The sequence below is a fragment of the Gorilla gorilla genome, chromosome 9 (assembly GCF_029281585.2).
Source record: "Gorilla gorilla gorilla isolate KB3781 chromosome 9, NHGRI_mGorGor1-v2.1_pri, whole genome shotgun sequence".
NCBI classification, from domain to species: Eukaryota; Metazoa; Chordata; class Mammalia; order Primates; family Hominidae; genus Gorilla; species Gorilla gorilla.
Window position 1 is genome coordinate 129,279,005 of NC_073233.2, and position 72,089 is coordinate 129,351,093.

Genomic DNA, 72,089 nt, shown 5'->3' on the forward strand with positions numbered 1-72,089 from the left:
ATCCATCCCCCCACGCCTCTTCTCATACAGAATTCTGATTGCTCTTCCTTTTGAGGGACCACCTTTACCATTCACAGGCCATGTGGCTTGAGTGGTGAATGTGATCACCACTGGCCAATGAGATCACCATATCCCCATGAGGACAGCTTTGGGGTAGGCATATAACCTAAGCCCGGGCAAATAAAAGTTTTATCTGGGACTTTTTTTGTTTTTGTTTTTTGTTTTTTCCTTTTTAGGCTAGTGTAGCCAAGCTAGAGAACCTTTAAAGAATGAAAAAAAAAAAAAAAAAAAAGACAAAGACAGCCTTTCCAATCATGTGAGCCAGCCTATTTTCTTTTGGCTCAAATCAGTTGGACTGGATTTCTGTAACACGCAATTGAGAGTCATGGCTAACCTAAGAACTGCCAGATTTTGGACATATGGGAACTGAAGAGTCAAAAATGCCCTGATATTGGGGGATCTGGGAGGAAGGTGATTACCACCATCAATTGTCCAAAGTACAAAAGACAAAGGGATAGTATAAATACCAATATTTAGAAAGCAATATACTACATGAGCTGAAACTCATATAAAAATTTCAGCCAAGATTGGTATGTTCAGAGCAAAAAAGAGAAGGGAGGGAAAATGATATATTTTTAACAACCAGTGGAAAGTGAAATTAATTCAGATGCTATTGTACTTCTGCTTTCTTTAGGAAGTGATATCTTCAAACTGAAAAGAATAGTACAAATGCCAATAAAAGAGAAATGAAGGTGAAGATATGTGACAATCTAGTAAAAGAGAATTTACTCACTGAAAATGTGTTCACGTTCCCAGGCCCATTTGGACAACATCCTTGAGCACTGGAGGAACTTGAAGGTGTGAACTCAGCATCACTCCAGTTTTCTGTCACTGAAAATGATAGAAAAGAGGAGAGAGAGAGAGAGATGCCAAAAGACAATGCCCCAACTTTGAACAAGGGAAAGGGAGGTAGCTTCTGAAAACCTCACACTGAAAATCTAGACATCAATCTGCAGCAAAATTCCAGAGTTGATTATTAAACAAGCAGATGTGAATACTTTAAAAATGAATGCAGTGGTCACCAGAAACTAGTGTGATTATATGTGTAAACCAACATCATTGCCCTAGTCTTTTTTTTTTTTTTTTTTTGAGACGGAACCTCACACTCTCACCCAGGCTGGAGTGCAATGGCGTGATCTTGGTTCACTGCAACCTCCGCTTCCCACGTTCAAGCAGTTCTCCCTCAGCCACCCAAGTAGCTGGGATTACAGGTGCCTGCCACCACGCCCGGCTAATTTTTTTCTGGATTTTTAGTAGAGACAAGGTTTCACTATATTGGCCAGGCTGGTCTCCAACTCCTGACCTCGAGATCCATCCGCCTCGGCCTTCCAAAGTGCTGGGATTACAGGCGTGAGCCACGGGGCCCAGCCGACCCTAGTCTTTACAATGCCCGAAAAACCCTTCATAATTTGGTGCCTGTTTACTTCTCCTTCTTGGTCCCCTATCACTCTACCCACCTAGTCCACCCCTCACCCCTATCCCCACCCACTGCACACACATACAAGCTCTCCCTCTGCTAAAGCCACCTTCATTCCATTTCTATAATGCACCAAATTCATTCCTTCCAAGGGACTTTGCTATGATGATTCCCGAGGCCTGGAGCCCTCATTACATCCCATTTCAGCATAGCAAGCTACTTCTCACCTATTAGATCATCTCAATACTACCTTCTCAAAAAAAGACCATTACTATTCAGCCGTTAAAAAGAAGGAAATTTAGGCCACTGAGGTGGCCCACGCCTGCAATCCCAGCACTTTGGGAGGCTGAGGTGGGCAGATCACTTGAGGTCAGGAGTTCAAGACCAGCCTGGCCAACATGGTGAAACCTGGCCTGGTCTCTACTGAAAATACAAAAATAAGCCAGGCATGTGACACGTGCCTGTAATCCCATCTACTCAGGAGGCCGAGGCAGGAGAATCACTTGAGCCTGGGAGGTGGAGGTTGCAGTGAGCTGAGACCACGCCACTGCACTCCAGCCTGGGTGACAGAGCAAGACTCTGTCTCAAAAAAAAAAAAAAAAGAAGAAGGAAATTCTGCAATATGTGACAATATGGATGAACTTTGAGGACATTATGCTAAGTGAAATAAGCCAACCACAAAAGGACAAATACTGCATAATTCCACTTATACAAGGTATCTGAAATAGTCAAATTCTCTAGAATCAAAGAATGGAACAGTGGTTGCCAGGGGCTGGGAGGAGGAGGAAATGAAGAGTTACTCATCGACAGGTGCAAAGTTTCAATTATGTAAGATGAATAAGTTCCAGGAACCTGCAGCAGAACATTGTACCTGTGATCAACAAAAATGTATTATATGCTTAAAAATTTGTTGAGGGTAAATCTTGTGTTACAATAAAATAAAAGGCTTTATTAAAATAACTCCCATTCACTCTTGATTCCACAATATTATTTTATTTTCTTCATAGATCATATTCCTATACAAAATAATCTTATTTGCTTGTTTACCACTTCCTAGAACTGTCCTGTCCAATTTGGCAGCCACTAGCTACATGTGGCTATTGAACACTTAAACTGTGGCTAGTCCTAATTGAGATGTGCTGCAGATGAAATACGCACTGGTTTTTGAATAACAGGTTAAATGCAAAATGCTTCATTAATAAATATTTTGCATATATTCAGTTAAATGTAATCTATTATTAAAATTAATTTTATTTGTTTCCTCACTTTTTGTAATGTGACCATTCAAAAAATAAAATTACGTGTGGCTTCCAGTATATTTCTTTGTTCTTTTTCTTTTTTCTTTTTTTTTTTTTGTGAGACGGAGTCTTGCTCTGTCACCAGGCTGGAGTGCAGTGGCGTGATCTTGGCTCACTGCAAGCTCCGCCTCCTGGGTTCAAGCGATTCCCCTGCCTCAGGCTCCCTGGTAGCTGGGACTACAGGCGTGCGCCTCCACAGCTGGCTAATTTTTTGTATTTTTGGTAGAGGCGGGGTTTCACCATGTTGGCCAGGATGGTCTCCATCTCCTGACCTCATGATCCGCCCACCTCGGCCTCCCAAAGTGCTGGGATTACAGGCATGAGCCACTGTGCCCGGCTGGCTTCCAGTATATTTCTATTGGACAGCAATGTCCTAGAAAACAAAAGACTTTTTCTTCTTCTTCTTCTTTTTTTTTTTTGAGACACGGTCTTGCTCTGTCACCCAAGTGGGAGTGCAGTGGCATGATCTGATCTCAGTTATCTGCAACCTCTGTCTCCCAGGCTCAAGTGATCCTCCCGCCTCAGCCTCCCAAGTAGCTGGGACCGCAGGGCATGCCACCACACCCAGCTAATTTTTATATTTTAGTAGAGCCAGGGTTTTGCCATTTGCTCAGGCTGGTCTTGAACTCCTAGGTTGAAGCAATCCACCTGCTTTGGCCTCCCAAAGTGCTGGGAGTATAGGCATGAGCCACTGCGCCTGGCAAAAAGCTTCTTAAGAACAATGACGTTACCTGTGTTGTTCAACACAGATATAGATATAGATATACATTCACATTTAGCACTATAGTTGGCACATAGCAGGTATTCAATAAAAAATTTGCTGATTGAGTTAATCAATCCTTTTGTTTTGTTTTGTTCTGAGACAGAGTCTCGCTTTGTCACCCAGGCTAGAGTGCAGTGGCATGATGTCTGCTCGCTGCAAGCTCCGCCTCCCGGGTTCATGCCATTCTCCTGCCTCAGCCTCAGCTGGGACTGCAGTCACCCGCCATCACACCCGGCTAATTTTTTTTTTTAATTGTATTTTTAGTAGAGAAGGGGTTTCACTGTGTTAGCCAGCATGGTCTCGATCTCCTGATCTCATGATCCACCCACCTCAGCCTCCCAAAGTGCTGGGATACCGACGTGAGTCATCACACCCAGCCAACTGCCTTTTTTTTTTTTAAAGAAAAAAAAAGAGTCACTAGATTGGTAAATCTTAGAAATGCTCTATCTTTTATTCATCAAGGCACTTGACAAAAGCTGTCATTTGTTCATAGCAAATCCAAAGTCATCAGAAGTGTTATTCCCCAAGAATGTTGACTCCAGGTCACTGGGATAAGCTACTTTCAGAAAGAGGAAAAGCAAGTTCAAATTATTGACTTTCATTGAATCTAAGTCACCATCCACTGTAAATGCACTACTATTTTATCTACAACTGAGAAACAAAAACTGCCAAATAAACTAAGATGCACTATTGATTGTAAGCTGTCACCCAATTTCAGAGATGCTAAAATGTGAGGAAAAATGTGTGTCTTAGAATGTATTCATCCCTTCTGATTGTTCACCCAGACCCTATCTGGACCATCTATGTGGAGGCTGAGATTTCTGTTTCTCTCATCCTCTTCATTCCTTCCTTCACTTCACCCTGGTGCGAAGAGTATATTTTGTAAGACATAGTAAAAAAGCCAATATTTTTACCGTAGCAACTCTTCAACAATATGCTATGGGAGACGGTGCAAAGGTAGATTTGGGACTGTACCATCCTAATGAATGTGGAACATTTAAACATACTCCTATGACAGAAAGTAAGGAATTTCATCTGTCCTTTCAGGGAGGATCCAGGAAATTTTGGGCACAGAGTAAAGAGGTCAGGACACCAAAGGGAGAAGTGGCTCCATGAGGTCTTCAGGGAATGAAGCAAATGAAAACATCTTCAGAAGAAAGCTATGCTTTGGGACATCTTTTGGTCTGTGTGGTTGTGGTGAAACGATAGTGCATTGGTTTCCTTCTTATAATAAATTATGCCTGGACCTTTCCATAGACTGCTGAGCATATGAACCATTTTGACTGCTACAGATTAAGGGAGATGTTGACAAAAGGAAAATATCTAGACGAATACTTCTCAAGCAATGGTTTGCAAATCATGAACACCAGGGAGTTCTTTGCCTCTGTGGGCACATTGTGGGGTGAGGGGCAGGCAGAAGAGACCTGAGCAGGAAGGCCTTAGAAATCCATTCCAGCTCCTCTTTTACGGGTTTTGTCTGTTTGCCTACTACACGGGTGTTCTGAGAGCAAAGTGGTGCCTGGACCATTTTTAGATTTGTCGATGCCCTACTCATAGGTCTATTTTCCCATCTTCAGAGTTAGCTATTACAAGCTGACAGGCTATGGTTAGGACAAACATTTATAATCAGACCTTACCGTCATCACCAGACGCTCACCTATATTTGAAAATTCCTTGAATTCAGAGCTCCAGCCTAATGGCCCCCCTACTCTCTGCCCTTCCTTGAAGGTCCTGCTTCTGGGTAAGATATGATTTTCTATCTAAATAGGCTACTTTGCTAAAATAATTTTGAAAATTGCTAATTTAAAACAGTGGTTCTAAAACACAGTCAAACATTGTTATAAATTGATAACACAATATCATTGATATTACAATACAGATTATTGGGTCCCATCCCAGACCTACTGAGTCAGATTCTCTGGCTGCTGTCCAAGAATAAAGCTGATTGCCTGGAAAACAGATGAGCTGTCTATAACTGGAAGTGTTCTCATTATGGTAGATGATCAGGTTTCAGCCAAGTTCATGGAAGTTCCTTTACTGGGAATTCCTTTAAATTAGAAAAGCTCTCTAATATGACCTCCAATGCTATGAGTCTTTGATTTTATCACTAGAATGGAAACCAGGATTTCTCCCCTAAATTCTCTGCATTTAGCACTAGTGAACTGTAACAACAGGGGTATGCAACGGAGTGTTAAGTATCCCAGGAATATTTCTAGTACTTTAACAGGAATAAGACTTCATGATAATTATGCTTTGGTTCTGATATATTTCCCAGACAGAAGAAATCAATATAACTAATTAAAGAATGGAGAGAAACAATGCAAGAATAATTTGAATTCATCTTTTGGTTGCAGAGATAATAAATTCTTACATGTTAATATGGAGTAGCTATTGATATATTACAAAACTAATAATAAAACTTCAACTCAGCAGGCGTTACAATGCTTCCCAGCATCCTCTCTGTTCTCTGCCTCATGTTTTTGTCCTCTTCACTCTATGCCAGGGATAGGTAGCATAAGCTCTGTTTCTCTCAACTATGGGATCTAATTTCATGGGTTCATCCTGCCCTATGTGTGAGCCATTCCTGACCAAGTTGTGTGTGCATGTGTTGCTTCATCCAACAAATATCCATTGAGCCCTTGATTTGAAAAATGCCTTAAGTTTTGTGATGGGACTAGAAATGTGAAGGACAGAATCCTATTCCTTCAGGTGGAGAGGCAAATAAGGGATTCCAGCAATCAAGCTTCCATAAACCCAGAATCGAATTATGAGTCCTCCTTTCCTTAATCCCAGCCACACATGCCCAACCCATTCCCTGGGACTTCTGCCTGCATTTCTCAATCATACTCCAATTTCTATGCTGGGATAGCAGCCCTGCCGTGAGACCCATCTCCCTTGGTTGAAACTCTACTAAGAGATCCCACTTCATTCTCCTGGGTCAAACCTTAAACCAGGATCAAACTGAGATGCCTCTTGCAATCTCCTCCTCCCTAGCCCCATGCTGCTACCTGTCTGATTTTGATGTAAGTAGAGTATAAAACTGCCTTTGTAAAATTATAACTGAGGAAACCCTGACAGTGAAAAATATCAGATCTAACCGACTCCATCTTGCTTCTAACCTTTAAGCTGTCCTTGTTCATTCCTGGGAATAGGCCAAACTAACTTTGAGAAGGAATTCAGTTTATGGTTTGACTCTGAAACAAAATTGCCAATAGCCCTTTCCCAAAAAGACCCCCTTCTTGCCTGGGGACCAGTCTGCCTTTGCAGGACTAACAAATTAGCTGCAAGATTAGAAATTATAGATTAGGGGTCATGCAGCCTCTGGCTCCAAGAGACTGAACCTCCCCAAATTGCTCCTGGGGATAACGTCACTATTGTAAAACCGAAGATCAGTGCTTGAGATATTTTGCAGACCCTGTACTCCATGGATCAGCTGACACCACCCAGACCAGTAATCTGGCTCAAGCGGTTCTGCTATGCCACCCAGGAACAGAAAACAGCAAGAAAACCTCATTTCAACCCCCTATGACTCCATCTCCAACCTGATCAATCAGCACTCCCCACTTGTCAAGCCCCTACCTGCCAAATTATCTTTAAAAACTCTGATCCCCTAATGTTCAGGGAGACTGATTTGAATAATAACAAAACTCTGGTCTCTTGTTTCTGCGTGACTTACTCTTTCTCTGTTGCAATTCCCTTGTCTTGATAAATTGGCTCTGTCTATGCAGCAGGCAAGGTGAATCCACTGGGCAGCTACAAGTAGATCTCACCATTCTGAGGGTGTAGATAGAATCATGGTAACCATAGTAACTCATTTTGGGTATCATATCAATCCATAGGTATGGATTCCAATCTATGTTATGGAATTTTCCACGTTTTCCATTTTGGACGCTTGTATTCCTATATGCTAATAATTTCCAGACCTGAAGGCAATCTAAGAAACTGACCAGACACTGTCCTCAAAATTGCCCTTCATTTTGAGCAAGATTTTTTCCCAGGGTCACATGCCTGGTCATTTCCTCCTTTAGGATAAATTCGCAATCTTGTCTCTTGATGAAAATTGTCTTCTGACTAGTGGTCACTTTTCTTAAGCCAGCTTGAGATAGTTTCTAAACTTGCAACAGAGAATGCTAGCTTTTCTCAGCTGTGTGAGTTAGCACCTGATATAATCTGTTCATTGGAACCAGGTGTTAGGTTCATTTGAGTTACTATGGTTACTGTGGTCAATTGACCGACCACTAGCCTCATCAGCTCCCTGAATATACCCACTGCATCAGGCTCCTTGGGATATTTACATTGCTTCAAGTCAAGCTCAAATTTGCCAGACTCCTGTGGAGGCTGTTATGGTTTGAATGATGCCCCCTACCTCAGGAAGATATGTTCAAGTCCTAACTCTCAGAATCTCAGGAATGTGACCTTATTTGAAAATAGGGTCATTACAGATTCTAATTAGTTAAGATGAAGTCATATTGTAGTAGGGTGGGCCCCTAATCCAATAAAAGTGGTGTTCTTATAAGAGGAGGGAAATCTAGACACAAACTTGTACAGATGGAAGACCACGTGAAGACACGGAGAATGTTACCTGATGACACAGCAGAGATTGGTGTTACGCAGCTGCAGGCTATGGAGGCTACTAAAGGCTGGAAGAGACAAGGAAGGATCCTCCCACAGTTTTCAGAGGGAGCACGGTTCTGCCAAACCCTTGACTTTGAACTTCCCGCTTCCAGAAAGGTACGACAATACATTTCTGCTGTTTTAAGCCACTCAGTTTGTGGTCCTTCAGTTACAGCGGCCCTAGGGAATGAATACAGGCACCTTATCCCTGCCCGGCTATCCCTCCAGGGGATGTGAAGGAAGGAGGGTGGAGACTGCAGCCCTGCTCTGTCATGAAACTTTGCAGTTTACTTTAGTCCTTTTGACCCTGCAGCTGGCTTATTTATCCCCAGAGCTGCCTGGCTCTCACTTCTGCTCATCCCCTTTCCCAAGGCCAGCTGCTAAGATCCTTGCAGGCTTCCCAGTTTAACTATTTGATTTGTGACAACAGCAAAGACTTCCAGTCTTGCCGGCTTACATCTTCCTAGGGATGTAAAGAAAAGTAACTGCTTTTGTCTACAAGATTTGTTCACCTAGCATCCTCAGGGTGGTAGGCTGCACTAAGAGGAGGAAAAAAACGGTTAGATAATGTGCCGTCAATCATATTCCAAGATAATAGATGCTCACTATCGAAACTACATTTGCTTTTTGGCTGTTTATCTACCAGTGGTGCTGATCCATACCCTCTTCCCCACCTTGTGAAAACAGATAAGAAGATAAACTGTTGCTTCAGGACTGAGCAAAATTAATTTATCTACAGGGGAAATGAACCTAACACCTGGTTCCAATGAGCAGATTATATCGGGTACTAACTCATACAACTGAGAAAGGTTAGCATTCTCTGTTGCAAGTTTAGAAACTATCTCAAGCTGGCTTAAGAAAAAAAGGAATTTATTATTAAAAAAAAATGGATTGTGTCCACAGCCAAAGGCCAGAAGAAGGGGACTGGAAACAGAAGCTAGAAAGCCAGTGTGTTTGCTCTTCACCTCCGGCTCTGCTCCTCTCTCTGTAAATGATTTATTTTTTTCTATCTGAAGACCAGCTTTCTTGGTGCATCAATTACTTGGTGGAAATGGTTTCCATGTTAACATGTTAAGGTCCAGCCATTAACCTTGTCTCAGTGCCAATTCCTAATTCCTAGGAAGGGACTCTGGTCCAGCTTCAGCCAAGAGCTCAGCTCTGCACCAGTAGGTGTAGTGAGGTGGGGTGAGGAAGGAGTGGGCACAGCACAAGGCTGGCACATAGCTGCCAAGAGTCGCCTCCATAATTGTAAATGGCAGTGTCAAGGAAAATGGGCTAGCTAGACAAATAAACCTAAAGGTATCTTCAACCATGATGCTCTAATAAGTTTCTCTAATGAGCCACGCACGTGCAATAGTAATGTCAAGAGAAGAATGAAAATAGACCTATTAAATAATTGATCTTTCCTGGTTCTCTATAGGATTCATAGATGGACTTAGGGACAAATCCTAATGACTGGCCCCACCCTGTACTTGGGATTGCTCCTCTCCCGCTGCTCTCTCCCTCAGGATAAGTTCTCCGGCAGGACACCCCTCAGTCCTTTAAGCAAATAGGCTGCTATTAACACCAATAAGCCATAGTGCAAAGGGAGTGAAGATCGTGTAGACCAGGGGTCCCAACCCCCAGGCCATAGACAAATACGCATCTGTGGCCTGTTAGGAACTGGGCTGCACAGCAGGAGGTGAGCGGTGCATGAACGAGCATTTCCACCTGAGCCCCGCCTCTTGTCAGATCAGCAGCAGCATTAGATTCTTATAGGAGCGTGAACCCTATGGTGAACTGCACATGCGAGGAATCTAGGTTGCACGCTCCTTTTGAGAATCTAACTATTGCCTGATGATCTGAGGTGGAGCAGTTTCATCCTGAAACCATCCCCCGTCGCATCTGTGGAAAAACTGTCTTCCATGAAACTGGCCTCTAGTGCTAAAAAGGTTGGGGACTACTGATGTAGACCAGTGAGTGGGGCCCTATAATTGGAGTTGAAGAAGGAGGAGTTGGGTTAAAGGTAGGAAATGGATCTTGGAACTCAGAGGATAATTTCTAAAGAGGATGGGTTGATTGCCAGATGCATCCTCCCTACTTCATTCTAGAGAATACAGTGTTGGGTGTAAGAAACACAAGTTATTGTATAGAATGATGTGGGGTCAAATCCTGACCCCACATTAACATTAAGGCTTGGGCAAGTTACTTAACCTTTCTAAAGCACAGTTTACCCATCTGAGATGTGGTCATACTAGTACCTTCCTCATGGAGCTGTCAAGAATTAAATGAGATCATCCATGACAAGTGCCCAGCACAGCGTCTGGCTCAATATTCATCGGCAGCTGTGAGCGTTACAGCCAGGTTTGACATATCACCTCTTATTGGCTTCTCTGGAGCCTTACCACTATTTTTTTCTATGACTTTATTTTCTGTAGCACAGAAGATATTATTCCATAAAAGAAATCCTCAAATCTCAGGTACAGTTCTGTTTTAATAGAAGGTGCTCCCCCTTTGCCCCTAACATTAGGGTTAGGAGGAAAACCACCAGCCCATAAGTTAGCTTTCCCATAAAGCTGTAAATACCATGGAATCTTACAGTCTGTGACTTTGGCTTCTCTACAGCTGAGCCGGGTATACAGGATTAGGGAAGAAGTTTAGGATGCTTTGGAGAGAAAACAGAGGAAAGCAAAATATTATTAGCACTCTAGTAAATCAATCACAGATGGCCTTCAGAAATTAACCCAAAAGCAGAATGCTCATTTTCAGAGAGTGCCTGCCTTCTTGAAATAATCTGGAAAAGTCCCAAGAACATCTCTCATGTAAAAGTGATTCAATATTCACTGCTTCAGCTGGAAATGTACAAAACAAAAACAAAAAAAGTCTTTGTTCTTTCCGTCTTTGCTGCTCCCATTTTCTCTGACAATTGTAGATAGGGAAATAGCACATAATGAGTCCATTGGATGTGGACGAGGGGATCAATTTCCCATCCTGGGAAAGGGGCTGGTCCCCTAGGAGCTGAGCTTCTGTGCAGGAAGCGGCAGCAGGTAGGATTTGTCTCCCTGGGTCCAGGATGTGACTGTCACCCAGAGGGCACCTGAACTGCCCCAACTCTGCTTCCTCCTGTAGCCAGTGGTCTTTTTCCACTGAAAAGTTGTTTATTGCGTAATTAATGAAAGGTAATGGCCCTTGCAGATACTTTACCAGGGAGTTCAAAATTTAAACTCATGCTGCTGATTAAGATGGACTCTCCTCCTCCACTCTTAATTACCCAGCTCTGTAAAACACTTTTAACACTCACGGGGCCTCCAAGAGTATCCTGGGTTGTTAATCTTGGCATCAGCAGACTCTACTCTCAACCAACATCCCTACAAAAATACCACAAAAGGGCCTACCCAGGGGGAAGGGAAGCAGGCATTAATTTTTCCCTTTCTCCCTGTTACCTACTTTCTCCTAGGAGGAGAAGCTCAGGCAACAATTCCTGGTTGGCTGGCCGGAGCCCCAAGCTTTGCTCCTGCTCTGAACTTCCAGCACATGGTTAAAAATCATAGCTAATGCTTCATGGAAATAAATATTTCAAAACCACGTGCTTTCTGGCCTGCCAGATGGCTGCATTTCACACTTCCAACTGTGTCAGACTCCAAGAAACTCAGTGACTCAAATTTTGTGGTGGGTTTTATGATCCTAGAATAGGGGTTGGCGTGGTGGATAGGTAATAGAAGGAGGGTTTTTCTAAATTAAAAGAAAAATCAATGGAGTGAGTCCTACCTGCTTTGCTCGAGCAGCATAGCCTAGTCATATGAATACTGTTCACAGGTAATTTGGCAGCAAAAATCCCAGTTAGTCAACATAGTCAGCAAAGTTCTGCTCATCTTTTATTTACCTCACCCCCACTGCCTCCGCCCGCACCTCCAAGCCAGCTTAGTCACCCCGTCTTCTCTTGCTCCCTGCATGGACAGACTCGGACAACACATCCTCTGGATGGGTCAACACACTTAGAAGTGCGTGCATGTTAGATACAGACGCACAAAAACCCCAAGTAGGACTGAGAGGCAGAGTCCTCTGAATCCTTTTACATTTTCTGTCTTGATTTCCCACAGGTCCATCCCGACTGTTTTTCAGGTGTTGCAGACGCATCAGGATAGTAGGTCACTTAAGTCTCTTGTTGCCTGATGTGTATTATTATTATCATTAGTAGTAGTATTCTTATTATATAAGTTCTTTCTCTATATATATACTCATTAAAGAAAAATTAGAAGGTAAGAATAAAGAAGCCAAAATTCAAAACATACATATTCACACAAACCACCCTGAATCATATAGAACAGAGAAAACCACGACTAACATTTTAGCATCATTCTCCCATGCTTTCTTTGTATATAACTACATAGACACTTATATGTATTCATAATATATTTCATGACACCAGGTTCATGCTCCATGTACTATTTTCAAACTTGCTTTTTTCATTAAACAATGTATTGTGGGCCTCTTTCCAAGAATGTACAAGCCCTTCTGCACTCGTGTGTGTGCACACACACAGCATCAGGATCACTTGCAAACAGAAGGAGTTTCTTCCCCCAAAGATGTCCACATATGTCAAAAAGCTTGGTGTCATGGGCGAGCATAACTAACGAATAAGAGCACAAGGATGTCAGTGTGCCCTGATGCTGGCAGATGCTCCCGGTCTCAGCTCTGATCTGCTCTGGTTATAAGGGTGGGTTAGGAGGGGGAGGCTGGTGACCCCAGTACAGGCGGCATGAAAAGAGGCTGAGCTCAGGCACTCTGTGTGTGTATGAGGACAGGGGAGATTGACACAAAAGCTCTGGGAGTGATTCCAAAGCAGAGGTCCTCATTCTCACCTATACTTAGACAAGGCCTAATGTCTAACATCAAAACATAAATCAACACAGCTGTGAATGCTGCCTCCCTTCCTAATTAGCATGAGAAATGTCATGTCCTTGGCAGCTCCCACTGCCTCTCTCTCAGTCCATAAAGCCAGTTGAGAGAGTTTTAGCAGCTGGGAGCCTCTTGTAGCCCTGCCAACCAGCCTTTCCCCAAACCCGAGGGAGCTGCCACCATCACTGCATTCTCTGCCAATAAGCCTGGCAAGAAAGCTGCTCTTCAGAAATTACTGCTTCTTAACAACCTTCTCCAGGACAACTCCTCACCTGACAGGCAACCCGAACCACAGAGGCCCTCTTGGTCTTCAGTACACCAAGTCCTCTAAAGCTCTAGCAACCAGCAGTAGCCTTTGCACAGATACTGTAACATAAATGAGCTACACAAGTATCCTACACACAGAATATGAATTGCTCCACACAGAACATATGATACAAACATGAAGAAAGCGAATATCCTTCAATCTTGCATGTACTCATCAAGCATATTTATCAGTACCCTGGCACTGACAGCGAATGGGGCTCATTGCAATTAACTTGACCCTGGACTGGTGATTGAGACAGCTGTCAGTCCTGAGGAAGGGGCTCCTAGTTTCCCTCCACGTCTCATTCTCATTTAACCACCACCTCCCTCCTTCCATTCCTTTCACCCAACCCGTGACCAATCTCAGTGCAAATTATGCACCCTTACCGAACACTCCATTGCAGCCCATTCGAGCACTCACAGCTGGACTCACCATCTGCATCTACCCACTCCAGTGGCTCAAACCTACTTACCTTCTAGGCTTTTTTTTTTTTTTAGACAGTGTCTCACTCTATCACCCAGGCTGGAGGGCACTGGTACAATCTTGGATTACTGTAACCTCTGCCTCCTGGGTTCAAGCAGTTCTCCTGCCTCAGCCTCCAGGGTAGCTGGAATTACAGGCGCATGCCACCATGCCAGGCTAATTTTTGTATTTTTAGTAGAGGCTGGGTTTTGCCATGTTGGCCAGGCTGGTCTCGAACTCCTGACCTCAGGTGATCCACCCACCTCAGCCTCCCAAAGTGCTGGGAGTACAGGCATGAGCCACGGTGCTGGGCCAGTTTTTTAAATTTCAATTAAATACACTGCCCCAAACGTATTCATCCAAGTAAGAGCCCTAAGATTTTGCAAAAGGCCCTCTGCTCCTATCTTTCCTATTTTGATTCTATTGCAAACTCTGGTTCATTCTAACTCTTTAAAATTTGTTTTCAAAAAAGTCATTGGATCTATGTTGTCCTTCTCAAGCCCAATTCTTCATTAGTTTCTACCCAAGTGAAGTTAACTGTGGCAGATCTAGTTGTATCTGTCCTACACACTTGCTATTCCTTCTTTTGGTAACTGCACCAGTTTATCTTTTAGGGAAGTGCCCTTCCTCCATTTCCTGAGGAAACTGATGGTCAAGATACACCTGCTGCCCCAGTCCACAGGAGTGGCCACATAACCATGGCCTGGACAATCATAGTGCCCAAAACTCTTGTCCATTGGGAGACATGTTCTACAGAGAGCCCATCAGAGTGCTCCCATGAAATTTGATATAAGGATTCTGGGAAAAAGAGGGTCTCTTTTACTTCCGAACCAAAAGTTATAATCATATACCTCTTGCTATTAAAAATATAGACTTGAGGTTTCCAGCAACCATCCTTCCTGCCATTGGACATAATCTGTCTGTGGTATTAGAGAACATAACACATAAAGAAAAGAGAAAACTAGCAGAGTCAAGAAATGGAGAGACACTTGATGTCCTTGTTTGAGCTCCTGGATCCAGCTGTGCCTGAAGCCTTTGCACTCTATTATGTGACTATGTCTCTCTCTCCAGAAATTTAGCTTAGCTAGTTTAAGTTGGTTTTTGTGTGTGTGTGAATTGTACCTGGAATATTGACAAATACCCCTCTAGATGGTTTTCTTGCTTCTAGTCTCACCCTACTTTCTTCAGTCTGTCTCCCTGACAGAGTAAACTTCATAAAATACATCATGATTTATAAAATATATATATATAACATGCAAACAAGAGTGTTATTTCCTTGTTTAAGAAGCATCAGTGACTCCACATGACCTACAGGATTAAGTCCAAACTCCTTATCATGACATGTTAGGCTCCTGTGCTCTAGTGGCTATTTCTCCATTCTCACTTTTAATCATTACCTGTCTTGTCCTCTTCATGCTCCTAAACACTGTCACCATCTCATCCTCTAGCTTCGCAAACATTCTTGTCATTTCTTTAGCTTGCCTTGCTGTTTCCATATTGTTTTTCCCTCATCATTGTTTTTTGTCTGCCAGGTGAACTCATAACCATCCTTTGGACCCCAGCTCAAGAGATGCTGACTTCTTCAGGTAGAGTTGGTGAATCTCTCCTTTGTGCCCCACTATATCCTATACAGACCTTTATTGTAGTATATGTGATGGCTTATTTACATGACAATCTCAACCACTGGACAAAAGCTTATTTGGGGTCAAAGCTCACATCTTGACTTTGAGCTCCCAGCACTTAGCACAGTGCCTAATATAGTAGGCACACAGTAAATATTTGATAAATGAGTGATTGAGCAAATGAGTTAATAAGAGCCCTAAAGAGTATACCCTGAGGATAGCATGGCTCAGAGAGGTTATGCCAACAATCACATTTAAACACATCTAGGACAAGCAGGCTTGACTAGTTACCTGTTTATCTCTCTCCTTCCTCATTTCTATCTCCATCTTATCACTGTGCTGTTCCAAACTGGAAGACATGGATAACTGATGAAGTAAAATTCAAGTTTTTCTCCCTGTGATATTGTGAAATATATATTTGGTCTTCATCCCCATTTCCTGGCATACAACTCCTAAATCCTCCTAATCTCTAAGGTGATTTTTTTGTATGCTAATAAGTTGACTGACGGCTGTCAGCCGCTATGTGTCTTCAGGATGGGATTGGTCACAGGAAACACCAAGACATGATTAGAGGGTTGGGACTTCGAGCTCCATCCCCGAACCTCGGGGGAGGGGAGAGGGGCTGAAAGTTAAGTTGATAACCAATGGCCAATGATTTACTCAATCATAATGATGTCTCCATAAAAACACAAAGAATGGGGTTCAGAGGGCTTCCAGATCGCTAAACACTTGGAGGTTCCTGAAGGGTTGCGCCCCCAGGGAGGGCATGGAAGCTCCAGGCCCCTTCCCACATGCCTTCTCCTATGCTTTTCTTCCATCTCTTCATCTGTTTCCTTTGTAATATCCTTTATAATAAGCCAATTTATTATAAGTATAAGTAAAGTGTTTCCCTGAGTTCTGTGAGCTGCTCTAGCAAATTAGTCAAACCTGAGAAGGGGATAGTAGAAACCCCAACTTATAGCCTGTGAGGTTGGAAATATAGGTGGCAATCTATTACTTGTAATTATAAGTGGAGACAGGCTTGTGGGACTGAGCCCTCAGACTGTGGGACCTGATGCTATCTCCAGCTAGGTAGTGTAAGAGTTTAATTGAATTAGAGGATACCCAGCTGGCATTGGTTGCAGAATCGATTGCTTGCTTGGTGTGTGGAGAAAACCCCCACACATTTGGTGTCAGAAGTGTGTTGTGAGAGTGTAGTGGAAGAAACTGAGTTTGCTTTTGCTGTATCCTCAGACTCCCAGATACTCCAAACGTTTTAGAAAAAGTTACTTATTTGGCCTTTCCTCATTCAACATCATTCTCAGTAGGGAAGAATGGCACAGACACTTTCGGGGTTCACTAACTCTTGGCTCCATGAAGACCAAGACCCTGCATGTCTTCTTCATGATGATGTTCCCAGGTACTTAGAGGACATCTACTAAATATTTACTACATGACTGACTGGTCACATGTCCAAGTCAGAGCAGCAACAAAGGACGTCAGCTCTTTGGCTGTTTCAATGTGTCATCTTCCCCTGCCCAGACACATTATTCTATTTTTTGAAACCTGTTGACATCTATCGACTCCTCTTGGCATAAGACTTCCAGTTCTCAAGCACAGTTAGAAATGTGAGGCTGAGTTCTCAGCCTCTGACTTCAGCCTGCCTTATCAGCCCTAACAGAATCTTGTGGGTCAGGCTACACGCCATGCGTGAGATCTGACATTCTTTACCCTCCTCAACCCTTCAACCCCCACTCTTTTTTTTTTTTTTTTTTTAAGAAAAGATCTTGCTCTGTCACCCAGGCTGGAGTGCAGTGGCTGTGATCTCGGCTCACTGCAGCCTTGACCTCCCAGGCTCAAGTGAGCCTCCACCTCAGCCTCCCAAGTAGCTGAGACCACAGGGGCACAACATCATGCCTGGCCAATATTTCTATTTTTTGTAGAGATGGGGTCTCACTACGTCTCCCAGGCTGGTCCCAGACTCCTGGGCTCAAGCGATCCTCTTGCCATGGCCTCCCAGTGTTGGAATTACAGGTATGAGCCACTGCACCCGGCCCTCTTTACCTTTCTGGGTGACAACAGCTAAAGATGGATCTAACAAAGAGGCAGCTGGCATTCTGGTCAGTCTGACACTCTCTCAAAGAAGGTAAATGGGACAGTCTGTGCTCAAGGAAACCAAAAGAGATTCACCTTGCTGTGTGAGCATCAGCATGCACCAGCTCAGTCAGAAGCTCTAACCGGGTGCCGTGGAGAGGATCAATTTTGAGATGAACAATATATTTATATTATCCACTGGCCCTGAAGATCCTGAAGGAACTTGTGTCAAGTTGGGGGAGGCAGGGAAGGAAAAAGAATGTTTTCTATTATAGTAAATGCAAGTAAATGAAATAGTTGGGACAGGAAGGCATTAACCAGAATCTAACTTCACAAGGTCACTAAATTGAGGACTATTTAAAAAGTTAAATTGAATGAGAAGATGGGCCTTTTCTTTTCCCTGTCACTCACTGGTGGTGCCTGTGGCATAGGAGAAAACCAAAGCCTGCAGGGGTGTGGGAGAAGAATGAAGCAGTGAGGCGGATCACCACCAAGCTCACTCAGCCAACACCTCCTCAAGACCACCAGGCAGGGAGAAGGCAGGGGCACCAGGGAACCTGAGAAGGAAGGAGATGAACCAGGTGGTCGGGAGGGCAGGTGGATGAGGGTGCAGGGCTGAGAGTCTGGTGGCATTATGCTGGGGAGGACACCAAGCCAGACCTACAACGACTGTGAAAGGGCCTGGGAAAGGAGGGCTCCCAATAGGCAGGCCTGGAGAAATCCACAGTGAGTGAGGTTATCCAGATTACAGCAGCCTCCTACAAGGAGAGAAGCTTTTCCTTTGCAACTTGCTGATCTGGATGACTGAGTATGGGCTCCTCCACTTTGTAGCTTTCATGCTGAGTAAACCACCACCACTCTAAACTTGGGCTTCCCCAACCATAAAATGACAGTAATAGTCCCTTCCTCACAGAGTCATTGGGAGGATTAAGTGAGATGAGATGATTCATGAAAAGCACTGAGCTGTGTGCCTGGCAAATAGGACATTTTTAGTAATACTAATTTCTTTATTTGCAATACCAGGTTGGTATTGTCATGAAGCAGCCTCAATACATCATCAGAGACCATAGCCCAAAACAAAGAACAACTATTATTTGTTCAATTATCCTTTTTGAGCACTTTCCAAGAACTGTTGCCAGGAACTTGGACAAACAGGGTTGCAAAACAGTCAGTCATAGCCGTGTGCGGTGGCTCACACCTGTAATCCCAACACTTTGGCAGGCCGAGGCAGGTGGATCACAAGGTCAGGAGATCGAGGCCATGGTGAAACCCCATCTCTACTAAAAATACAAAAAAACTAGCTGGGCGTGGTGGCAGGCGACTGTAGTCCCAGCTACTCGGGAGGCTGAGGCAGGAGAATGGCGTGAACCTGGGAGGCAGAGCTTGCAGTGAGCCGAGATTGCGCCACTGCACTCCAGCCTGGGTGACAGAGTGAGACTCCATCTCAAAACAAAACGAAACAAAAACAGTTAGTCATAAACTCCATCACACCTTCCCATGGAAATCACCTTCAGGGGTCACGGTTAGGCATCAGATCCCAAGAACAGCTCTGCAGAACTAGCAGGGACCCATTAGCTCTCAGGGAGCTGAGCTCAGTTTTGCCATGCACATATCACACAGAGGTATACCATGGGAGGGCATGTTGGAGGGAGAGCTGATTGTGCATGTTAAATAGGCATTTTTTGTGTCAGATTCTACTGAGTATTAATATCTATTTTGGTTTTACACTCTACTAGCCTAATGGCCAAGATGGAGCTCATCTACTAAGGGAAGCCAATAAGCTTTCAGAACACCCAGGTTTTTAGTAAAATTCCTCTGACAACGTGCAAGAAACACATCTAGACTACTTCCCTTTGAGGATGCCAAGTTCTGTACAAAGAGAACCATTCAACTCTGTAACCATGTGTTGGGCAATACTGCATAAAAACACATCTGAATTGGGAAAGGTGTACAGCTGGAGGTAGGGTAGGTGGCTGCTGAGACGTAGGGCAGTTCCCAGGTAGGGAACAAAACATGGTTGGGGATCCATATGCCACTGGTAAATCCCTCTTATCTGCACAGTCTTCCTTTACAGAAGTTTCTGTGAACCTCATCATGGTTTCCACACCCGACTGACCATAAGAATCATCTATGAGCTTGTTGGAGATGCGGATTTCTGCGTCCCATCCCTGGAGATCCAATTAAATAGACCTGTAGATGTGTATTATTAAAAAGCTCCTTGGATAATTCTGTTGCACAGCTCAGTTGGGTAACACTGGTGGACAATGATGCAGAAAGTATGTCATCAGGCAACTGCCGACCCCTCAGAAGAGGAAGAAAACAGCAGCCTGCAGTCAAGATTGGAACGAAGGCCACTTGTCCAGGACACTGATAACCCCATCTCTTCATCCCCAGCCAGAGTGAAACTAACTGACTCTTGGTCTGCCATGGACTCCCCTTCACGGAGGTATTGCAGAGGAAATTCAAATTATAACAATTATAACTCTTGAGATCCTAGAATTCTGAGATATGAATACGGAGTGTTATAATGTGAAAGATGGAATTGCTCAAAGATAAAGCCAAATCATCCACAATGTTTTGCTTTAAAGAAGCTTCCTAGCTGGAAGAAAAGTACTGGAATAAGGAGATAAATCTTTTCTCTGTCACCTCTCACTTAGATATAGGAGGGACACTGAGCATAACTGACCAGAGCCCCAGCTGCTGCGTTCTGAAATCTGGCAATGCAAAGAGGACATGCCTCCCACGAGCTGCTCCCAGCTGATGACTGAGGGGTGGGGCTAGTAAGACAGATTCTGAAAGGCACAATAGTCCTCTAGAAATGTTGGCTCAAGGGACCCCCTGACAGTCTTTCCAAATCTTCCTTTGACTGCATGGATATCTAGGGTGCCTCTCTCAACCTTCCAATTTCTGGTCAGACTCACACTGGGATCTGCCAGCTCCAAAGCTAGTGCTTCCTAGCTTTCTCTCCATTTTCTCCCCTACAGGCACTTGTCCCCTCCCCATTTTTTTTAGACAGAACCTCCGCCATCACCCAGACTGCAGTGCAGTAGTGTGGTCATGGCTCACTGTAGCTGGGGCCTCTCAGGTTCAAGCAATCCTCTCACTTCAGCCTCCCAAATAGCTGGGACCACAGGCATGCACCACCATGTTCGCCTAATTTTTGTATTTTTTGTAGAGGCAGGGTTTCACTATGTTGCCTAGGCTGGTCTCAAAATCCTGGGCTCAAGCAATCTGCCCGCCTCGGCCTCTGCTTGGCCATCTTGGCCTCTGCTTCTTGGAGGACTCAGAAGAGTGCACAAGCTTTGGAATGGCATCGGTTCCGAGACCTCACTGGTCCTCCAGAAACTTTCAAGAGCTTTCAGACCTGTGGCCTTTGAGGGTCCTGGCCTAGGTTTCCAGGGGCCTTCAGGCTGATAGAGCCTGGGTAAGGCCAGAAGAAATAAGCAGAAACACATATTTAGGGACAAATTTTCATGGTCTATGAAAAAGTCAGAGGTATGAAAGCATCTGCTTTTCCTTATTTACTCATTACAGTGTGTTAGGAATTATACCTCTTTTACAGGTAAGGAAACCAAGGCTCAGAGAAGTTGAGTAACCTGCTCAAGACCACTCAATTAATAAGTGTCAAGGCCAGGATATTTCCGTTTCAAGACTACTTTCTTTCCATTCTGCTACAATAATCCTAGTTCACTAGGAAGGCAGCATAACATGGTGGGTAAGAGCGTGAAGTTTGGAACCTGACTGCCTGAGCCTTGTCATCTTTAAAGTAAGAATAATGGACAAGGCACCAGACAAGGCCAAGGTGGGGGCTACTGGTTCCACGTAGTTCAGTGCAGCAAGCATTTATTGAACATTTGCTGTGTGTCTGCTCCTGGGCTGGCCTCTGAGAATATAAAGATAAAAAGACAGACGTAGCCTTTACAGGGCTCATAGGCTAGTGGGGAAAGAGAGACAGCTAGATATACCAACATGATGCAAGCATCAAGAAAAGTAACATACCATGCATGCTCAACACCCTAGCCCTATTAAACCTCTCCTAATTCCCAGTAGGTCACCCCTCATGTTGAGGTCAGTCATCACATGTACTTCTCTTTATGCCCTGAATCTTCTTTCTCTCCATCTTTGTCTGGCTAAACTTTTCGTTAAGTCTCAGCTTAAATGCACTTCCTCTGAGAACGTCCATGATCCTTGAAAGTAGGTACCTCTGCTGTCTGCTCTAGGCATTTATACTCAAAGTTCCATGGATGTGGGATTGTTTTATTCATCATATATTCCCAGACTCTAGCTGACTGCATGTTGAGTGCCATAGGCATAAGAAAGGCTCAGTCAATATGTGTGAATAAATGAAGGAGGAACTAAAAAGAATTAAGGTTCTCTAGAGGGACAGAACTAATAGGAAATATATATATACAGATATATATGAAGGGGAGTTTATTAAGGAGTATTAACTCACATGATCAGAAGGTCCCATAATAGGCTGAGCTAAAGAGCAAGCTGAAAAGCAAGGAAGCCAGTTCGAGTCCCAAAGCTGAAGAACTTGGAGTCTGATGTTCAAGGGCAGGAAGCATCCAGCATAGGAGAAAGATGTAAGCTGGGAGGCTAAGCTAGTCAGTCTTTTCACGTTCTTCTACCTGCTTTTATTCTGGATGTGCTGGCAGCTGATTAGATTGTGCCCACCCAGATTAAAGGCGGGTCTGCCTTTCCCAGCCCACTGACTCAAATGTTAATCTCCTTTGGCACCACCCTCACAGACACACCCCAAATCAATACTTTGCACCCTTCAATCCAATCAAGTTGACACTCAGTATTAACCATCACACCTGGGGTTGACTCGGGCCACACTGGTATCCCAAGAGATTAAATCTAGTAGGTAGGGGACTGCAGAAAGAAGTTCCAGGAAACACTAAATTTAAGCTGAAAGAACAATGATATTTAAGTCTATAAGTGATGAGTCCATTGGAACAGCAGCAGTATAGAGGATACAGCCCAACTTCGGGGGCAGGGCTCAGCTAAAGGGAACAAGATGTGGCATCAGGAGCCCAGCCACGTCTGTGGAGGTTCAAGACAGGACATCGGTATCATGGGCAACTAGTCCAAGGATGTAGACTAGGTAGGAACAGTTCATAGGTCTCAACTTAGGTGCCAACCACACCTGGTTGTTAGGAATTGATATACTGAGATAGATAGCGTCTGAGGCAGACATGCCTGCACAGGAAAGAGTCCTGAGATTTAATAGTGATGCTTAGCAGTGAGAACCAGAAGCCAAATAAAGGGAATCTCCAAAGATGTTTGCTATTTCTGCTGGTTGGGAGTTGAGAAGACAAGATCTAGTTAGCTCCCTGCCCTGACAATCTCTGAACACAGGGCTGAGCAGATGGTAGCTCAGTTGGGGTTAGTTCTCACCCTCCATCCTTAGGAACAGGATGGGCTGAACATGCTTGCAGTGGGACGGGTCTGGGAAAACAAAGGACTGAAGATGACAGGAGGCCTGGTCACCAGCCAGAGCTTTTCTCCAAAGATGCTGGCTCTTGCCCCTCACACCCAATCTCACCTCCACTCCGTAAGACACGGGGATGTAATGTCACCTGTCTGCTCCATTGGATGAGGTAGCTGAACTTCAGCTTCCTCATTAGTAAGGTAGAAATAGCAATAACTTGGCCGCTGAACAGTTGTGAAGATCAAATTGGTGTTAAAAATGCTTGGCCCAATGCCTGCCATCCAGTAGGAGCTCTGTAAACGGCAGTTGAAAGGCAGTATCTAGCTGGTTTTAAAAACACCTTCCTTGTGTTTGGAATTGTCAGTCCTTTCATTCTGGGTCCCTCTTCCACTTCTTGGTGTACTTCCTCTGCTTATCTGCCATAAGGCCTCTTCTTTCATGTTGCCAAAAGCTCCCTCTTCTCAGTCCCTGACCAGGTCCGCTGTACCCACATCACCCCCTGTCCCCAAATCACCTCCTGCCCTTCTCTCTCTTCAGAATTCTGAACACTTGCTGAATTTGATCTTAAGTGCTAGAACTCTAGGGTTTCACATCAAGTGCATTTTAAAGAGGCCACTTGTTAATTGAAACAAATGCCCGTTTAGTGGAATTGCAGGGCTGATGATCTCTGGCAGTAAAATAATATAGAGTGCGCCAACAAGGTCGGGCAGAGGAGTGTTCATGACCCTTTTAATTGCACTGAGCAGACTGCACCATGCTTCTCAACCCTGCCAATGCTGCTAAATCATCCTGAGAACTCTTAAGAAAATACAGATTCCTTGGGTCCACCCCAGACTTCCTTACTCAGAATCTCCAGGGATGATGAGGAGGACAAAGACCCAGGTGACAACTTCACTTGCTTTAAAGGTTAAGTGGACACAGGCTGCACAGCCTGGGATGAGAGGTGCTCTCCTTCCCTACCAAGTGCTGGGGTTGTACCCAGCAACTGGGTACCTCAACTTTGAGAGAATCCTGTCAGCACAAGCCTGGCGTCGTGGAGAACACCTTTCCCTCCCAGCTCCTCCTAGATCTCCAATGCCGCTGCCCTCGTGACGAGGAAACACCTTCTCCACTCCTACCCTCATCAGCACAGACTCCATTGCAGCATCTGCCCCAACAAAACACATACAGGCAAGTCTTACTGAATGCATTATATATTTAAATAAGTGTTAGCGTCCATTATTTTACTGAATCATCGCAATTAAATGAGGTAATTACTATTATTATCCTCATTTTACAGATAAGAGAGTGAAGCCCAAATTAATTAATATACCTAAAGACACATAGCTAGTAAGTGGTAGGATGTGAACCTAGGGTGGTTCAAATCCAGATTCCTAATTCTTAACCCCAGTGCTTGGTTGCCTTTACATTCTTAGCCACGCGGCCTCCACAAATTACTGTGTCTTCTTTGTACCAGAGGCAACTGTTATGTTGTGTTTTGGAATTCTACACATTCTGCCCTCTGAGGGCTGGAGACGGATCAGCAGCTTGTAATCCATCAACAGCTTGGAGACTCTTTCTCTACCAATAAAATCATAGCTCCCACTCCCTGCAGGAAGCCTTCAAGACACAGCTCTCGGGTTCTGTCTTCCCTGGCTCTTGAAACAAAGCCATTGAAGTGGCTTCCTCCAGGCTCACAGCCAGGCAGTGGTCCACTTGCTTTCTTAATAGGATGGCTGGGGCCCTAATCCTCCAACACATCAATCAAATGGCAGTCAACTGGAACAGTTCATATAAGTAGACACTTTGTACTGTCCTTCCCTTGGTCTAGCCAAATTTGAACTCCTAAAAAGATCTGAAAGAGGATGGTGCATATCAACTGTACTCAGAATGGTGCTTCTCCACCCTGGAAGCATTTTCAAGTTAACTGGGAAGCTTTTTCGAAAATATCAATGCCTGGGTCCTACTACCCAAGCCTTGAGACTTAATTAGACTGGAATGGAGCCAAGTACCCAGTGATTCTGAAAGCCCAGCTTTAGGACGTTGCTGCGGGTCAGCTGCTAGGAATATCTTCTAAACTTTGCAAGATGGTTTTCTGTCCCCCTTGGGAAATTTAAGTGGCCTTTTCCCAATGAGAAGGAGGTAACTGTTCATTTTAAAAGAAGCTACTTTCACTTTCCCTTCCACATGTGAAACAGAGAACCCCTGTGGACTGGTGTCTCATGAGAACAGAAACACTCCAGCTGAAACCAGAACGGTCTGCCTTGGTCGTCATGGCTGAGAGACCTGTACTGAGGGCGTGAAGCAGAACCCCCTTTATTAGCCAGAAGAATGAGTATAGAAATGGTAGGCTCTGGGGGCTGGATTCTGGTAATTGGTCCTATTGGACGGACTATCTTCGGACATTCCGGAAACAGAGCTGTCTCCAAAATCTTTAGAAAAAAAAAAATGTTGTCACTCTCCCCTGTAATTCATTCCTTGATCTCACAATACTTGGAATCCAACAATTTTTTTTCCCACACTTAATCCAAATGCATCCTGTTGCAATTAAACTTCAGTTGTCTTGCTTGTCCTTGTTTAAAACAAAGGACAGATGTTCTCACTTGCACAAAGCTCTTGAGGACTGAGCAGAGGATGGTGATAGAGGGTAAATACAGCATTGTCTGACCTTGGTTTTGAGTAAACGCTCAGGTAAAATTTTTCTCTCCCTCCAGTATCCTGAGGAGCTAAACAAAAGGGCATCTGAGTTGAAGGTCCTAGATTTAATTCCTGGAATGAATAATGGAGACTTGGGGTTATTTGTTACTGTTGTTCATCTCCAGTTTCTTCATTTAAAAGTTGAATAAAATTGTATTAAGGAAAAGCCACATCTAGTGAAAAAATCATCCTCCTTTGCATTCGTTTTCACTGCTCCTCCATCCACCTCCCATCACCAATAGCTGCACCTGAATTTCCTGAACCAAAAGGAAGGAAAGATGAAGCCAGTGTGTGAGCTGACTGTTTTCTGTAACCTACAGAAACTAGAACAATGTGAGCAGCACAAGGCTGTTGCATTTAAGGTCTGGGAATTTTTTCCAAGAGACAAGTTTGGATTGTTTATGGGTTGATCAACTGAACAGAGGTAGTTATCTGAGAATCTTAGGGGACTTACCTCAAGTGTCATGTTTCTGTTGGTTTGTGACTGTGCAGTCTGTGTTAACTGCTTTGCAGTCGTTCCCAGGACTTGGAAGGAAAAAAAAAAAATCCAACCTGCTTGGTGGCTAATCATTTGAAGAGAAGTCTGCAATCTGTTAGGCAGAATGTCTCACTTCTTTCCCGCTCTGCCCTATTGCCATGCTATTGAGCTGTGTGTCTCTTTCCAGTTTTCCCCGTTGGGCTAGCTCTGTTTTCAATGTTGTCTTCGGCAAACTACCGAAATAGAATTTATGATTCATTGACCCAAATTATGTTCCCACTGACAATATCTGCAGAAATTCTGTTCAACAATAGCTTGCTGACTTTACAGAAAACACACATCTCTCCCTGGAGTTCACCCGCCCCAAGAAGACCAACAAAAAAGCAAATTAAATCTTATCTCCTCGGAAGTCCTTGATGAAGAACATCCTGGTCTTGGCAATTCACTGCATATTTTCAAAAAGCGTTCAGAAAGCACGGTTGTTAGGGTTTTCTGTGAATTGCAGTTTAATCCCGAGGCATATATGAGAGACCACTCTGTATGAACAGCAACCTTTTATTTTCCCCTAAACCACAATGCTGACATTAAGATCCTAGACTTACTCTGTGTTCTGAGCACCTTAAGGCATCACAGGCATTTATCTCAGTGGGTAATTATCAATCGAGGCAAATGACGAGGCAAGCGTCAATCATTTTGGGAAGTTTATTTGCCAAAGTTAAGGACTCACACTCTGGAGACAGGTCTATGCCTTTTCTCTGAAGATAATTCTGAGGGCTTCAAATTTAAAGGAGAAAGGGCAGGATATTGAGAAATACACAATTTTCATGTAGGAGGGGGTGGGGGAAAATACTCATTCATGCCTTTGTCTGGCTCAGTGAATCTGCATTTTTACATAAGATAACATAGATAATAAGGCAGAGGAAATGATCAGATCTGCCTTTGTGTCAGGTGGGCAGAAAGGATGACTTTGAGTTCCGTCCTATGTGGCCCTGCACCTGTGAAGATAAGCCATCGATTTGCATTGGTCCTGGTGAATTTTAACAGAAATGCTTTGGGGTGAAGGTCTTGGAGGCCACAAGGAATTTCCTTGTGGGCAAAGTATGAAGGAGGTGTGTAGCTTTTCATCTTGTAGTCATCTTATTTGGAAACCAAAATGGGAGGCAGGTTTTCATGACCCAGTTCTCAGCTTGATTTTTCCCTTTGGCTTAGTGAGTTTGAGGTCACAAGATTTCTTTTCATTTCACATCCTCCACCGCCAGCTTTTCTTTAAAATCTTTTGGAGAAAGCATTTTAGAAAGAAAATGTGTCTCTGATCTCAGGTTGCTTTTCCCTTTTTCTTTATTTTTTGAGCTGGTTCTTCATCACTAGGATGGTTTACTCCTAGAAATTCAGGTCCTATGTTGCTAGGAAGGCTCCTTCCTAAGAAGTCATGTCCCGCATTGCTAGGAAGGCTCATTCCTGGGAAGTCGTGTCCCATGAAGATAAAAATAGGGGGAGGAAAGATGGAAATGGAAAGAAAAATATAGGGACCTAGGCCAGATATATAGCAACAAAGGGGTAGCAAACCTGGAAGCTGGTTCAGGCTATGCTACTGCCTCCTCAATTAGAGCAATTCTTTGAGCAATCATTACTCTAGCTCTTTTGGTTGCATGTTGACTTATTTGCACGCACATACCATAACACCATTGTAAGCAAAAACAGGACAAAACCCAAATTATTCTTATTACAGGCAATAGCTTCTGCCACCAAGTTCCCCAGGACCCAAACCAGCCAACCTATCAATCAATAAGTGAGGGTTTTGGATCTGACAGGTTGGTTATCTGGGTTTTTATATCAGTCATAAGTAGGGTTATGTTATTTGATTTGTCTGGAATATAAACACAACGTTCGGTTTTTATAATGGTGCAGGTCCCACCTTGGGCTGCAGTGAGTATGTTTAAGGCCATACAGTTTTGCAGCACAGCTTTCCTCATAAGGAACTCATAAGGAACTTTCGTCATAAGACCTCATTTTTTTTTAGAAAAGAGATACTCATGCAGCTGTCATTTAGGGCCTTTTGGGTGTAACTTGTTAGGGCCTTGTATTAGTCCATTCTCAAACTCCTATAAAGAACTACCTGAGACTGGGTCATTTATGAAGAAAAGAGGTTTAATTGACTCACAGTTCTGCAGGCTGTACAGGAAGCATGGCTGGGGAAGACTTAGGAAACTTACAATCATGGCAGAAGTGCGAAGGGGAAGCAAGCACCTTCTTCACATGGTATCAGGAGAGAGACAGCAAAGAAGAGTGAAGCACTATCCATTTTCGAAACAACCAGATCTCATGAGAGCTCATTCACTATCACGAGAATAGCAAAGGGGAAAACCTCCCCCATGATTCATTCACCTCCCACTTGGCCCCTCCTCCAACACATGGAGATTACAGTTCAACATGAGATTTGGGTTGGGACACACAGTCAAACCATATTAGGCCTCTATATACCATATAACATCTTCAATACCTATTTGTGGTACAAAGATTGAAGCTAAGTGATCATACCATTGGAATACCGAATGTGTCCAGCAAGATTGTAAATGAAAAAGATTTGCTGGTTTTGGTAGGGTCTGAATTATTCATCCTTGTGTGCTCGTATAACCACCTAGGGAACTTCATCATAACATCCTGGAGGTAACCACAGCCATGTTAGTGCCACATAACCCTTATGTCCCATTTGGAGGTAGCCAATAAATACCTGGTTGCTGTACCCAATTGGTGGCATGCCAGTCTGTGTCTTGTCATATAATAATGTGGTCACAATGTTCTCCAGGTATCCACCCCATATCTCTTCTACTGTTTGGCCATTGGTCGTTGGTGTGTTTCCCTTGTTCCCAACATAAGGAAGCATTTCGGCTAAGCCGACCTAATGAAGGGGTGAGCCACAGAATCCCATCCCAAATTTTCATTATCCCATTTTGAAAATGAGCCATTGTTTGGGGCATAGTTGTCACCTTCTCTTTTAGTTGAGGAGATGCTAAAGTGAGAGTTAGTGAGCTGATCCTTTCCATTAAAAAACATTTCCCCTGTCTCTTGCTCTTAATAGTGTTTTTAACGGGTCAGTTACATATATTGTCTTTTGTTATGCCAGCACTAAGGATACCAGACTGTTTCTGTGATGTAATACATTTTTGATATTTTATCCAGTTCTGCCATTGGAAGACAGATAGCCGCTATGGCAGGCTGGAGCCCCTGGAAAGAGGCATGAGTCCGCATATCCAGCAGGCATCCTTTTGTAATCTGTCTGCATAATCCTGAGCCCATTGCAGAAACAGGTTTGTTTCATGGGTGACAGTGGGTGGCAAAGGCAAGAAGGCGTAGTGACATAGAAGAAATAAAAGCAAGGTTGTGAAATTGATTTTAACTACTAAAAGGACATTAAGTCAGACAAGGCAAGTGCCTTGTTCTGTGTAAGACAGCAGTTGCCAGTATCTCTAGGACAATAGTCGTAATAGCTATTATAAAATAAGCACAGGTGTTCTTTTGTATACAGGCCTGGCCCTGTGTCTTGGGTTTAAGCAGTCCACAACAGCTGTCATCTGCTTCTAGTCCTGAGTCAAAGTTCAATGTTTAGTTGAGTTGAAGGCAAAGATCCTTGGTGGGAGTCACTGTCCACTCAGGAGGTTGTGCCTTTTTTAAGATGAGAGATGTGAATCCATGAGTCTATACCCTCTAATTTTGTGCCACATGGATTGGCCAATAGTACCTGGTATGGCCATTCCACTGGGGTTGAAGGGAGTCCTTCATTAAATGTCTTTTCCAGTAGACAAAGTCTCCAGGCTGCAGCATATACCTGGAACCCTATCTTCAGGCAGTGCGCTGTGAAAGGAATTCTTTACTGAATCTTGTTTTTTTTTTTTTTCTTAAAAAAAAAGATGATAAATGAAGCACAAAAACTGCAGGAACCCTATAGTGTCCCCCTTCTCCACATCTTCCAGATGAGAGGCTGCCACCAGGGCTACTAGGGAATCAATAGTAAGTAGGGTCTTGGGAGTTAGACTCCCTACTGCCTTCTGTTGAGTGAGTGGCAGACAAGGAAGTGGAGGGATGGTGGACTGGAACATGCAGGAGAAGGAGGAAACAGATCTGGTTCAGGAAGTTCAGAGAGGTCAGGGTAGAGTTGGGGTGGAGGGAGAGGTGGGGGATCTCCAAGAGGAAAGGAAGGGATTTAGAGGATTCCTTTAAAAGAGATAAAACATTAGAGAGTCCTTGGTTAGCATTTCTGAGTTGTTTGTTGGCCTCCTGTGAGGAGGTGAGGTGATCTTCCCTGCTTTTGCTACTCTCCAGGTACCACTGAAAGTAACTCTCCCATTCTGGTTGTTTTTGTGCCTGCGTTTTCCATCCTAGTTCACAGGTATGCTAATTGTGCATCTCAAAAGATCCCCATCTAGGCCATTGTAACTTGGAATCTGCTTTGGTTATAAGGGTCCACTTGGTTAAACATTTGCATGACAACTCACCATAAGTATTTTGCATGTACCCGGCTGGAGTTTCTAAAGGTGGAGCTTTATGTTGCACAGCTGCTGGGGTTTTAGCCAACCTAGAGGTCTTGTTCCCCATAATTTAATTTCTTTTCCAGATTTACCAAGTCAGGAAGTGTGTCAGACCCAGGGTGTTCTGCTTGCAGACCTAGCTTTTCAGGGCTGTTACTCCCTGAACCAATTCAATCCACCTGTGTCATGGCTATGTGGCACAGTGTGTCAGGGGCTCAAGGTGCGGGAGGGGTCAGCTCCGTATATGCACCTACCAGCTGAGATTAGGCTCTAAGTGTGTTCTTCTGAGGGGGTAACCTACTCAGAGCCGCTGCACGTCTTAGGGAGCGTTCCCCCCAGACCCTCTCATATGATTCTCAGTTGCCTGAAAATGCCCTGAAAGGCTGAGGGGAGCATGGTGCTCTTATTTCTTTGGAGTGGAAAATTCCACACTCATAAGCGAGAGGGGCTTCGAGTTGGTCAAATCTAATAAGAGAAGGATGAAAACATACAGAAAAACCCCCGAATAAGACAGAAAACAAACAAACAAAACAGCTAAGCCAAACAACGATCACACAAATTATACATTTCTGAGTGCTCTAAATGTAAGGAGAAATTAAGACCAGCTGGTTGTTAACACTAACTTTAGTCATTAAAGAGAATTTGCAAAACAGAATCCCAACTCAGCTCCTTACCTACTGATGGGGCCCAAGCTGAAGACCGCTCTCTGCCAATGCAGAAGCAGACAAGCCCACCTTCTGTGAGAGAAGCAAGTGGAAACTCCCAGCAAAAAGGAGTTTTCCTTAACAGCGAATTAACCTCAGACACCCAACTAAAAATGTTGGGAGGTCAGGGATCCCTGCAGGAAAGAGGCCCTAGACCTTGGCAAATTGTCCTATCGGTGTGAGCTATAAAGAGCCCAAGCCAGTACCAAGTACTGTTAGGAGGGCAGCCGCAGGCCTGGGCCACCTTTACTCAGGATCCCTCCGTTGTTACCAGATGTCAATTGAGAAACATGACAAGACAGGTCTCACTCATTTTAGGAGGTTTATTTGCCAAAGGTAAGGACTCACACTCTGGAGACAGGCCTATGTCTTTCTCTGAAGATAATTCTGAGGGCTTCAAATTTAAAGGGGAAAGGACGGGATATTGAGAAATACACAATTTTCATGTAAGAGGAGGGTAGGGGGAAAACAGTCATTCATGCCTTTGTCTGGCTCAGTGAATCTGCATTTTTACATAAGATGATATAGACAATAGGGCAGAGGAAATAATCAGATCTGCCTTTGTGTCAGGTAGGCAGAGGGATGACTTGAGTTCTGTCCTATGTGGCCCTGCACCTGTGAAGATAAGCCATCAATTTGCATTGCACTGGTGAATTTTAACAGAAATGCTTTGGGGTAAAGAGCTTGGGGCCCACAAGGAATTTCCTTGTGGGCAAAATATGAGGGAGGGGTGTAGCTTTTCATTTTGTAGCCATTGTATTTGGGAACCAAAATGGGAGGCAGGTTTGCATGACCCAGTTCCCAGCTTGACTTTTCCCTTTGGCTTAGTGAGTTTGAGGTCACAAGATTTATCTTCCTTTCACAATATGTATGGTGTACAATAACCAGGCTCTGTCTTGGATTTCTCTTGCCCATGATCTTAAAGAGGAAGCAAAGTAATCTGAAAAGCCAAGAAACCAAACATATTTTACTTCCCTTGAGAGGTCAACTTTTTTCTTAGTGATTTTTGCTTTTGTAAAGTTATCTTAGAATAAAAAAAGTGAAATTTAAAAGCCTAGTTCATCAGTGTTGGAGCTCAGAAAGCAATACACCAAAGACTGGCACTTTTACATGCTGAGAGGCCTTTGAAGCTGCCTCAGAATCAAGGTTCCTCTAACCTTGTCTTATTGTCCACTGTTTCCCAAATCCTTCACAGGGTACAGGGAGAGACTCTCTCTCTCTCTCTCTTTGGACTTTCCTTATCTGAATAAGAAAGCAAGCTTCTTTCCAGAAGAAATGCAATTTTAAGACCCTCTCCCTAGGAATCTCATCAAATGACCAGCAAAGATCAACCACCTAAGAAGAGAAGAGACTGGAGTCATCACTACACCCAGACAGAGTTTTCATAGAATTATCAGAGAGCACCTCAGAGAGATTACCTGGGGAACTTTATCTGCATGATAAGACAACCTTTCTTTCTGTGTGGTTCTGCCCCTCACCTTCCCAAAGAGAATCATTTACTAATAATTGTCCCCATTGGGCCTATTCATTCCCCCATTTTCTTCTCCCCTATGAAGGGGGCATTTATGTCTCAACCATCTGGCCTCTCTTTGAGTTCAGATTTTGTATGACTCTCATGCATACATGTGCATGTAATAAATTTGTTACACTTTTCTCTTGTTGACCTGTTTTTTATTATAGGGATGTAGGCCATAACACTTTATGATGGGGAGGAAAGGGATCACCCCCTTTCTGCCCTACATCAGTTTACAATCTGTTTGGCAGAGATAGAATCCTCAGAAAGCAAGATAGAAGCGTAGAAGATGAAGTAACCAGACGCCACCCTGCCTCCTCCAGTGAATGCAGCTACAAAAACTGAAAAGGGCTGGGCTCAATGGCTCCTGCCTGTAATCCCATCACTTTGGGAGGCTGAGGCACAAGGATTGCTTGAGGCCAGGAGTTTGAGACCAGCCTGGGCAACATAGGGAGACCCCACAACTACAAAACAAAAAAAAATAGCCAGATGTGGTGGTGCACGCTTTTGGTCCCAGCTACTAGGGAGGATTGCTCGAGCCTGGGTGTTTGAGGCTGCAGTGAGCCACGGTCACACCACTGCACTCCAGCCTGGGTGACAGAGTAAGACCTGTCTCATAAAAATAAAAATTAAAAATAAAAAAACAGAAAAGAATGCATGGAAGTTATTTGAGGATGCTGAAAAGTAAATGATAGCAGGTGGATTGGGAAATAAGACCAAAATGTGAAATATCACAGAACCAGCAGTAAGTTGTTGTCCCCCACACTTTTTCTCCTTGGTATCCTCTGGCCTGGATTGAAGGTTGCCTGAAAACTGTGAGAACCAAAAAGAGACAGAGAGAGTTCCAGGAGAGATCTGCTACTTCTGGCTAGAGGAAACAGAAAATGGGACTCCTACCACTTAGGGGAAGTGGCGGCAGCAGTCGACTTTTCTTCTGCTTTTTCCTCCATTTTGTTGTGCTCCAGTCCCCATACAATCCTGAGGTGGTTGTGGCAATGGCAGCAGTAGGGCCCACGTGGACCTAAAACTCTGATGAAGAGGAACCTCCCTCTCTGATTGGGAGAAGCTCTGGTCCCAATTTCATGGATGCACCCCTGTTAGATTTCTCTATCTCTGTCCTTCTGCCACCTGGCCCCAGATGCAGGCACACTCATAGAAGTATGCAGCAGAGTGGGGCAACTAAGCCCCAGCTTTCTGACTGGAGGAGCAAAGAGTGGAACCACAGGGATCTAAAAAGTACTGGGGAGATCACAGAGAGGGAAGAACTTGAGAAAGTTGTTTCTGAATTTCTGAGCTCACCCACAAGGTGCACATGGATGGATCTGGCCCTAAACAGAACACCCTAGACCTTGAAAACTGAACTGTGGTCTCAATTCACTGCTCCATCCAGATTGGTCTCTGGGTGGTATACATGTGGAGACAGCACTTCAAAGCCTTTCAAAACTGAACTGACATTGGAAGCACACATAGAGAAGAGTGGTTGGAACATATGGCTTGAACCCCACCAGGCTGACTGCCTATTAAACAAAAATATAAACCCTTTCCATAAGGTTTAAATAAGACTCAGGCCCATAATATAATATCGAAAATGTCTAGAATGTAATCTAAAATTATGTGGCATATAACAAACAAATCTTGCACAGGAAAAGATAATCAGCAAATGTCAACCATAAGATGACACCAATGTTGAAATAATCAAACACATTAAAGAAGCTATTATAAAAATCCTCCAAGATGTAAGGTTGAACAATTTTGAACCAAATAGGAAAATATTAAGCCTTAGCAAAGAAATAGGATATATTTTAAAAAAATAACCAGATGCAAATTTTACAACTAAATAATATAATAGTTTAAAACTTTGTAAAAACATTTTAGTTGGGCTTAATAACAGAATGGAGATGACAAAGGAAAGAATTAATAAACTTGAAAATAGATCAATAGAGGCCAGGCGTGGTGGCTCACGCCTGTAATCCTAGCACTTTGGGAGGCTGAGGCAGGTGGATTGCCTGAGCTCAGGATTTCAAGGCCAGCCTGGGCAACATGGTGAAATCCCATCTCTACTAAAATACAAAAAATTTGCCAGGCATGGCAGCGTGTGCCTGCAGTCCCAGCTACTCAGGAGGCTGAGGCAGGAGAATCGTTTGAGCCCAGGAGGCAGAGGTTGCAGTGAGCCAAGATTGCACCACTGCACTCTAGCCTGGGCAACAGAGCAAGACTCTGTCTTAAAAAAAAAAAAAAAAAAAAGAAAATAGATAAATAGAAATTATTCAATTATTCAGTCTGAAGAACAAAGAGGGAAAAGATGAGGAAAAAAATTAACAGAGCCTCAGGAACATATGAGGCAATACCAAAAGTCTAAAATTTATGTCATTGGAATCCTGGAAAAGAGTAGAAAGAATGATGTATAGGAAAAAAAGTTTGAAAAAATAATAGCAGAAATGTCCCAAATTTGTAAAAGACATGAATGTGTAGATTCAAGAAGTTCAGCAAATCCCAGAGAGCATAAATTCAAAGAAATCCGTACCAAGACATATTAAAATCAAATTGCTGAAAACTAAAAAATAAAAACATCTTGGAAGGAGAGAGAGAGAGACAGAGAGAGAGCATCAGGAAATCAGGAAATAACACAGCTAAGACAAAAAACCAACAAAATTGAAAACAGGAAATAGAGAAAATAAAAGCTATTTATTTTAAAAGAGCAATAACACTGATAAACATCTAACAAGACTGATAAAGAAAAAACAAGGAAGTCTGAGGTTATTCATATCAGGGATTGAAGAGGAGATATCAGTACAGACCCAAACAAACATTAAACAGACAATCAGTAAGGGAAGACTATAAACAACACTATGCACATACATATAACAAACTGCCAAAGCTTACCCAAAATACAAAGACCAATCCAGGACAACTGGTATAGTTTAGTTTCTTTAACACAGCAAGGTCATGACAAAAAGGCAGGGAGAAGAGACCATTCTATATTCAAAGATACTTAAAAAGAATAATTGCCAATACAATGATTAAAACTTGATTGGATGCTGATTTAGGGGAAGAAAATCTGTCATAAAATATTTTGAGGAAAATTTGGGGAGAAACTTTGATCATGGACTAGATAGTATATGGTATTAAAGAATTATTGGTGCTGGGTGTGGTGGCTCACACATGTAATCCCAACACTTTAGGAGGCCAAGGTGGGAGGATTGTTTGAGGCCATGAATTTGAGGCCAGCCTGAGTAACATCTCTACAAAAAATTTAAAAATTAGCCAGGCATGGATTACGACGGAGGACAGGAGGCAGGACTAGCTTGCAGCTCCCACTCAGACAGACAGAGCAGTGTGTGGAGACTCACATCGTGAACTTCTGCTCCAAGAACTACCACAAAAACATACCAGGAAAGCCAAGAGAATCCACAGACCCTTTAAAGAAACCGGATCACCCCTGCAGGCTCCCTAAAACACTGAAAAACTCTAAGTCTGCTTGCTTTCTCAATGGGGAGGCTCGTGGTCTGGGGCAAGTTCTCAGCCCTGGCTGAGAAATAGACACTGGCTGCCTGGAAATAGACTCGGTGCTGTTGGAGGAGCATGGTGGAAGTCAGACTGGCTTTTAGGACTGTGGACTGCATGGGAGTGGGGTGAGGCCTGTGACTGCCAGCTTTCCCCTACTTCCTTGGTGACCTGTATGATTCAGCAGAGGCAGCCATAATCCCCCTGAGAATATAACCCCACTAAACTGGGAATCACATGCCCATCCCCCACAGCAGCCACAGCAAGCCCTGCCCAAGGAGAGGCTGAGCTCATACAGGCCTATTCCTGCCCCCACCTGGTGGTCTTTTTCTATCCACCCTGGTAGCCAAAGACAAAGGTGATAACCCCTTGGGAGCTCTATGACCCTGCCCACTGCCTGAGAGACCTGAATGCTTAACCAGGTGTACCTAGGGCAAGTCTGCATTCTCCCTATAGGACTGCAGCTGATGCACTCTTGAAAGCGCCACCTCCTGGTTGGAGGCCCACCAACACAAAACCAGCGCACTAAACAAAAACACAACCAAGGACCCTCACAGAGTCCACTTCACTCCCTTGCTACCTCTACCAGAGCAGGTGCTGGTATCCATGGCTGCAAGACCTGAAGACAGATCACATCACAGGACTCTTTGCAGACACTCCGCAGTACCAGCCCAGAGCCCAGTAGCTAGCTCTGCTGGGTGGCTAGACCCAGAACAACAAAAACAATCACTACAGTTCAGCTCTCAGGAAGCCTCGTTCGTAGGGGAAGGGAGAGAACACCACACCAAGGGAGCACCCTGTGAGACACAAAAATCTGAACAGCAGCCTTTGAATCCCAGATCTTCCCCCTGACACAGTCTACCCAAATGAGAAGGAACCAGAGAAACAATTCTGGTAATATGACAAAACAAGGTTCTTTAACACCCCCAAAAGCTCACACCAACTCACCAGCAATGGATCTAAGACAAAATCTCTGAATTGCCAGAAAAAGAATTCAGAAGGTCAGTTATGAAGCTAATCAAGGAGCCACCAGAGAAGGGTGAAGTCCAACTTAAATAAATCGAAAACATGATACAGGCTATGAAAGGAAAAGTCTTCAGTGAAATAGACAGCATAAATAAAAAATAATCCCAACTTCCGGAAATCCAGGACACACTTAGAGAAATGCAAAATGCACTGCAAAGTCTCAGCAATAGAATCAAACAAGCAGAAGAAAGAACTTCAGAGTTCAAAGACAAAGCTTTCAAGTTAACCCAATCCATCAAAGACAAAGAAGAAAATTTTTAAAAAATGAACAAAGCGTCCAAGAAGTTTGGGACTATGTTAAATGTACAAACCTAAGAATGATTGGTGTTCCAGAGGAAGAACAGAAATCTAAAAGTTTGGAAAACATATTTGAGGGAATAATTTAGGAAAACTTCTCTGCCCTTGCTAAAGATCTAGACATCCAAATAAAAGAAGCTCAAAGAGCACCTGGGAAACTCGTTGCAAAAAGATTATTGTCTAGGCACATAGTCAGCAGGTTATCTAAAGTCAAGACAAAGAAAAGAATCTTAAGAGCTGTGAGGCAAAGGCATCAGGTAACCTATAAAGGAAAACCCATCAGATTAACAGCAGATTTCTTAGCAGAAATCCTACAAGCTAGAAGGGATTTGGGTCCTATTTTTAGCCTCCTTAAACAGAACAATTATCAGCCAAGAATTTTGTATCCGGTGAAACTAAGCTTCATAAATGAAGGAAAGATAAAGTATTTTCCAGATAAACAAATGCTGAGAGAATTCGCCACTACCAAGCCAGCATTACAAGAACTGCTAAACGGAGCACTTAATCTTGAAACAAATCCTTGAAACATACCAAAACAGAACCTAATCAATGCATAAATCTCACAGGACCTATATAACAATAACATAATTTTAAAAAATCCAAGGTATTCAGGCAACAAATAGCACAATGAATAGTACCTTACATCTCAATACTAACATTGAATGTAAATGGCCTAAATGCTCCCTTAAAAGATACAAAATGACGGAATGGATAAGAATTCACCAACCAAGTTTCTGCTGTCTTCAGGAGACTGACCTAACATGTAAGGACTCACATAAATTTAGGGTAAAGAGGTGGAAAAAGATATTCCATGCAAATTGCCACCAAAAGTGAGCAGGAGTAGCCATTCTTGTATCAGACAAAACAAACTTGAAAGCAATAGCAGTTAAAAAAGACAAAGAGGGACATTATATAATGATAAAAGGACTAGTCCAACAGGAAAATATCACAATTCTAAATATATGTGCATCTAACACTGGAACTCCCAAATGTATAAGACAATTATTGCTAGACCTAAGAAATGAGACAGACGGCAACACAATAATAGTGCAGGACTTTAATACTCCACTGACAGCACTAGACAGGTCATCAAGACAGAAAGTCAACAAAGAAACAGTGGACTAAATTATACCTTACAACAAATGGGTAGGTATTTACAGAACATTGTACCCAAAAAACTGCAGAATACACATTCTTTTTTTTTTTCTTTTTTTTGAGATGGAGTCTCACTCCGTCACCCAGGCTGGAGTGCAGTGGTGCAATCTTGTCTCACTGCAACCTCTGCCTCCTGAGTTCAAGAAATTCTCCTGTCTCAGCCTCCCAAGTAGCTGGGACTACAGGTGCCTGCCACCACACCAAGCTAATGTCTATATTTTTAGTAGAGATGGGGTTTCACCTTGTTGGTCAGGCTGGTCTCGAACTCCTGACTTCAGGTGATCCAACTGCCTCAGACTCCAAAGTGCTGGGATTACAGGTGTGAGCCACCACGCCTGGCCCAGAATATACATTCTATTCATCAGCACATGGAACATTCTCCATGATAGACCATATAATAGACCACAAAACAAGTCTCAGTAAATTTAAGAAAATTGAAATTATATCAAGTACTCTCTCAGACCATAGTAGAATAAAATTGGAAATCAACTCCAACAGGAATCCTCAAAACCATGCAAATACATGGAAATTAAATAACTTGCTCCTGAATGATAGCTGGGTCAACAATGAAATCAAGATGGCTGAGTAGTATTCCATAGACACACATACACATCATATATATGATATATGGTTAAACCCCACACAACAGGAAGCCACTGTTTCCCACAGTCCCTGTAGTCTGGGGCCAAGTGAACCAAGGTTCCCAAGCAGAGGCCCGAGCAGACTCACAAGCTTTTGTCTTATTGAGCTGGTAACGAATGGGAACAGGATTTTAGGAGATGTGGAAGAGCCGGAGAAATGAGAAAAGACAAAAGTAGCCTGGAGGGAAGAGAGATCCCTCACATAGGGAGAGAGAAGGATGTAGTACCTGCTCTAGGGAAGGGAGATTTGAAGGGCTGGGGAGGGAGTAGGAGGTGGAGGAGGGGACAGAGAGAGATTTTGCTCTGTGCCCAGGCTGGAGTGCAGTGGCATGACCATGGCTCGCTGCAGCCTTGACCTCTTGGGCTCAGGCAATATATTGTAGAGATGAGATCTCACTGTGTTGCTGGTCTTAAACTCCTGGCCTCAAGCAATCGTCCCGCCTTGGCCTCCCAACGTGCTGGGATTACAGGCATGAACCACTGCACCTGTTTATTTTTTAAATTTTTTATTTCAATAGGTTTTTGGGGAACAGGTGGTGTTTGGTTACATGAATAAATTCTTTCTGAGATTTTGGCGCACCTTCACCCAAGCAGTGTACACTGTACCCCATGTGTAGTCTTTTATCCCTCATCACCCCCCGACCCTTTCCCCTGAGCCCTCAAAGTCCAATGTATCATTCTTATGCCTTTGTGTCCTCATAGGTTAGCTCCCATATATGAGTGAGAACATACGATGTTTGGTTTTCCATTCCTGAGTTACTTCACTTAGAATAAGTCTCCAATTCCTCCACAGAAATGGCATGCTTTCAAAGCACAAAGGATTACTGCAAGTCGTTGTGGGCAGATAGTTTAGTGTTGATTCAGGACACTAGAAAATACTTGACATTAGCATGCCCCACATCATAGGAGAGGCTATATTTTTATATCTAGATATCACTTACTTTCAGGGTGAGAATTGACCTATTGTCATTAATTTGCCATATATTTATTGACAACCAACTATATGCAGAGCACTATTAGGACTTTGAGAAACTGCTTTTAACTTTTAAAAGGAGATTTATTTGCACAGCTACATCCCAAAATAGCAAAGTGTTATCACCTGCTTCTCTAGAATCCCAGTTGGAGCTTGGAAATTAAACCTTCAGTGCATTTACATAGAAGTAGGAAAATTTCTCTTCCCTCTATGAAGGGGCAGGTTAGGTCTAGGAGAGGGTGGCCACCCCGATGATCCACCTCCAGGGCCAACATCTCCATTTACAGTCTGGACGCAGGCCTACCTGAGCCGCAGCTCACTTTGATCAAGTGAGGAGAACTAGTTTTTCCCAGAGAAAGCAGAGATCCTAAAATTGATTCTGAGCTTTAAGACCAGGCAATTCCCCCTGAATCTGCATACCTCCTTTCTCCCACTACTACCCAATGGCCTAAGTCTGCTCAAATTCCTTGAGAAAGCAGCTGCTCTTCCTTGGGCAGGGCCACCCCATAGGAGCACCATGGCCCAGCCTTAGACCTAGTACCCATCTTCACACCAGTTTTCTAGCCAGCTGAACCAATCCCAGTGTCTAATTTCACCTCCTCCCTACCATTCATTGCTCCCCAAAAGGGCTTGCGTCTGTTATTGTAAGGCCAGAGAAGGAGATTTAGGCTGGTCCTTCAGTCAGCATGGTCCTACCACATCCTTCGTACATCACTGTTTCAGAGTCTCATCCAGGGCTCCAGTCAGAAACCTGACTAACAAGAAGCTGGGAGGAGACACAGCCTCACATTTGAACCTTTTGAAGCCAGAGAGAATGCTAAGTCTTTTCCATGCTTGAGCATCAGGCTGGTAGAGCTCAGAACATTTGGTGTCTTCCATATATAGAGCCTGTAAGGTCTGAGCTTCCTGGTTTCTAAATGCAGTCATGTTTATCTGCACTGTTGCCTTGGTAGAGTTCCCAGTCCTGACGATGCTTCCGAGTCACCTAGCGAGCTTATTTTAGATTCCAGAGAGGCTGATTCCATGAGTCTGATAAGTTGGGGCTCTACAAAAGATCTGGGGTGATTTTGAGGCAGCAGGTACACGAGCTAGCATTTGGAAACAATTGGTGTACACTGTGGTGCTGGATAAATGAAGAGCCCAGTGGCCTCCTAGCATCTTAGGTGGTGACTGTGTCATTTAGGCCAGCGTTCACCATTTTATTGTGGTACCAGGGACCCGGTTTTGCGGAAGACAATTTTGCCACGGATATGGGGTGGGGGAGGTGGGAGGGGATGATTTTGAGATTAAACCGTTCCATCTTAGATCAGCAGGCATTAGAATCTCATAAGGAGTGCACAAGATCCCGCATGCTCAGTTCACAATAGGGTTTGCACTCCTATGAGAATCTGACAGGAGGCGGAGCTCGGGCTGTAATGCTTGCTGGCCCGCAGCGCACCTCCTGCTGTGTGGCCTGGTTCCCAACAGGCCACGGACGGGTACTGGTCAGTGGCCGGGGGTTGAGGACCCCTGATTTAGGCTATTCTGAGTTTTTCTAGGATCCCTAAGAATCCAGTTATCATGGCCGCATCACAGTTTTTTCAGGATGCCCGTTCTGCACAGCTCCATTTCACCCTCTGGAACAGAAAGCACCACAGCAGCAACGCACAGCTGGCTGACATGGCAGAGCCCTAAGTGTGAAGAGACACCTGACAAACTGCATTTCCCCTGAACAGTTCTCAACAGCCCTTTGAAAATGCAACATAGCTTATTTTATATAATATAAAATCAGCCTCTAAATCATGGGCTCAAGTGATCCTTCAGCTTCAGCCTCCTGAATAGCTAGGACTATAGGTGCACACCACCATGCCCAGCTAACTCAAAAAAAAGTTGTAGAGATGAGATCTCGCTGTGTTGCTGGTTTTGAACTCCTGGCCTCAAGCAATCCTCCTGTCTTGGCCTCCCAATGTACTGGGATTACAGGCATGAGCCACTGCACCTGGCCAGCTGATTATATTTTTAATCATATCATTCTGCTTCCTTCCCATCTCTCCACTTTCCCATATGGCTTCCTCTAGAAGTCTTTTAGAACATAAAGTTCCAAAAATGCAGGGTACATGCCAAAACCAAGGTCTTCATGGAATTTTCTGTTTGTTTTTAATATCACAAGATGACAAACTAAGACAAAGACTCCAATCAGGAGACAATAGAGCAGTCATTGTCATCAATCCACTTATAAGACCAAATTTTGGAATTCATCACTGTGTTACAAAGCCCTCTCCTCTCTAGATTTAATTATACTATAGCAAAAGAATGGAAACAAATTAAATAGCTATCAATGGGGTACTGATGAAATGAGTTATGATACATCTATACAATGGAAAAGTATGCAGACCTACAAAAGAATGAGAAAGTATTTATGCCTTGATTTGGAAAGATCTTTATGGATAAGATGTTAATTGAAAAAATAAAAGCAAAACAGAATCAAAGAGAGAACATATGTATGTATTTGTTTATATCTAATTATATGTGCATTTCTGAAATACCCATAAAAATAACATTATTTGCCTCTGAGGAGAACTAAGTGACTAGGGCAGAGGATATGAAGGAAGATTCACATGCAATCATTTAAACTTTAGTTAATGTATTACATATTCAAAATATTAAATTAAAAATACACGTACACATGAACAACTCAAGTATCTACATTGATTTTGGGAACAGAGGTAATATGAATGGAGCTAACTTAAAAGTATTTAAATTTAGTTTTAGTTTGGTTTTACTTTTTTTTCCAACAGATTTGCCTCTCTAATCATGTTTTGCTCACCCTAATTTTAGACCAAGTCTGAATTAAATGAACACACACCAGCTGGACAGTAGGAGGAAGCAGCTAAGAAGACAGTCTAGAAAAGAACATTTGCTTTGGGTGACTGATGTGCAAATAATGAACAGTGGCCCGGGTTTGCAGCCCAGCAGCCTCCTGAAGTTGACAGCATTAAAGTTAAGACCCATTGCAACAATGCCCTGGCATTTGCACAGAGTCTAAATCAATGTAAAACTATGGCAGTTGATTGCAAAAATGGCCCTGATTATTCCCATCCTTGTAACCTTGTTGTTACAATTCAGCTTGTAGCTCTTCTTATCAGGAGGTAGAGTCTACTTCGCTACCTCTTGACTTGGGCTGGCCTTTTGGATTGCTGGGCCAATGCAATGAAGCAAAAGTAATGGTGTAAGATGTGCCTGTCCAAGCCTAGGCATTAAAGGGTCATGGAAACTTTACTCCCTTTCTTGAAATCTGCCTTGGCCATGAGTCAAAACCTGGACTAGTCTGTTGGGATGAGAGATTACATGGACCCAGGCTGGGGTCCTGGACATGTGAGAGAGCCCAGCTAAGATTTGCAAAGCTAACCTGAAGCTGACCTGCAAACTGAGCACAAAGACACAAGGGAGTCTATCTGGGATCAGAACTGCCCAGCTGACCTATACATTCATGAGTTAAATAAAAGCTTATTGTTTGAAGCCACTGGATTTCATGACCATTTTTTATGTAGCATTACTGTGATAGTAGATGACAGGTACGGAACTCTATGGCTGTCTTAGCTTCTTTCCTTCCCACCTCTAGTACTATACTGTTGCCTTCTCACTATCTGTAATATGTTTCTCTGACATACTGACTATGTTGAATTAAAGGGACATTAAAAACAGCAGGTTCGGCTGGGCGCAGTGGCTCATGCCTGTAATCCCAGCACTTTGGGAGGCCGAGGCGGGTGGATCATGAGGTTAAGAGATTGAGACCATCCTGGCCAACATGGTGAGACCCACGTCTCTACTAAAAATACAAAAATTAGGCGGGCATGGTGGCGTGTGCCTGTAGTCCTAGCTACTGGGGAGGCTGAGGCAGGAGAATCACTTCAACCCAGGAGGCGGAGGTTGCAGTGAGCTGAGATCGCGCCACTGCACTCCAGCCTGGCCACAGAGCGAGACTCCATCTTAAAAAACAAAACAAAAACAAAAACCAGCCGGTGCGAGAAGATCACTCTGACTTTGCTTCTGTTTCTTAAAAGAAGGAGAGGAAATTCCCATGTGAAAGATGTCCTCCCGATACCAGAAGGAAAGTATCATTCTCATCATCAAGGACAAAAAGTTGAGGTGGAAGGGAATCTGTATAAACAAATCTTGTTAGACTAAACCTAGATGCCTAGCTACTTCTCCACCCAACAACTACTCTAGCCCAATCTCCTCTGCCTTGTCGCATTTTCATAATTTACTACTCTTTGTCTAGGTCAGCATGTAAATGTTCAACTCTGTGTCTTTGGCTCTTTGTTTCCTTATGAAGGCTCCTGTGCCATGGAAAACTTTATTAAATAAATTTGTTTGCTTTTCTCCTGTTGATGCGTCTTATGTCAATTTAATTCTTAGGCCCAGCTGAAAAACCCTAAGAGGGTAGAGGTAAATTGTTGCCTCCCCCATACAACTCCTCAGTCCCTGTTGTAAGCTCAGCTCGTTAAAGAACACCCATCATGTCTCTGATCATTCACCCATGGTCATACATGGCCCCTGACCACGAGGAATGGATAGGCATGTGGAGAGGCAGGTGGACACCTTACTACTGCAAGAATGGCCGTAATCAAAAAATCAAAAAATAATAGATGTTGGCGTGGATGTGGTAAAAAGCTTACACTGCTACAGTGCTGGTGGGAATGTAAACTAGTAAAACCACTATGAAAAACAGTGTGGAAATTCCTTAAAGAGCTAAAAGTAGAACTACCATTTGATCCAGCAATCTCACTACTGGGTATCTACCCAGAGGAAAAGAAGTCATTGCACAAGAGAGATACTTGCACATGCATGTTTATGGCAGCACAATTTGCAATTGCAAAAATGTGGAACCAACCCAAATGCCCATCAATCAACAAGTGGATAAAGAAACTGTGAGATATATATATATATATATATATATATATAAATGGCATTCGCAGTGACCTGGATGACATTGGAGACTATTATTCTAAATGAAGTCACTCAGGAATGGAAAACAAAACATCGTATGTTCTCATTCATAAGTGGGAGCTAAGCTATGAGGATGCCAAGGGATAAGAGATGACACAATGGACTTTGAGGACTCAGGGGGAAAGGGTGGGAAGTGGGTGAGGGATAAAAGACTACAAATTATGTGTACTCAGGTCATGGGTGCACCAAAATCTCAGAAATCACCACTAAAGAACTTAATCACGTAACCAAGCACCACCTGTTCCTCAATAACCCATTACAATAAAAAATTTTTTTTAAAAAGAAGCAGGTGGACAGAACTGAAGTGTGCCTTGACCGTCATGAACATACAGGAAAGGGGCACTCAACCCTATCTAGAGGTTCAGCAAAATTTACTGACAATGACCTCTGAGCTGTCTTAAAAAATGAATACAAGTTTGTCAGGTGAAAGGATGTGCGAGGGATTTCCAGGTAAAGGGGGCAACATAGGGAAAGGCATGGAGGCCTGTAGGCAAGAGACCAGTAAGGAGTGAAACATTCCAGATTGTGTCAATAATATAGTTTATAGTACAGTCTCTTATATCCCTGGTACTCAAAGTATGGCCAGCAGACCAGCAGCTGCAACATCACCTGGGATCTTGTTAGAAATGTCCATACTTGAGTCCCACTCCAGACCTGCATCAGAATGTGCTTTTAAGTAAGATGCTGAGATGGTTCAAATGCATATTAAAGTTTGAGACATGCTTAATTATAGCACTGGTATTAGTGGTGGGGACTAACAACTTGCCTTATAACCTCATCAGAGTATATGAACCTTTTAATGGTAACTTTTGTAGAAAGTGAGTTCACCTGCAGAAGGTATATGCTTGTAGCAATTATACTTGTAGACTACCAACTAATATAGCTGTTTTTCTTGGCGACATGTCTTATTACCCTAATTAGATTGTAATCAAGGAGTCTGTTTCCTTGATTCATTACTCTTGAACACCTAATGGCGGAAAGAAAATGCCGAGATGACAGAGACAGAATCTTTTCCTTTAGGAGCCTCAATCTGGTAAAAGGAGAGGAGAACTGTAACTCAGAGCTCTCAGCCTTGCTCTACTTCTTGCCAAGGAGGATCTTGGACAAGTTTCTCAATGTCACTGAGCCTCATTTTTCTCATCTATAAAATAGGGATAACACCCCGGTTGCAGGTTCACTGTAAGGATTAGAGATAACGTGTAAAAAGTGCTCGGCACGGCTCCTGGGAGAGCCAGCACTCCACAAGGGGTAGCTGTAATGGTAAATAATCATAAACATACTTTGATAGTGCAGGAGAGAAAGAGGTTACATTTAGTTGAGGGAATCAAAACAGGTCCTGTGAAAGAGCTAGACTAGCAATGGCAGTTTAGCATCAGACAGGCAGAAATTGTAGAGAAAGAGTTTTGTAAGCGAAGGAAATTAAATAAGTAAACACATTCTCAGAGATGAGATCGCATAAGGGCATATTTGGAAACTAAAAACTCATCTGATTTTCTTCCTCTGATTTGTGAATTTATTGATAGGAATGCTCTTTTCAAAGGTAAAACAATTTGATCACTTAAAAAATATTTATGCATTTAGCAAGTTGCCCTTACTGTAAAGATTAAAATGGCAGGAAATAAGATCTCCCAGCAAATCTGGGCCATATGTTGCTTCCCATTGTGGTTGTACATGCAGAGTCAGCCATTGTGTTGGCTGCCTGCTGCCCAGACAGCGGGGTGAGCTCAGGACAGAGCCCTGCTTCAGCATGAATGCCTCTGCCTTCTCTTGCTAACACATTCCCTCCGCCACTTAAGAATGCACAGAGCATTTGCCAGGTCGGGAATGCCTGGGTATGACAGCACCATTTGCAAAGTAAAGAGTCTATTTATGAAGATAATGGCAATATCCAGGCCAAGCCCACCGTGGGAGAACCTCGGCTCCTAATTAGCAAGAGCAGTGCATTTTAATGAGGACGCCTCGGCAGGCAGTTGGCTCCTGCCTTGACTGCCAACGAATCTGGGGCAGAGGGAGTATTGGCAGAGAGAACACAGAGCAGGTGAGGAGAACAAAACAAAGAAATATGCTCATCTCTTGGAAACCGTAAGCCTTAGAATTATTTGATTTTCTCATTATCTTGGCTGTCATCCCATAAGCTGTTTCTCTGAGAACAAATACTCTTAGAAGTGGTGGGTCTTGGGTGAGCTAAGGTGAGCCGACGCATCAGTTTTAGCAATCCTGAAACTATTGCTAGTATGGACAACAGAGGCCTAAAGGGCATGGAGGCTTGGAAATGGAGGCATTTGAACTCTCTAGGAAGGCAAACAGACAATTGCTAAGAGGCCTGTAGAGAAATCAGAATCCCTTGCATTTTTCTGGATGGGCAAGAAAGAACAGCAGTGGCTCCCACTTCCATCAATCCTGTAGAGGTGAGGTGATACCATCAAAGATAATTTAAGCTAGAACTTCAAAATCTGTTGCTGGATGCTAATGGGTGACATAAAGAAAGCAGAACTCCTCAGCATCTATGTAGTTTCTGAATTCTGTCTCAGAAGATGATCTTTTGACTGAAAATGATGAATAACCATTCACAGGTGGGAATAGATGTTCCAAGATGCATGAGTGAACTGTGAAACACCTTAATCCTTTAATGGCTTCAAGTTTTGAGTCCATGCAAATTACACCTCCAAATACCAAGATAATGTGTAAGTAAGATGGTTGGACTCCAGTTGGTTATCTCTGATGCATCAGGAACATTAAAAGAAGTACTGGAGGCCAGGCATGGTGGCTCACACTTGTAATCCCAGCACTTTGGGAGGCCAAGGCGGGCGGATCACCTGAGGTCTGGAGTTCGAGACCAGCCTGACCAACATGGAGAAACCCCGTCTCTACTAAAAATACAAAATTAGCTGGGCGTAGTGGCGCATGCCTGTAATCCCAGCTACTCCAGAGGCTGAGGCAGGAGAATGGCTTGAACCCAGGAGGCGGAGGTTGCTGTGAGCCGAGATTGCGCCATTGCACTCCAGCCTGGGCAACAAGAGCGAAACTCCATCTTAAAAAAAAAAAAGAAGTACTGGAAAATAATTATTTCAGAAATAGAGAAGATTCCTGGAGCTACAGACCTGTTTTTTTTGTTTTTTGTTTTTTTGTTTTGTTTTTTGGCAATGCACCCAAGCAAGATAAACCATGGGATGTGTTGTTGTTGTTTGTTTTTTCTGAGACAGAGTCTCGCTCTGTCGCCCAGGCTGGAGTGCAGTGGCGTGATCTGAGCTCACTGCTACCTCTGTCTCCTGGGTTCAAGCAATTCTCCTGCCTCAGCCTCCTGAGTAACTAGGATTACAGGCGTGCGCCACCTGCCCGGCTAATTTTTGTATTTTCAGTAGAGAAGGGGTTTCACCATGTTGGCCAGGCTGGTCTTGAACTCCTGACCTCGTGATCTGTCTGCCTCGGCCTCCCAAAGTGCTGGTGTTGTGAGCCACCATGCCCGGCCCATGGGATTTTTAAAAAGAATGTGTGAGCCACTTAAAGTGAAAGAGGTGATCTTCAGGAATAGGCATGAGATCACCACACACACACAAAAAGTCATGGTAGAGACTGCTAATTATCCCTCAGTATCTGTTCTCTGTCTTTTCCATAGTAACAGAAATTTTAGCAGAACAAACAGAGAATGCAAAGGGGCCACCCGCATTCTTTGGCTTGTGGCCACTCCTTCCATCTTCAAAGTCGGCAACATAGCATCTTCAGATGGCTTTCGCTCTCTCCCCTCCGCTTCCATCCTCTGTCTTCTCTCACCTGAATCTCTCGCCTCCCTCTTAGAAGGACGCTCCTGATTACATTGAGTCCATCAAGACAATCCAGGGTAACCTCATCTGAAAATCTTTAATATAATTGCATCTACAAAGTCCCTTTGCCATGTAAAGTAACATATTTGCAGCTTCCAGGGATTAGGACACGAGCATTTGGGGGTGGGGGGCACTTTTCAGCCTACTTCGGCTATCAAGATAAAAACTCAATTTCCCAGCCTCACTTGCTGTGTTTAGAACACGTGACCAAGCCCTGGCAATGGATATGAGCTAAAGGGAAGTGTTGTCCTTCTGAGTCTTGCTCTTCGAGGAAAGTACCTGCTATTTGTTGAAACATGAATGAGTGAGCCCTTTGGACTTGGCAGATGAGGCCAGTACCTGGGTGTGGCCCGGCCACAAGGGCCTATGCCCCTGCAGATTTCTTGGAGCAAGGCCACCATAGCAGCTTGGACTTTTACATGATAAAAAGACAAACTTCTGTCTTGTTTAAGATACGTAGACAGAATTATATCCTGCTTAATACATTACTCAAGGAAGACCAGGGAACTGTAATTGACAGAATGTTTTGGGACTTCAACAGTGTTTATTAAAATCTCTTATAGGTATCCTTGTGCTCAAGACAGAGAAAGATGAGTTAAAGCCAAGAATAATTAGGTGGGTTTATAACTGCTTGAGTGACCATAAGGGTGCAGAGTAATGGGTTGGTTTTAATCTCTACAGAGAGGTTTTAATATTATGGCCCTGTTATAATCCATGCTCTGGACAGGTCAAATCCCAGCTGAAATACTTAATTTTCTTCCAAGGGCCTCATCTGAAGAAGGCTACAGACATAGATGAGCATGCCAGGGATAGCAATGAAATGATGAGGGGACTGGAAGACATGTCATATAAAGACATGTCAATATAGATACGAGAAGGAATTCAGATATTTAGAAAGCATTTATTAGGTGTAAGTTACAATGCTATGTGAGAAAGGGTAGAATACATGAGGACGCATTTCCTTGCCCTCATAAGAGATAAGGAGCATTTATATAAATGTATGTGGATATATACAAGGTAACTCACCAGACTTAGCTTGCAGTCGTTTATTAAGAATCTATCTGTGGACCAGGCATGGTGGAGCATGCCTGTTGTTCCGGCTACATGGGAGGATTGTTCCAGCCCAGGAGTTCGAGGCCAGCCTGGGCAACATAGTGAGATGCCCTATCTCTTAAAAAAAAAAAAAAAAGGAATCTGTTTGTGGGGGTTTTCTTGTTTTGTTTCTATTTTGTTTATGTTGTGTTTCTCTAGAAAAAAAGTCCTTTTGTCCATCCTTAGGGGATGATGACAATTCAGAAAGATTGGAAACATTGTTTTACTCTGGCAAGAGATCTGATTGAGTTTCTAGGAATTGTGGGGGCTAACAAGTTTTAGGGTGTTGCCAAGGATTTACAAACTTTCTAGCCCACCATCAACCATCAAGCTCGTTTAGAGATCCATCAAGCCCTTTTATGGCTAAAAAAACAAAGAAACAAAAAAAGTTAATGAGAAGAATAAGGGCTTTTGAGAGTGCGGCCAAAAAAGAGAATGGGTAGGAAACCAAGAAGCAGATAGGAAAAAAGGACCCTGAGTCTGAGGGTGTCTATTCCTGAGAGCTGGACTCTGGTTGAACCATGGCTCTGTAAGTGCCGGGGGCAGCAGACCCCAAGAAGAAGCATGGTGTGGGGGTGATACATGAGTGTGCTGTGCCTGTCCAGAAACTGTGGGTTCCAGCACCTAGGGCTTTAGAGCCATTCACCAGGCACGAGTGGGCTGCTGGCCCTGTCTGTGCTTCAAGCACTCATCTCCAGACACTCTGGCCACAATTCCCCAGGACCTTCTTGCACACTTGTGGGCCACCATAACTGTTCTTGGTGCTGGCGTAGGATGTGTGCATGTACTCTGAGCCAGGGATAAAAGGGAGTAAGTATCCCCCTTACCCAAATGATTATAGCTCAGGATAACTTGGGCTTCCCAGCTGCATGGGCATTTGCACTGGCCTTGAAAGCTGCCGCAATTTAGATAAGCATGAGATCTCCACACACACACACACAAACTTGAACAAGTTTCCCTTTATGTTCAAGTTTCCCTTTATGGTTTCTTTTTCCCTTATGTCTGGTTTCTTTTTCTTTCCATGTCCAATTCTCAGGAAAGTTCAAAACAGTTTCCATTTCATGCAGTGGTTAAACAGCAACTTCCTTTGTCCTGCAGTCCTTCCTGTATCCCCTCTGACTGCAAAACCACCTGCATTTCTCTCCCTGCCTGAGAAGTCCTCGGTCTTTTGCCTGCCTCCTGGCTATTGTTTCTCCCTTCCATGGTGGGGCAGGGCTGCAGCCTGCATGAAAGATGGGTACAAACAATGCTGTACACCAATCTGGTTTCAAATAAATACCACTTAGAGACCATCGAAAAGTAGTTCACAGGTAGGAAGACTTCTTGGTTCCCAGCTCATGGAGGTGTTCACTTGTTTACTTGATAGAACTCTGGGGACAGATGATAAAATGGAACATGATCTCTGATTGGCAATGGCTACTCAGAGGCCGCTGTCGGAAATCTGGGCTAAGTTTGCAAGTTGTAGTGGAGCGAGAGTTCATCAAGAGTTAGAAAAATTATCACTTCTTCAATTAAAAAAAAAAAAAAAAGCTCAAGTGTTCTTGATGACATCTTCCCTGTCTACAAGTTTTATACTGAATCATGCTGGTGTTCCACATACACAACTTAATATCTCCCATTGATTGGCTGCTTGCTGTGTTTCAAAGCTTTACATTCAACACATGAGGTGGACAGAATCTCTGTTTCACAGAAGGGGAAACTGCAGCTCAGAGCCCTTCAGTAATCTGTGCAGTGTCATTTGGGTTAAGGTGGGAGGCTGGGATTTGAACCCAGATTTGTCTGGTTTCAAAGCGTGTGTTCTTTCCTCAATGCTTCGCTAGTAACGTGATAACAGCAGCAAAAAGAACGTGATCTAAAAAGGAGTTACTTCAAATTTTCCACATTATCCAATGCATTATTGTCCGTATAACCATTTTGCCCCCTTTCACCACTCCATACTGGAATGCTTGGGAGAGCTTTTACCCCAGGCAGCTGGTCCTGGCCCATTTACATGCACACCTAGACAGCTGCAGAGATCCCAAGGGCACACATGTACCTTCCTGTGTCTGGTACTTTGTGCAAAACCCTACCCCTCCCACACAAACTCTGCTAACCTTGGTTTGACAAAGGAGAGTCCGTTTAGGGGACAATTGTCAGTGTTCTTCTGAAGAATTGCTCTCCTCCTGAGGGGCAGGAGGGCAAGTACAGATTGCTGTGAACACCTCAATCTTTTCCTGGCCACGTGGAGTATTTGTATACCCAGCACAGGGCAACACAAAGGAGTGAAGAGTCCCAGGTCTCATGTAAACTCCTATGTTCTTTTTCTCAAAATGGAGAATTGGGCTTACCATTCAATCCACTGTCTTGCATGCATGACAGAAACCAAGTAAATATTTGCGGAATGAGGGAATATTAACTAGGCACCCATAGCACGTGGTGTAAGAGAGCATTCAGGCTATCTTACAACCTGAGCCAAAATCCAAAGCACCAAAATAGGATGATGGGTAGCTAGAAAATTGGATCATTGAGGGAGCTGGTTACTTTGTAGCATCATTACAATACTGATGTAATTCTAACCTTCCTTGCTGCAATGGTTCACTTGGGTGCCAAATAAAGAGTCTGTATTGGGTGATTACTAAGGATTCTTTTGCCTGAATTTTATAATAAGTGGAGAAATAAATAGCGTAAATAAAAAGTGTAAATAAGAAAATAGAAATAAAAAGTGTAAATAAAAAATAGAAATAAAAGGTGTAAATAAGTGGAGAAATAAATGCCAATTTTTTAGGAGAAGTAAATGACAAATTTTCTCACCAAGGAAAGTTTTTATTTCCCCCTGAACTAAAGCAGTTTAGGGAATTTGATCTGAACTTCTCATTTGAATTCCTGATTTTTTTTAAAGGCAAACTGGAATAAATATGATTTTAAAACCAAGAAGAAAAATTAAGTCATTTCACAAAATTAGAGCCTTATCATGAGTGACAGATTAATAATGAAACAAGAGTGCTGAATAAATTGCATTAACTTTGTCACTTCATAACAATAGGACACCAAAGGGGTGATTAAATTTATCTGCCTGACACAAGTGATAACTCCATACCAAATGTACTGTTAAATTGTATAGAAAATGGCTTCCTCCCCCTTCCTGTATTAAGATGTTAGGTAATGACACATAAAAGTGATTAATAGGTTCCTAAACTAGGGCTTATTGAGCAGCTCAAACTAAACTGAATTTCTTTTTTTAATTAATGTTTATTTTTACAAAGTAATAAATGCACATAGCAAAAAGAGAAAAAAAAGTGAAATGGTAGCAAAAGGACAGACGGAAAGTCAGCTGTCCCCTGCCTGCATGCCTTCTGTCCCCAGCCCACTCCCCAGACCTCTTACTTTCCATTTTTAAGCCATTTCTTCTGGTGTTTATTTCTGTACTTGTAAATAATTTGCTTATACAAATTATATCTTGGTGCATCAATTTTAGATATCTATTCGTCTTTCTATTTTGGAAGATGAGAATTTCATGCTCTTTTCTCATTTCATCTTTCATTATTATTCATCTCAGCTTTTGCTAATTTGTACTCAGTACTTTACTATTATAGCTGTATAAATGACATTCATTACTATTCATTAGTAGTAGTATACTAGTGGTACACTATCAGTGAATTAAGAGTAGGATACTTTTAATTAACTAGTATAGCTAATAGTATTAGCAGTAGTAGTGTTAAGTAGGATACTCTTAAGGAAACTAAAAAGAGTAGTACACTATTATTGTTTCCTTTGTTGTACAACTTTTTGTCTTTCCTAGAGTTGATCATTATTTTGGTTCTTTAAAATGTTCTTACTTCTTTAAATATATGCTCAAAGTTATAGGTAATAGATTAGGTCATAAAACCCTATTGACATCCTAGAACCTTAAGTTAAAAGTAGTAAGGTAAAAAGTAATACACCTGGACACAGTGGTGCACGCCTGTAGTCCCCCGTACTCAAAGAGGTGGAGATGAGAAGATTGCTTGAACCCAATTGTATGAGACCGACCTGGGCAACATTAGTAAAACCCCATCTCCTAAAAAGTAGTAGGGATAACTGTGCACATGCTGCCTTTAACCTTATAAAATGAATTGCATAAATACCAGCTGGAGTCCTAACTTGAACTAGGTGTGAGAGAGAGAGAGCTGTTCTTTCACTGATCTCAAACTCCACATGGGTGAATAGTATAATTCAAGCATTAACACAGAATCTTAGGTTAGATTAATTTAGGAACTCTCTCTGGAACAGAAATGATGATAGTCCTATTTTACTCATGTTGCCTAATGCACCATATTCTGGTTCCACTTTTTAAGAAAGGCAGAACAAATCAGAGTTTAAAGAATACATCAGGCCGGGTGCAGTGAATCACATCTGTAATCCCAGCACTTTGGGAGGCCGAGACAGGAGGATTGCTTGAGATCAGGAGTTCAAGACCAGCCTAGGCAACATGGCAAGACCCCATCTCTACAAAAAATACAAAAACTAGCTGGACATGGTGGTGTGTGTGCCTGTAGTCCCAACTACTCAGGAGGCTGAGGTGAGAGGATGGCCTGAGCTTGGGAGGCAGAGGTTGCAGTTAGCCGAGATCGCGCCAGCGCATGCCAGCTTGGGCAAGAGAGTGACAGCCAGTTTCAAAAAATAAAAATAAAAGACAATAACAAAAATGAAAATAAAATTTTAAAAATATATCAGCCTTTAATCCCAGCAATTTGGGAGGCCGAGGTGGGTAGATCATGGGGTCAGGAGATTGAGACCATCCTGGCTAACATGGTGAAACCCCTGTCTCTACTAAAAATACAAAAAAAGAAAAAAAAAATAGCCAGGTGTGGTGGCATGTGCCTGTAATCCCAGCTACTCAGGAGGCTGAGGCAGGAGAATTGCTTGAACCCGGGAGGTGGAGGTTGCAGTGAGCTGAGATTGCACCATTGCACTCCAGCCTCGGCAATAAAGCAAGACTCCATCTCAAAAAATAAATAAATAAAAATAAAATATAACAGCCTGGGTCATGAAAGTCTGAAAAACATGTCATATGATAAGTAATTGAAGGAAATTGAAATGTCTAGCCTGGAAAAGTCTTAGGGGGAACTTAAAATTGTCTTCAAATATTTCAAGGGCTATCATGTAGAAATTGAAATAGATTTATGCTGTTTGAACATGCTGGTGTAGGGTCAGTCACTGAGTGTCAGGGAGGCAGACAGTTCTTTGAATACAGAACTTTCTAACAACTGGATCCATAACAGTTGTGGTCGACAGTGCTCTTATCTCTCCAGCGTCCATTCTCCCATTGATTTTTGGTAGTAGAAGTTTAAGCTGGGCCCCTGGCTGTCCAACTAAAGATTATATTTTCTACTTCTCCTTACTATGGTCATGAAATTAGGTTCAGGTCAATGAGATAAACGCAGCAACGATGTATGCCACCTCTTGCTCAAACAAGAGGGATCAGTCAAAATCTAAGAGGGGTCTTTCCTTAAAAGGGTTGGGGTGTGCCCTCTTCCTCTCCCTTGACTCTGGCCTTGAATGTTGTCATGATGGATCTTCTTTGATCATGTAGACAAACCAAGAAATTGCAGAGCAACAAAGTAGAAGGAGCTTGAGTTCCCAATACAATGGACCCATCTTCTCTTCTCAGCCTTGGAAACATTGCACTAAATAAGACAGCATTTCTATCTAGTTGAACTTTCTACCAGGTTAAAATTCCCATCTTGTTAAGTCATGTTTGGATCTTTGTTAGACCTGTTTTCATCTAAGTATTAAATAATACAGACACCTCCAAATAGTGGTCTTCAGGAGCCCTCCCTGTCCCTTATGTTCAATCACTTGCTGCCTTAATGCTTCTCACCTGGCTACCTCTCTCCGTTCTCACTGCCCCTACCTTGGCTCAGGCTGCCACGCTTTCTTGCCTGGATTGTTGGAGAAACTTTCTAAGTGGTACTCTGACTACAGTCTTGTCACACATTCTCTCCATCTCATCTACCACTTCCAAAAGAATATTTTGTAAACCCAAATCTTATCATATGCCGTCTCTTCTTAAAATCTTTCCATTACTTCCCATTACATTTAAGGTAATGAGTAAATTTCTTAAGATGGTGATGGTGTGGTAGACAAAATGATGCCCTCCCCACTAACGATGTCCACATCCTAATTCCCAGGACCTGAAAATATGTGACCTTACTTGACAAAAGGGATCTTGCAAATGTTGACTAAATTAAGGATCTAGAGATGGAAAGATTATCCTGGATCATCCTGGTGGGCTCAATGTGATCACAAGGGTCCTTCATAAGAGGGGAGCAAGAGGGTGGGAGTTGAAAAAAGAGATAAAGCAGAGTTTGGGTTTATGGGCTTTAAAGATGGAGAAGAGTGACTCAAGGCAAGGAATGCAGACAGCCTCTGAAACTTGAAAGAGGTAAGGAAAGGGCTTTTCATCTGGAGCCTCTAGAAGGAACATGGTCTTGCCAACATCTTCATTTTAGCCTCCTAAGTCTAATTTTCGGCCTTTGACCTTCAGGACAATAAGATAACAAATTGGTGTTATTTTAAGCCACTAAATTTGTGGTACTTTGTGACAGCAGCAATAGGAAACAAATATAGCTGGCTTTCATCATCTTGCCTTTGTTCATTTCTCTTGCCCCATCTCTCATCAATTCCTTGCTTACACACTCTACTTTCCAGCCCTTTTCAATGATGTGTAGTTCCCAGCAAGCAGGGACCTTTGTTTATACTTTTTCTCTCTGAAAATTTTTCTTGTTCCCTTGCCTCCCTTGCTTTGACTAATTTTTAAGCCAAGGCTTTTATCTGAGTTCCTCCAAGATGCCTTCACTGAGCACTTAGTGGGTTTCGTGCCCTTCGCTTGGACAGACTCCCTTGGCACTTGTACATGTCGCTATCACAGCACCTAGCTCACTGGATTCCCGAATTGCTTTGTTTACAGTTATTTCAGAGCCTAGCTATCTATGCCAATGAATATAGAATGATCATTCACTGGAAGTAGTCAAGAAGAGGTTAAGATAACTAGTAGAGATACTATAAAATGGGCTTCTATAGTGGTTGGGGAAATACGCCTTCTCATTTGAAATGCTTTATATGGAACACTACGGCTATAGTTTGGATGTTTGTCCCCTCCAACTCTCATGTTGAAATCTGACCCCTATTGTTGGAGGTGGGGCCTAATGGGAGGTGTTTGGGTCATGGGGATGGACCTCTCATGAATGGATTAATGCCGACTCTTCCCAGGCAGGGGCAAGAGGTGGGAGGGGGGTGAGTGAGTTCTCACTCTGTTAGTTCCACAGAGAACTGATTGTTGACAAATGTCTGGAACCTTTCCCCTCTCTCTCTTGCTTCCTCTTGCTCTATGAGTGGAAGCAGCCTGAGACCCTCACCAGAAGCTGAGGAGATTTTTTGTGTAGCCTGCAGAACCGTGAGCCAAATAAACCTCTTTTCTTTGTAAATTACCCAGTCTCAGGTATTCCTTTATAGCAACACAAATGGACTAAGACAACCACCCATTCCCTCCTCACAGCCATTGTGGCCTAGTCAACTCCTACTCATCCTCCAAGTGTTAAACATATAACATCTTTATTGAGACATAATTCACATGCCATCATAACACCCATTTAAATAGTGCAATTACATGGTTTTACTACATTCATAGAGTGGTGCAACCATCATCACAATAAATTTTAGAACATTTTTATCACTTCCAAAAAAAATCCTGTACCTATTAGCAGTCATTTCTCATATTTTCCCAAGTGCCCCGGCCCCATAAAACCACTAACCTCCTTTCTGTCTCTATAGATTTTTCTATACTGGACATTTCATATAAATGGAATCAGCCTGGTGCAGTGGCTCATGCCTGTAATCCCAGCACTTTGGGAGGTTGAGGGAGGAGGATTGTTGAGCCCAGGAGTTCAAGACCAGCCTGGGAAAGATGGCAAAACCCCCCTCTCTATGAAAAATTTAAAAATTAGCTGGGCTAGGTGGCATGCATCTATAGTCCCAGCTACTCAGGAGGCTGAGGCAGACAGATTGCTTGAGCTCAGGAATTTGAGGCAGCAATGAGCTATGATTGTGCCACTGCACTCCAGTCTGGGCAACAAAGCAAGACCCCAGCTCTAAAATAAAATGAAAATAAATGAAATCATATAATCTATGGTCTTTTGTGACTGGCTGCTTTCATTTAGCATAATGTGTTCAAGATAGTGTGTATTAGTACTTCATTCCATTTTATGGCTGCATAATATTCCATTGTATGCCAGATTTTTAAATCCATTTATTAGCTGATAGACATTAAGGTTGTTTGCACTTTTTGATTCTTATGAATAATGCTGCTATAAGCATTTGTATACATATTTTTGTGTGGATATATGTTTTCATACCTCTTGAGTATATGCCAAGGAATAGGATTGCTGGGTCATATGGTGACTGTAGGTTTAATATTTTGTGGAATGTCTAGACTGTTTTCCAAACTTACTGCACCATTTTACCTTCCCACCAACAGGTCCCATTTCTCCACAACAAAGTGTTCCCATTTCTCCACAACCTCATCAACACTTATTATTATCAGTCAATTTTATTTCAGCCATTCTAGCAGGTATGAAGTGGTATCTCATTGTGTGTGTTTTTTTTCTATAATTCCCTGATGGGTAATGAACATCTTTTCATGTGCTTATATGTCATTTGTATATCCTTTTGTGGAGCAATATCTATGCACATCCTTTGCCCATTTTGTAATCATGTTATTAATCTTTTTATTATTGATATGTATGATTTTAAAAATATATTCTACATACAAGTCCCTTATCAGATATGCCATTTGCAAGTGTTCCACCTATTTTGTGGGTTGCTTTTCACTTAGTTGATGCTATCCTTTGAAAAAGTTTTTCATTTTGAGGAAGTCCAATGTATCAATTTTTTTTTCTTCAGTTGCTTGTGCTTTTGGTGTCATGTCTAAAAAAGGCTTTGCCCAATCCAAGGCATAAAATTTATGCCTATATTTTTTTCTAAGAGATTTATAGTCTTATGTATTATGATCAAGTATATGATCCCTTTTCAATTAACTTTTGTGTATGATGTGAGGAAGGGTGCCAACTTCATTCTTTTTTTTTCTATTTTTATTTCAATAGTTTTTGGGGACACAGGTGGCTTTTTGTTACATGGATGAATTCTTCAGTGGTGATTTCTGAGATTCTAGTTGCACCCAGCACTTAAGCAGTGTACACTGTATCCAGTATGTAGTCTTTTACCCCTTATCCCCCTCCCAACCACAGTTCCTTTCCCAGAATCCCCAAAGTCCATTATATCATTCTTATGCCTTTTCTTCCTTGTAGCTACAACTTCATTCTTTTACATGTGGATATATAGTTGTCTTAGCACCGTTTGTTGAAAAGATTATTCTTCCCTAATTGAACTCTCAATTCTGTTCCAATGAACCATATGACTACCCTTAACCTTATTTCAGCACCACACTGTTTTGATTATTGTAGCTTTGTAGTAAGTTTTGAAATTGGAAAGCATGAGTCACCAACTTTGTTCTTTCTAAAGACCATATTGGCTATTCTTACTCCCTTGCATTTCCACATGAATTTTAGGTTCAGCTTGTCAATTTCTGCAAATAAGCCAGCTGGGATTACGATAGGGAATTGTGTTGAATCTGTAGATCAATTAGGGGAATGTTTTCATCTTAATAAGATTAAGTCTTTCAATTCATAAAATAGAATGTTTTTTCATTTATTAAGGTCTTTAATTTTTCAATGATATTTTGTAATTTCAGTATACAAGTCTTCCATTTCTTTCGCTTATTTTTTGTCTGTTTTAAAATCTGAAAAAGGAGATCTAGTATGTATTCATGGAATTTCTCATATTAACCTTGTTTCCAATTTCTGGTTCTCTTTATTTGTTCCTGCAAATCTGGATACCATCTGCTGTCATTTCCTCACTCCAATAAAGCTTTGCTCCCACCTACCTCCTTTATGTTGTTATTGTCAGATACATTACATTTCTATAAGCTATAAGCCCAACAAGACAATTACATACATATCACTTTGTACAATTGCTTTTTAAATCATTTAAGAGCAGAAAGAAGACAGAGATAGTTATACAGTCTTTTAAAGTTACATATCTTTACTCTTGCACTTGTGTGTGTGTATGTTGACTTGCATTACATTTCGGGTCACTTGCTTTCATCCTAAAGAAGTTCAATTACTATTTCTTGAATCCAAAGGGCAAGGAAACCTGGAAAAAATAAGTGATTTCCTGCAATAGTGAATAGCAAAAAAGAAAAATGGAGAAATGGTGTTAAATCAAACAGGCCAATGACCAGTCACTCACTCAATAGTGTTTGTATGGTTACTTTAGAAATTTGAGTAGGCCTGATTTACTGATTTATTGAATTTCTACTACTTTCCAGACTTGGGTCTTGGCGTTTTTCAAAGGTAAATTTATTTAGCCTTTACAGGATGATACTATTATATAACACTTAAGAGCTTGGGATCTTCAGACAGATAGAGATGTATGCAAGCCCAAGTATTTCAACTACAGAATCTGTGATCTTGGGAAAATTACTTAACATCTCTAAGTCTCATTTACCCATAGGTAATAGGAAGATAAATATAGTGTATGTCTTAAAGGGTTATATGACAGTTATATGAGAAAAATTCATGTGAAATGTTGTCTCTTACACAAATGCTCAGTAAATGGCAGGCATAAAAAAATTCATAATATTGGACTTCTGACTTTGACCATGATGAGGTAACTGATAATAAACTTATGCTTAATTTATAATTACAAAACTGAACAAAATATATGAAGCAACACTTTTCATGCTTCAGACAACAAATACAGGAGGGGTTTGATCCTTTAGAGAATAAAAACACACGAGGTTGGCTCTGCATTTACCACAGCTTTCCACCAGTGAGTGATTCCCAAACTAAGGCACAAGAAAGAGAAAAGAAAGATGCAGGAAACTGAGATGGAAGGTTGGGGCCACTAAGGTGGCTAGGCTTTTCAGGGCACAGCCCTGGAGGGTAGCAAGCCATGCAGAGAAGGAGCTCCAGAAATTGGCCTAGGGAGCTTGAGTCTTTGATGAAAATACCAAATTAGAAATGTACAATGCAAAACTGATATAGACCTAACAGAAAATAGCCAAGGGTGGATCAGTAAGATCCTCAGAGATTCTGGAGATCACACAGTGTTGGGAGACATTGAAATTCCAGCCAGCTGGAGTCAGAGACCTTGTTGAACATCCTTGGCATTCACTTGCAATCATACGAAAGCCACACCTACAGAGTGAGACTTTAGTAACTTATAGTAATTTAGTAGTCCTTACCTTAGGGCAAGATTTAATAATCTTGATGTCATAATTTCGATTAGTAATAGTAATAATAAAAATGAATCTTGCCCTAAGGTAAGGACTACCCTAGACTCATTCTAAGAAAACCTAAAAGTAAGTCTCAACAAGACAAGGTGACTTCAACAGATGAATACCTGGCAGTACAGATTTCAAGCATATTTACAACATGAGAGCAAAATCTAACTTCTAAAAAATGTAGCATTCACAGTGCCCAACAGACCATCAAAAGTTGCTAGATATATGAAAAGAAGAAAAACACAACTCGTAGTTGTAAGGGGGGAAAACGTTTATAGAAACAGACTCAGACGTTGGAATTAGCAAAGACTTTAGAAGTTATTATGAATATTTAGACACTGTAGATGAAAAAAATAAATATAATGAGTATGATAGACCACAATATGGTTTCTCAAAAGATATGTGCTTTCTAATCCTGAAACCTGTGAATGTTACCTTACATGGCAAAGCCTTTGTGGATTTGATTAAGGGTCTTGAGAAGGGGAGATGATCTTGGACTGAGTGGGCCCCAAATGCAGTCAGATGTATCCTTAAGAGAGGCAGGTTACATGCACACGAGGCCACATGAAGACAGAGCAGAGAGAGATTTAAAGATGCTGGCCTTGGCTGGGTGTGGTAGCTCATGCCTGTAATCCTAGCATTTTGGAAGGCTAAGGTGGGCATATCACTTGGGCTCAGGAGTTGAAGACCAGCCTGGGCAACATAGCAAAACTCTGTTTCTCCAATAAATAAAAAAATTAGTTTGGGTGTGGTGGCTCAAGCCTGTAATCCCGGCACTTTGGGAGGCTGAGGAGGGTGGATCACTTGAGGTCAGGAGTTCACGACCAGCCTGGCCAACATGGTGAAACCCCGTCTATACTAAAAATACAAAAATTAGCCAGGCATGATGGCAGGTGCCTGTAATCCCAGCTACTTGGGAGGCTGTGGCACGAGAATCACTTGAACCCGGGAGGCGGAGGTTGCAGTGAGCCGAGAGTGCACCACTGCACTCCAGCCTGGGTGATACAGCCAGACTCAGCCTTAAAAAAAAAATTAGCCAGGCACAATGGTGCACATCTGTATTCTCAGCTATTCGTGAGGCTGAGGCAGGAGGATCACTTGAACTAGGGAGGTTGAGGCTGCAGTGAGCCAAGATTACACCACTGGACTCCAACTTGGTGACAAAGTGAGACCCTGTCTCAAAAAAATGAAATAAAGTAACGATGCTGGCCTTTGAGATTGGAGTGATGCAGCCACAAGCCAAGAAATTCTGGAAGGCATCAGAAGCTAAAAGAGGCATGGAACAGATTCTCCCACAGAGCCTCTGAAGGACGCATAACCCTGCTGACACCTTGATTTCAGCCCAGTGATACTGATTTCAAACATCCAATATCCAGAACAGGGAAAGAACAATTTTCTGTTGTTTTTAGCCTCCCAGTTTGTGTTGTAGCAGCTTCAAGAGACGAATACAAAAAGAAAACAAAAAGGGAAGCTCAGATTTTAAAACAGACAAAAAATAATACAAAAGGGGAACAAAAAGAGAAATGAGAACAATTTTTTTTTTAAAAAAGAAACACAAATGGAAATAATAGCCAGCATCATAGGACTGGACTGGATGCTTGTTGAAGGACTGGAAGCTTCCCCTTAAGATTGGAATCAAAGCATGGATGTCTACTCTTACATTTCTATTATTACTAGCTAGTGAAATAAGACAAGGAAAAGAACAAAATGGCTTACAGATCAGAAAGGAAGATGTAAAAGGACCTTATTCATAGACAACATGAGAGTGTATTTAGAGAATGATATCTCAAAATTCTACCCAAAAAACCCAAACTTACTAGAAATTAATCAATTTAGCAAAGCGTAGGGGAGAAAAATAAAAGCTTCCCCTTTGCCCTTGGAAGGTTTGCTGAAAAGTCAAGTCACAAAAGGCATAGAAATAGGAGAAAAGGCATACAAATAAATGTATTTGACCATAGTTTCATGTGACACAGGAGCCTTCGAATGAACCTAATCCCTCAATGGGGTGCAAAAGCCTATATACCATATTGAGGTTACGGAAAGAATTTAGGCTCAGAGTGCAGCCCAAAACAGGTTATGGTAGTAAATCAGGTTATGGTGGCAAGACAGGTCCTGGGAGAGAAAGAAGAGGAGACCTGGCCAGCAAAGGTGGTCTTGTTATGTAGCTGAAACTTCACAGGTAGCAATCTTCAGACAGAATAGACGGCCAATGCTTCTTTTCAGGCCTTTGCAGGTATCAGACTCTTAGTCTTTCCTAGATTCAGGCAAGGGAAGTTCCGGCTGCATCAATGCAGATTCTCCGCAGATGCAAATCTCCCCACAAAAGACAGCTTTGCAGGGCCACTTCTGTTTGCTGGCCCTCTGACACCCAACTCAAAATATGTCAAAGAAATATATTTGGAGATAAAATATTTTCATTTCCTCCAGTTCCTACTTTGAAACTTAAAAAAACTTTACATATTAAGAGCCAACGCTGATAGCTTTGGAGAGTTTTGGGTTAGAGGTTGTTAGATAGAGATAGGCAAAAGAGTGAAAAGACAAATTGGGATAAGCAGAAAAGAGCAAATTTAAATATAACGTCCCATTTCTTCTTTAGTCGGTCTCTCAGTCCTGAGAATAGATCAGTTCAGTTAAACAGCTGTGTCCCATTCCAGGAGGTGGCATTGCAGATGGGCTAGGCCTCTATATCTGATCCAGGCAAGCAGATCTTTAATAAGAGATATTTGTATGGAAACAGAAGAAAAACAAAGGGCCATGTCTATAGTAGCTTGTACCATAGTTTTTCTGGTCTCTGAAGCATCTTCAGATTGCTATGACAATCAGACAGATTTTTTTTTTTGAATTGTAGTTTGAATTAGGTATTCAAGTGAACTTTCTGAGTACTGCATACCTCAGCAGGCATGAAGTCTGTTTATATATAAGTTGATGTTATTTCTCTCAAAGTTTATTAAAGTTGTCTAGCTTCGATTTTAAGGACTTTAAGAAAAACACAGTTTTAATTTATAAATTGAAAATAATATCCTATGCCCCCCAACCAACTGAACACACCCCCTCTTGGCCAGGGGGGGATCCCAAAGAAACCTATAAAACTAAATTTCAGGCCATGATGGGAAGGGAGGTCAGACATGCCTCATTATGCCCCTTCCTTTTTGGAGTTTAGGCAAGACTGACCAGCATTAAGATTAAAATAGAGATCATAAGATTGACAGAATAGACTCTTTGTGGCAAGAAGATAACCAGATTCCAACCTGACTCAAACATAGCATCACATGACAGCCGATCCTGAAGGAAATCAAAATATTTTACCCCAAAATATATTTCTCTGCCATATTTTTAAATGGCCCTGCAAAGCCAGCTTTTGTGGGGGAAATTTACATCTGTAGAGAATCTCTGTTAATACAGTCAGGACTTTCCTGGACCTAGGAAAGATTAACTAACTTTCTGACACCTTTTAAGTTCTGAAAAGAGATATTTGTCATCTATTCCCTCTAAAGATTGTTATATGGAGACTTCATCTATATAACAAAACCTTGACCTCCACAACCCCCCTTATCTGAACTCAAGCATGTCTTTCAACTGACTTCGAATCTTTAGACAAAGCTGAACTCTTTCAACAAATTGCCAATCAGAAAATCTTTGAATCCACCTGTGACCTGTAAGCACTTGCTTTGAGATGTCCCACCTTTCCGGGACATCTCCAATGTACACCTTATATGCATTGACTTATGTTTTTGCCTGTAACTTCTGTCTCCCTAAAATGTATAAAACAAAACTATAACCTGACAGCCTTGGGCACACTTTCTCAGAATTTCTTGAGACTGTTCTCTGGGCTGTGGTCACTCATATTGGGTCAGGATAAGCCTCTTTAAATATTTTATAAAGTTTTGTTGTTGTTGTTGTTTGTCAACACATTTCTAGTAATTCCAAGTCAGAAAAAAATTAAATAAAAATTTGAAAACATTAGTTTGGAGACTTGTAGCCAGGAAAGAATTCAGGATCCAGTACAAGTTGCAGGCAAATGATAAAAACTCAAAAACAATGAACAAGGCTAGAATCTAATAACAGATGTTCTACAGTTTTCCTTTGAAACATAATTTTCTCTCTCCAGTTCCCTAAATTTCTTTCTTTTTTTTTTTTGGGACAGAGTTTCACTCCTGTTGCCCACGCTGGAGTGCAATGGTGCGATCTCAGCTAACTGCAACCTCCACCTCCCGGGTTAAAATGATTCTCCTGCCTCAGCCTCCCTTGTAGCTGGGATTACAGGCATGTGCCACCATGCCCGGCTAGTTTTTGTATTTTTAGTAGTGATGGGGTTTCGCCATGTTGACCAGACTGGTCTCAAACTCCTGACCTCAGGTGATCTGCCCGCCTTGGCCTCCCAAAGTGCTGGGATTACAGGTGTGAGCCATCACACCTGGCCCAGTCCCGTAAATTTCTACCAAAGACAAATCATAGCAGGACAAATTTATTTGTAAAATAAGTTTTTATCTTATTATACTTGGCCTGGTTATTTGCATAAAGTGCAGCAAGAATAGTGATTGACCATACAGGCTTTTCTCAAATTGGCTTTGTGGAAACATTTTCATAAGAAATCTCAGATTAGACTTTTAAAAGCCTTGAGGCTATAAAACCAAGGCAAGGATTTGTCATTTATCATTGACTGCCTGCAATGCCTGTATGAATTGGGTAAATTCTTCTCTTCTTGTGGTCCCAAAATAACTTGAGGTTCTGGGCATGTCAGAAAGTAACACTCGTCACTTACCACAGGTCAGGAACCTTGTGAAGAAACTGTGTACCTTGTAAAGGTACCTTTTCAGTCAAGGTACACAGGTCAGGAATCTTGCAAAGAAACTGGGTTTTTTATTAGCTCTATAAAGTCAACTTCAATTCCTCAAAGCAATCTGGTCATATCTGAAAATATTCCATTCCAGTCAAATCCTCCAAAAGAATACAGATTCATATTGAATGTACGCAAATAGCTATCTTGTCCTAAATTAAGAATAATCAAAAAAGTTTCCAAATTCTGGAGATATCAGGTAGAAAGACAGATAAATGCTTCAAATTTTGCTCACGAAGTATACTTTACCCAATTTCTCGTAAGCTATAAATAGCTCAAGAGAAAAGGGTGTTTTTTTTTGTTTTTTTTTTTTTGACTCTGGAAATCAAAACATAAAAAGAATTAGCTATGTATCAAACAAAAAGTTTTTTAGTCCTTTCTTAGTGCAGCCCCATGTAATTAGCTCTTGTTCTGCTTGATGTTGGGTTAGCAATACTCATGAGCACATCAGCTTTTTAGTTAGAATCCTGGAAGGTTTTTTTTCCCTAATCCAATGGTATGATATCCAAAGTTAGAAAACTGTATTCAGGAGACCTTCCCTGAATTTCCTTCAGAGAAAGCAAATTTTGGACCATAGTTGATTATAAACTGCTTTTTTTTTAAGAAGAATCAAAGTAAAACAATAATTGTCTATGAGTGACAAAAGTTTTAGCCATAAATACAGACACAATTGACAACAACATTTCATTGTTTTATGGCATGCAATAATTGAACATAATAATTCCAATTATTATTGATAATGTATACCAAGACACATCAGAATTTTAGGAAATCATACAATTTGGAGCACATATTAGTAACATATTTATACAAACATAACCCTCCAAAAGTTAAACACCATTTCTTATTTAATAATGCTTTCCATATGATTTTAACATACCAAATAAGCATAATATGTCTCTCTTGGATGTCTAGGGGCCCTAACATTCAAAAAGTTAGTTTGAGGTCAAAAAGAATGAATTTCAGATCTGAAATTTTGATTTTGGAAAGTTTGTCAGATATTAAAGGTTTAAAACACTTGCTCAAAATAGGATCACAGCTCACTGTGAAATAATAGTGATTCATGTACCCAAAGTGATGATTCAAAGATTTCAAAAAGCAAAAACCTTTATTCTTTGATGGGAAGGAACACAGTTTTCAAAACAATCATAAGACCTAATAGAAACCATTAGGCAAACAAAATCTCTCTCTCCCTCTCTTCCCTCTACCCTACCTTTTTTTTTTTTCAGTTTACGCAAAAGTACACCAAAAAATATTTTACTATCCCTTAATACTACACAAAAATCTTGTTCAAAAGAGAAAACCTAATTCTACCTTTGTATCAGTGTGTTATTAATGTTACAGCTAATTTTAATAAAAGTTTATAGGCTGGGCACAGTGGCTCATGCCTGTAATCCCAGGACTTTGGGATGTGAGGCAAGAGGATTGCTTGAGCCCAGGAGTTTGAGGCAAACCTGGGAAAAACTCCCCCTTTGCCTTCAGAAGTTTCACTGAAAAATCAACTCATAAAAGGCTAGTATTACAGTAGGAAAAAAAGGCATACAGATGTATTGATCACAGTTTTATATGACATAGGAGCCTTCAGAATGAAGACCCAATCCTCCAATGGGGTGCAGAAGCTTCTATACCATCTTGAGGTTAGAGAGAATGCAGCTCACAGCATGACCCAAAGCAGGTTATGATGGTAAATATGGTGATGGTGGCCAGGCACAGTGACTCACGTCTGTAATACCAGCAGTTTGGGAGGCCAAAGTCGGTGGATCACCTAAGGTCAGGAGTTTGAGACCAGCCTGGCCAACATGGCAAAAACTCATCTCTACTAAAAATTAAAAAATTAGCCGGGCATGGTGGTGCGTGCCTGTAATCCCAGCTACTAGGGGAACTGAGGCAGGAGGATCGTTTGAACCTCGGAGGCAGAGATAGCAGTGAGCCAAGATCGTGCCACCGCAATCCAGCTTGGGCAACAGAGCAAGACTCTGTCTCAAAAAAAAAAAAAAAAAAAAGGTGATGGTGGCAAGAGAAGTCCTGGGAAGTAAAGAAGAGGCCTGGCCACCAAAGGTTGTCTTGTATGTAGATGAAACCTCACAGGTAGCAGCCTTCAGAGAGAATAGATGGTAATGCTTCTTTTCAGACCTTTAAAGATGTCAGCCTCTCAGTGAATCTTTCCTAGATCTGGGCAAAGGAAGGCCTGGCTGCATCAATGCAGATTCTCTGCAGATGCAAATCTCCCTGAAAATTTCAAATCTGAAATTTTGATTTTGGAAAGTTTGTCAGATATTAAAGGTTTAAAACACTTGCTCAAAATAGGATCACAGCTCACTGTGAAATAATAGTGATTCATGTAGCCAAAGTGATGATTCAAAGATTTCAAAAAGCAAAAAACCTTTATTCTTTGATGGGAAGGAATAAGACAGCTTTACAGGGCCACTTCTGTTTGCTGGCCCTCTGACAGCCATCTCAAAATATGTCAAAGAAATATATTTGGAGGTAAAATATTTTTATTTCTTTCAAAGCTTATAGGATAGAATTTTAACATAAAAATCAATTACATTTCTACGTATTAATAATGAAAAATTGAAAATGATTTTTAAAGTAATACATATATATATAACAGTGTAAAAAATCCATGGGTATGAATTTAATGAATGATGAGCAAGACCTCCACACTGAGAAATTAAGAAAGGCCTGACTAAATGGAGAGACAGATAAGAAGAGTTGATAATGCTCCACATTGAGGACGCTGTAGGGAAATGGCATTGCTGTACATTGTTCTTGGTTACTTTTTCTAAATAAATGTTCTAACGATTACATAATTATATGATAATAATAGCTACCACTTTTTAGTGCTGGATGTGACTGACAAATTAACTCCCTGTAAGGGCAGCTCTGAACTTGGCACTTCTCTGCTCAAAAACTCCTTTTTATTCATAGGATCAAGGACTAACTATTATGGCATTCACAAGCCTCCACCATTGGCTCCAAACTCCCTTGCCATATTCACCTCCCACATTTTCCCTCATATACACCTTGTACTGTAGCCACACTGGATTCCTTGCCATTTCCCAGTTTAAGATTTTGACCTTAACGCCTTGGCTCATGATATTCCCTGCCTTTAGCCAACTCTTCCCCTTCCCTAACCAGTCATCTTTGGCTGGTGCCTGGCTCCCAGTACCTTACAGAACTTAGCACACTCTGGGGCACTTAACATATTTCCAGTGCAGTAAATAGTTGTGAAATGAATAAGAGAAGTGTGGTCCATTGACCCCAATCCCAGAGGAAAGGGTAAATGGATGTGTGTGATTCTGAATAAAGACAAATGGGGACAAAATGTCTGTTTAAAAAGTGCAGGCAGCTTGGCGTGGTGGGCCACGCCTGTAATCCCAGCATTTTGGGAGGCCGAGGCAGGCGGATCACTTGAAGTCAGGAGTTTGAGACCAGTCTGACCAACAGGGTGAAACCCTCTCTTTAGTAAAACTACAAAAATTAGCCAGGCGTGGTGGTGTGCACCTGTAATCCCAGCTACTTGGGAGTCTGAGGCAGGAGAATCACTTGAAACTGGGAGGCGGAGTTTGCAGTGAGCCGAGATCTCACCACCGTACTCCAGCCTAGGTGACAGAGCGAGACCCTATCTCAAAAAAAAAAAAAAAAAAAAAAAGTGCAGGCAAATCTCCTTATTTGGCAGGCCTCTTTGAAACAGATTTTGATAATGAGTCAAAGCCACAATCATCCCAGAATCCCCCCCAGTTCTGGAGGATTCAGAGATATTTAGTAATTCTGCATTTATATGTTTTTTTCTATTACTTACTCATAGAATCACAACTTTTTTTTAATATATAGATGATCAGCAAAGCTTTTAATTGATTTATTGATTGAAGTATCTTCTATTATAGCCAAAAGAGAGTTTTGAAATCATCTAGACAAGGAGCCTCAAATGAGTTGTTTTAAACTGGTCCAGTTGATACAGGGTGTTGTCATGAGACAGGGTAGGGATGGAGCTTGGCTTCAGCTCACCCCTACTACGGCATTCTTTCTTGCATTCCACCGTATTAGTCAGTGTTCTCCACAGGGGCAGAACCAATAGGATACATGTGTATATATATAAGGCAGAGTTTATTAGGGAGAATTGGCTCACACAATTACAATCATGAAAACCCATGATAGGTCGTTTGTGAGCTGGGGAAGAGAGAAGCTGGTAGTGGCTCAGTCTGAGTCTGAAAGCCTCAAAACCCAGGAAGCCAACAATGCAGCCTTCAGTCTGTGGCCAAAGGCCAAGAGACCCCGGAAAGCCACTGGCGCAAGTCCCAGAGTCCAAAGGCTGAAGAACCTGGAGTCTGATGTCCAAGGGCAGGAGGAGCGGAAGGTGGCATCCAGCATGGGAGAAAGAAGGAAGCCAGAAGATTCAGCAAGCAAAGTTATCCCACCTTCCTTTTTTTTCTTTAACTTTTTCATTTTTATTTTTATTGTTTTTTTGAGACAGGGTCTTGCTCTGTCACCCAGGCTGGAGTGCAGTGGCACGATCTCGGTGCAGTGGCATGATCTCAGCTCACTGCAACCTCCACTTCCCAGGTTCAAGTGATCCTCCTGCCTCAGCTTCCCAAGTAGCTGGGACTACAGGAGTGCACCACCATGCCCGGCTAATTTTTGTATTTTTAGTAGAGATGGGGTTTCACCATGTTGGCTAGGCTGGTCTCAAACTCCTGACCTCACGCCTGTAATTCCAGCACTTTGGGAGGCCGAGGTGGACAGATCAGGAGGTCAGGAGTTCGAGACCAGCCTGGCCAACATGGTGAACCCACCTCTACTGAAAATACAAAAATTAGCCATGGATGGTGGCACACTCCTGTACTCCCAGCTATTCAACAGGCTGAGGCAGGAGAATCGCTTGAACCTGGGAGGCAGAGGTTGCAGTGAGCCGAGATCGTTCCACTGCACTCCAGCCTGGGTGACAGAGTGAGACTCCATCTCAAGGCAAAATAATAATAATAATAATAATAATAATAATAATCCCTAACAGCTTTTTTTCAGAGAGCCAGCCGGAGAATCCTTTTGCCTCTGCTATCTCCCTTTGGCTGTCTCTCTTGTGCTCTAGCACAAGCCCCAAAATAGAATCCTTGTCCAGGAAACCTGCTTGGCCTTATGTTAATTTTCATTACATGGAGAGCCACAGCCTCTTGGCCTGTAACATATTCAGGATGGCTTCATAAAGGAACAACTAGTGCAGTTGCCTGGGGCCCCACACTTAACAAGGACCCATGCTTGGTTCAATGTTCTACTATTACAGTCTTGAAATTCTTATTATTTTGAACAAGGGGCCCTGCGAATTATATAATCAGTTCTGTGTACATCTCCTCATGTTCAGCCTTCCTTCCCTCCATGTACCTCTCCTGCAGTAAGACAATTCCAATGTCTGGAGGCAGCTGGAAAGCATTGCATGTGGAACACTGGAGGTTGCACCTTCTCACCCCTCCATCTTTGCGGATTACTTCTCAATTTCTACTAGGAAAGCCTGGAGACTTCTGAGATAGTCCAAGTTCCCCATTTTACACATAAGAATACCAAGATCCAGA

General features: G+C 42.4%; 1 long non-coding RNA gene across 1 annotated transcript; it reads left to right on the forward strand.

Moving 5' to 3' along the window:
* Window positions 1-7,864: 7,864 nt before the first annotated feature.
* LOC129525492 (uncharacterized) lies at window positions 7,865-32,952 on the forward strand. The gene is made up of 3 exons (XR_008669831.2): window positions 7,865-8,269; window positions 15,332-15,385; window positions 32,511-32,952. It is a non-coding gene; the product is annotated as an uncharacterized lncRNA (long non-coding RNA).
* The last annotated feature ends 39,137 nt before the right edge of the window (window positions 32,953-72,089 follow it).